We start from the raw sequence: 72,089 nt of genomic DNA on the forward strand, positions 1-72,089 counted from the left end.
TTGTAGAGGAGATAGAGGCAGATGAAGAAATGGAAGAAGACATCCAGCTGGTGCATGTTGCAGCAAAACTGCCTGAGTATGTCCCTCTGCGGAAAGGGAAAGCAAAAGTACCCAAGGATTTGGATGTCGCTAAGAGCACACTCCAAACCTCGCTCCTCCCAAATGGAATTTTGTTTGAAGGTTTGGTCTTGGGCTACGTGCCCATGATGAAATTTGAAGATTGGGACCTCGTAGACAGCGAAAGGTTCCCACATTTGGAGACTAGCAACCTCATGAAACAGAGCAAGGATGGGTCAGTTATAGTGCTAGAGCCGTGGAAATGGCTGCGCGGTGTGGAGAAGGTCGGGCTACTCCACCTACTATGGATTCCACACTTTCACTGGGCACTGATCACGATCTTTGTCATCAGGAAACTGCTTTGCCTAGTGCACGATGGGTACTTGTGGCTGGAGGAGCCTATTCCCATCACGGCAGAGCTTATTCATAGGATTTCTCGGCTTCCTTGTAAGGGAAGTGACCCTGCTGAAATAGGTGGAAAAAGCGAAGATTTGGGCTCGCAGAGGCCATGAAGAAGAAATACAAGTTGGAAAAGAAGCAAAGACACTACGTAATTAGTAGCATTCAAGACAAAGGGGTGTGCGTAGCCACCCAACTACTGGTTGGCAAGGTGATGAGAAAATGTCGCGACAACGAGGTACTAGCGACGGTCGTCGCGCTAGCTGAACAATGCACGGAGGGGGTTCAATTCAACTGGGCTGAATTCCTCTGTGAAGAATTCCTAACCAACTATAAAGAAGCTCAAGAGTAGGGCAAGACCGTCCACTATGCGTGGTTGCCCTTTTCTATCTTATTGGTGATTGGGGAGCTACTCGAGGACAATCAATTCCCTCCTCTTGAATAGGACTTGCCAGAGGCGGAAAAATACGTGTCGCTCTGGGCTACGAAGGATGCCACGAGGTTTCGCGAGACCAAGATCTTTTGGGTGCTCATGGAGGCAAGCATCTGGATGTGGATCAAAAAAGGCCGCACCTATCCCCCACAGTGTACAACAGTCTGCAGAGGTTTGCAAACTTCAAGGCGGATATGCACAATGTGTATATTAGAGCGCATAAGGATCCAGAGTAGAACTGGACCAAACTTCCTTTCATCGCAATTGATGATGCCATTTTCACCGTGCTCGACTCATGGCCTCCTAAGTGACGCGCCCTGAATCTAGTAGAGTGCAATAAGACAATGGTACAAAAACAGAAGGATGCCACCAATCTGCTGGCTCAGTAGAAGCGCAACGAGCAGTTGGCCGCAGAAGTAAGGGCTATCCACGAGGCAGCGAAGGTCGTCGCAAAGCAAACCAAGGCTGCCAAAAAAGCAGCAACTACCTAAGAAACAGGGGCCACCACGATGTGGGGAGGAAGGAGGCTTGAACTTGACCACGGGACTGGGAATAGAGGACACAACAGAAGGCATAGACCCAATCACGACATCTACATGACTGAAACAGCTGCGTGGTATGGAACGAGCAAGCCCATGGAAGAAGACCAAGGCTTCCAAAATGGACAGTGAACCTATTACATTGATAGAGGGTGACCTCTATGACATCGGCAACACATTTTGTGAGGTCACCAAGGAAGCACTCCAGGAAGTGATGACGGAGCAGCAGAATGTGTTGGGGGCCCTCAGGGTGCAGCTGTAGCAACTTTAAGTGTGGCCCCCATAGGAGGGAATGGTAGCCGCCTATGGTGCTGCAGGTACATCGGCAACGAAGCAATTGCTACGGGCCAAAATGGCTAACACCATCGTGCTGCCGGAAGGAGCACTAATAGCAAACATCATGGAGGATAGAGCCGTGGTGGGCCGGATCAAGGGACTTGGGATAAACTTGGCTACCCTTTCACGATAAACCTTGTAGCAGTTACAGGATGGGGTCATAGCCGAGCTCTACGCCAGAGAAGGTCATGTGCTACAGGTATTGAGAAAATTTAATATCAATCTAGAACAGCTCAGCCGGTAGCGTGATGAACTCATTGCGTAGACTCAAGGACTGGCACAGGCAGTGGATGATGCTTATAGAACTGTCCTGGAATTGGTTGTCCCAGCAGATCTACCAGTAGGAGTGCGAATTCACAGATTGGCTAGTGGATTCCGTGAGGAAAAGGAGGAAGCAACGAGGATATAGCTGGACCTCAACCTTAAAATTCTGAACTACAATTAAAGGCACAGTCATCCACGCCCCTGGAAGGTAGGGAACAGCGCACTTGCGCTATCCAAAAAGGGATGGAGGAAATAGGACAGGCAGTGTAGACCTGTACTACTATGTTGGAAGAATCCTTCGCGGTCCTCACTTCCTTACAGGAGGACCCCACCATACAGTGCCTGGAAATAGAGGCATGAGAGCTTCAAGTGCAATATGATAGTGTGCATGGAATGGCACAGATAGTTGTCCTGACCCAGTGGCTGGCGAAGCTACAGCAGGCAAAGGCATTGAAGGAACAAGTGGATGTCGCGCGACAGAAAGAGGTAGTACTTAAAGTGCATGTCCAGCCTTGGATTGATGAGGCCTTCCTCATCACTACCGATATCGAAGGAAAGCTCGCACAAATGAAGGTGATGCATGCCTTAAGACAAGGATTTTCCCCTGACAGTGAGCATTCAGCAGAAAGAGTAGAGAAGATCCAGTAGATGGCAGAATAGTGCTCTGTGAACCTTCACGCAGCACAGGCATAGTTGGAGGGGCTCCATGCCAGGATTGCCACACCAGAAGAGTGACTCGAGACAAGTCACGATGATTGTGTTGGGGGCTTGTTGGGCATGGGATCCCCTGTAGTAGGTTTTTGGGCTCAAAGCCCAAGTTTTGGTCAAAGATGGTGTAGAACTTCGCGAATTGCAGGCGCGGAGCGCAAAGTGTACAATTGAGTCATAGGGTTGCTCGCCCTAAGCATTGTATTGTAAATTAGTGTAAAGTTGGCTACCCATGGTCCATGGACCATGGGATTGTATAAATAGAGTGAGGCTCTAAGTTGTAAACTAAGTCGATGATAGCGAGAATAGCGAAGGCATGGTTTAAGGTTAGAGTTGGATTTGAAGTGTATTGGGTCATAGTAGGAGGAAGAAGATTTGCAACTGAGTGCACAAAGGCCTAGTAGAGTCTGCAGCTGAGTGTGTGGACCCTGCAACTGAGTGCGCAGGGCGGAGTTGGGTCTGTCATTGGGATCAAAAGTTAATAAAGAGAAGTTTACTCTGTGCATTTGTTCTTGAATCCGTATTTTGATGTTATGCATTACTTTTACTCTGTTTATTTACTGCATGCAATTGATAAATACTTGTATGAATGCTTATATATGAAAATAATCTAAGTAATCAGCTAACAAAGCCTAATTAAGGAAGACTTGGGTAAATAACACGGGTCACGCTGTGGCTAGAACTATGCGAAGACAGTATCGCAGGGCGCGGGGTGCCCACTGGTGTGCGTAGCGCAGTAAGTGCGAAGGTTGGACTGCGTACCAATCACCTCATATCAAACATCCCCAGGGTGTGGAAACCTGGTTCTAGCACCCTCCCATACTACTTCGGGTGAGACCTTAGTCCACACTCCGTGAACTGTTGCCAAAAGGGCCAGCAGTACCGGGATTTGCTTGGCTAAATCACATTTGAACCTGGGTCAAGCCCCACTAAGCTAACAACATCCGATCCTAATCATGGGGCTTCTTGTACTTAGCATTGGCTTTGTCCAATATATCATGGACCTGCTGGCGGATGTGTTGAATGTGTTCACTGAAGTTGTTAGCCCTATTGGCATGGGACTGGATATGAGCTGAATTTACCTGAGTAGATGCAAATGGTATGGCCACATCAATGGGACACAATTGCTAAAATCCTAGCCCTACCTGAAAGGGGTTGTGGCCCTTTGATTTGTGGAGAGCTCTGTTGTAGCTGTGTTGGACATAGGGGAGGTTTTCATCCCATGTGCATGGATGCTTCGAGTTGTAGATGCGCAAAATATGTACGATCATCTTGTTGACGACTTCTATTTGGCCATCAGTTTTGGGATGGAAAGCCATGGACTTAGTACATTTGCTATCCAACATCAACTAGAGACTTGACCAAAATGAACTTAGGAATTTGTTGTCCTGATCAGAGACAATGGACTGTGGGATCCCAAAGTGTACCCACACTCACTCAAAGAAGAGCTTAGCAGTGGCCTCTGTTGTGATACTCTTCTTGCAGGCTTCCATAATGGACATCTTAGAGAATTTGTCAATGACCACGATAGCGTAGTCATTATCATGCTTAGTATAAGGAAGGCCCGACATGTAACCCATGGATATGGATTCCCAAGGTCAACTAGGAGTAGGCAGAGGAGTATATAGGCCTTTCTTCTTAATGGTTGGTTTGGAAATGGCATAGGCAGTGTAGTATTTAATGTACCTCCCAACATCCTAATGAAGGTTCGGCCAATAAAAATAATTTTGCAGTACTGCCACTATTTTCTCTACTCCGAAATGTCCACCAACCCGACTGTATTGCGCCTCCCAAATAATATTAGAACGTTCGCTTGAAGGAACATAGATGTGTCCCAGGTGGCATTACAGTGCATCCTATAGGTGAAAATTTTAAACATGATTACCTACCAAGAGTGTCTGGTATGTGCTACCAAATTGTAGATCACTCTCGTAAAGATGCAGCCATCTCGAAGTCTCGTGCCCATAGGAGTCGAGCATAGTGATCAATGCCATGAATAGTGGTCGGTTGAGGTTGTCTGCAACATTATTGGTGCTGCCCTTTACGTATTTAATGTTCAAATGGAATTGTTGCAGGTATGTGGACCATTTCTGATGGCAATTGTTCTGCAACCTCCCTTGTGTCTATATGAACTATAGGGGTCGGTGGTGTGTGTGGATGACCGTTTCCTTCCATAGAATGTAATGCTTCCATTGAGAATAGGCTTGCACAATGGAATGCATTTCTTTGTCGTAAGTGGGATGCTTTCGGACTGTGCCTGAAATTTCTCACTGTGGTAAGCCACTAAATGCCCTTGCTGAGTAAGAATTGTACCAATAGCATAGTCGAACGTGTATATCTTAATGAAAAATGGTTGTTGCAGGTCTGGTAATGTGAGCACTGGTATAGAGCAGAGGTGATGCTTCAACTCGGAAAATGTCTTATGTTGGGTTTCAGACCAAAAAAAAAAAATTTTTCTTCGCCCTTGGTGACTTAAAGGCCAAGTGCTATGAGAGAACCCCAACACAAACTTGCGGTAGAAATTGCCAAGACCCAGAAAGCTGCAGAGCTCTGTTAGAGTGGTTGGAGCTAGCCAATCCCAAATGACTGTATCTTGGCTAGGTCCACATGCACAACCTTCTCATCAATGATGTAACCCAAATATTGAACACGGGTCATGCCAAAAGCACATTTATCCAAATTGGCACACAGCTTGTGTTGTCGTAGGGTTTGAAGGACCAGTCGAATATGGCAGAGGTGCTCTTCCCAACTTTGGCTAAAGATCAAGATGTCATCTAAATACACCACCATGGATGCATTGGTAAAGGGTCACAAGGTGTCATCCAATTATCTCATGAAGGTTGCGGGGGCATTCATCATCTCGAAAGGCATGACTAACAATTTGAAAAGGACCTCCTTGGATTTGAAGGCAGTTTTCCACAGATTAAAGGGTTTGATAGGCACCTGGTCATAACCAGAATTCAAGTCAATCTTGCTAAAATATTTTCCCCCCTTGAGAAGGTCCATAAAGTCATCAATCCATGGGATTAGGTATCTATTTTGGACAGTGATCTTTTTCAGTGCCCTGATAGTCAATACATAGTCTCCAAGTCCTATCCTTCTTTTGTACCAATCCAATTAGGCTCCCACATGGTGATGAGCTTGGCCTGATGTGCCCTTTCTGCAAAAATTCCTGAATTTGCCTCTTGATCTCATTGTTATCCATAATAGAGTGTCGATAGATCGGTCCATTGGGTAGTGACGCGCTCGAGGTTAGATCGATGGAGTGCTTGACCTGACAGTGGAGAGCTACCCTTGTAGGTGAAGAGAAAATGCCCCTATACTCCTCCACAAACTTGTCCATCTATTGATGTCATGTGAAGGAGCCCTATCTAGAAGTCATGGCCATAACCTTCTTCTTGCCTTGAGGGAGAATCATAAGGAAAAATAATTTCTTGGTTTGGGACATGATCTTACTGCATTGTTTTGTAGTGATAAAAGAGACGACGATAAGCGGGGTTACCTCCGGCATCCTGTACAAAGTATTTCCCAAAGTAATAATCCCAGAGCGAGGTCTAGACTCATATACAACATGCCACTTCCACAAGTATGTTTGTCCTAATAATACATCACAAAATTCAAGAGTAGAAACATCACATAGTACCTCATCCGTGAAGGGATTAATGTTGTACCAAGGGAGGAAATGTTGGCTGACGTGGAGATCTTGTCGTTGGTGAAGCCACATGATGGTGTATGGATGTGGATGTATTATCATCAGTAGGCCCAATGGCTTCATGACCTCTATTGAAATTAGGTTCTTTTGGCTCCTGTTGTCGACAATGAACTGTAGTGGAGAATATTTCACCCACATTTGTCAGTGGAAGAGGCATTCCCCCTCCTCTGGATCTTTAGGCTCATTCTTTTGGATATTGGTGATGGCCACGGTAGCATTTGGCTCCGTATCAATGACATTATTCCCTTTGTCATTCCCCTTGTCAGGTTTTGACTTAGAGTTGGAACATGCGTATGATTCTGATGCCTTTAGCTTGGCCACCGGTGATTGCTTGGCCTAACACTCACTTGTGTTGTGAGTGGAGCTCTTATGGAACTCACACCATTTTCCCATGTCCTTCTTTATCTTTGTGGTGTTGTTCTTTTCTTGCGGCTTCAATAGGTTGTCCTAGGTCACATTGCCTTGGCTTTGGCCTTTTCTCTATGGTTTTGGAGTGCGTTTTCCTTGATTCAGATTCATAGATCCAAAGTCTTGCTTCTTCTATTTAAACTTCTTCTCAATATTGACAGTGTATCGGTATGCTGTGCCAAGTGAGGAGATGTCTAGAAACTCCATTTGGTCCTGGATGTACTTGTGTAGATAGCCACAGTACTTGAGTACCAAATGCTACTCATAATCCTTGATACCCAATTTCGTGCAAAGGGTATGGAAAACATTTGTGAACTAGGGTACATCTTGGTCCCTTCCCTTCCGTAGCGTGGTCCACTTTATGTATTTATCTTCATAGCTCCTGATAGGGTAATATTGTTCCTTGATGGTGTCTCAGAAAGAATCCCATGTGGGTGTCACTGAAAATAGTGAGGATTCCCTCTCTTCCTTTTGTTCACAGTACGTTTCCCATGAGTCCTTGATGTGTGGGGCAGTTTTGAGAAGTTCAAAAGCAATCTTTTCCTGATTAGAAAAGTCATGAACTGAAAAATATCCTTACACCAGATTCACCGATTTATCATAGTGTATTCATCTATCTGGCACTCAAATATGGGAATATCGAAATTAACTTGTACCTTGAAAGGGGTGGCACCTCCAGAGTGGTTGCTGGATGAATATGTGTCTCTTGTGGGTAGTTGTTGAAGGATCTGGGCAAAGTTATCCATCATTACGTTCCTCTGTCGCTCGAGGGCTTCCTCGAGCAATATTTTGAAAGGATCTTTGGCCCAACATCTTTCTTTTCTTCCACCATGGGAGGCCGTCAGGGTTTGCGAGGCTAGTCTTGCAAAGGTTCAACTAGATTGAGTCGTAACTCCTTATACCCTGACCTCATTGGGGACATGCAAAGAAAAACAGAGGAAGAGAAGATTGCTCTGATACCACTGATCCAAACTTAAACAGGAACACAAAAAATTACAAATATAACCATAAATACTTAAACGCACTGAAAATAACACTTCATTTCATTAATATCAAAATACTGAAATATGCTTACAAACATAATGGAAATAACCTAGCTCGGGTGATGGTAGCTTATCCCTGAGAAGAGATGTGGCAGATACATGCTTCTGAACTATGTTACAATGAGGATAGAAGGCCTATTTATTATTGAGAAATAATGGAAAACCCTAAGCATCCAAAAACCAAACCATAGGAGATGAAGCACCAAAATTGTGGGCCCCATTTGGGTAAATTAGTACATCAACTTCTCGGGGGTTGTAACATTGGCATACAATATTTGTTTGGCTACCATAATACCTCATTTCGAAGATCTCAAAGAGGAGACCAAAAGAATATTAACTAGTGAGTTTGGGACATTTCCTATCTCTCCAATTTCCCTAAAATCATCATTTAGGGCCTCAAAACGGCTCTGGAAGTTCAAGACCCCAAAAATTGCCAAAATTAATAAATTTTTCTACAATTAAAGAAACCAAAAAACTGAAAGATACAGTGTTGGGGGTCCAAGTGGAATAGGTAGGTGGTCAACAATATCCACCTAGATCATTCCTCCCCCCTTAGGATGCAATGGTCCCCATTGCATTGAGTGCCTCCATGAGATGGGGAAATTTTTGTTGAACTTGGTCCCTGGTGAGCCAGTTTCCTTGGTGAAGGAGTTGGCTAGCTTTGACAACCCGATATAGTTGGATCTTCTGCTGGCAAGTGTTCTTGATCTGTGTGTCCATGATCCGATCAGTTGTGGCCTATTGCATGCAGTCTGGGTTTAGCTCTGTTGGTATAAGTTGTTCTGCAACATCGGATGTGTCTAGCAATGGTGGAAAGTATGGTAGAAGGAAATCTATATTGAACATTGGGTGAAGACTAAAGAATGGTGGAATTCTAAGCTAAAATTCATTGTCAATGGCCCATATTGGAGTGGGCAAAGCTTGCGATGGAGTCTAGCGAGGCGCTCCTTCTGCAAATGTAGCCAAACCTTGTCACCCACCTTGAACTTATGTGGCACCTGATGCTGATCATGGCGTTGCTTGTAATTAGCATTATCTCTGTCCAATATATCATGGACCTACTAGCAGATGTGTTGAATGTGCTCAACAAAGCTGTTAGCCCCGTCAGCTTCGGACTGGACATGAGCCGAATATGCCTAAGTAGCTGCAAATGGTATGGCCACATCAATGTGAGATAATGGTTGAAATCATAGCCCTACCTGAAAGGGGTTGTGGCCTATTGAGCTACAGAGAGCTTTGTTTTAGCTCTGCTGGACATAGGGGAGGCTTTCATCCCATGTGCATGGATGCTTCACATTTTACATGTGCAGAATGTGTACGATCACCCTATTTACGACTTTTGTTTGGCCATAAGTTTGGGGATGGAAAGTCATGAACTTAGTGAGTTTGGTATCCAGCATCGGCCAAAGAATTGACGAAAATTCACTTAGGAATATGTTGTCCCAATCAAAGACAATGGTCTGTGTGATCCCAAAGTGTCCCACATTCACTCAAAGAAGAGCTTAGTAGTGGCTTGTTCTCTAATACTCTTCTTGCAAGCTGCCATAATGGCCATCTTAGAGAATCTGTTGATGACCACGAAAACACAGTGACTGTCGTGTTTAGTAGAGGGAATGCCCGACATGTAATCCATGGAGATGGATTCCCAAGGTTGACTAGGAGTAGGCATAGGAGTATATATGCCTTTCTTCTTGATGGTTGGTTTGGCAATGGTGCAGATAGTGTAGGATTTAATTTACCTCCCAACAACCTAACGAAGGTTCACCTAATAAAAATACTTTTGCATTACTGCCACTGTTTTTTCTACTCCGAAATGTCTAGCGACCTGAGTGTAGTGTGGCTCCCAAATAATCTTGGCACACTCACTTGAAGGAACATAGATGTGTCCCAGGTGGCATAACAATGCATCCTGGAGGTCAAAATTTTGAGCTTGCTTATCTTCGAGGAGTGTCTGGTATGTGCTACCGAAATCTAGATTGCTCTTGTAAAGATGCGGCCACCTCGAAGTCTTCTGCCCACAGGAGTCGAGCACAGTGATCAATGCCATGAATGGTGGTTAGTTGAGGCAATCTGCAAAATTATTGGTGCTGACCTTGTTGTACATAATGTTCAAATGGAATTGTGGTAGGTATGTGGACCATTTTTTATGGCAATTGTTTTGCAACTTCCCTTGTGTCTATCTGAACTGTGAGGGTTAGTGGTATGTGTAGATGACAGTTTCCTTCCCCATAATGTAATACTTCCATTGACGACAAACCTACACAATGGAATAAATTTGTTTCTTGTAAGTGGGATACTTTCAGACTGTGTTTGAAAGTGTCTCACTCTTGCATCCCACTGGATGCCCCTGCTGAGTAAGAACTGCACCAATAGCATAGTCGAAAGTGTCTGTCTCAATCTAAAATGGTTGTTGCAGGTCTGGCAATGTGAGCACTAGTGTAGAGTAGAGGTGATTCTTCAACTCAGAAAATGCCTTTTGTTGGTTTTCAGACCAAAAAATAGTTGCTTTCACTCCACCCTTAGTGACTTGACTTAAAGACCAAGTGATATGAGAGAACCCTAACGTGAACCTGCAGTGGAAATTGGCAAGACCTAGAAAGATGCGGAGCTCTGTTAGAGTGGTTGGGGTTAGCTGAATGACTTGTATATTGGCTAGGTCCACATGCACACCCTAATTATCAATGATGTACCCTAGATATTGAACCTAGGTCGTGCAAAAATTGCATTTCTCCAAATTGACACACAACTTGTGTTGTTGCAGGATTTGAAGGACCTGTCGAATATGGTGTAAGTTCTCTTCCCAACTTTGGCTAAAGATCAAGATGTCATCTAAATACACCACCATGAATGCATTGTTGAAGGGTCACAAGATGTTGTCCATTAATCTCATGAAGATTGCGTGGGCATTTGTCAACCCGAAAGGCATGACCAACCATTCGTAAAGGCCATCCTTAGATTTGAAGGTAGTATTCCACACATCGGAGGGTTCGATAGGGACCTATGATTACCAAACTTCAACTCAATCTTGTTGAAATATTTGGCCTCCTTGAGCTAGTCCAAAAGGTCATCAATCCATGGGATTGGGTACCTATTCTGAACAGTGATCTTGTTCAGTGCCCAATATTCAATACAGAGTATCCAGGTCCCTTCCTTTTTCTGTACCAATACAATCAGGCTCTCATGGGGTGATAAACTTGGCCTAATGTGCGCTTTTTTGCAAAAACTCTTGTATTTTCCTCTTGATATCATCATTATCTAGAATAGAGCGTTGATAGATCGATCCATTGGGTAGCGGCGTGGCTAGGGTTAGATACATGGAGTGCTTGACTTGATAGTTCAGAGCTACACCTATAGGTGACGTGAAAATTCCCTTATACTCCTCCATGATCTTGTCCATATGATGGTGTTGTGCAGAGGAACCATGTTTGGAAATCGTGGCCACAACCTTCTCCTTTCCATGAGGATGAATCATAAGGAAAGCAAATTTCCTAGTCTAGGAAATGATCTTACTTCATTGCTTTGCAGTGATCAAAGAGATTGCAGTAGCTGGGGCTACCTATGGTATCCTATACAACTTATTACCCAAAGTAATAATCATAGAGTGAGGTCTAGACTATACAACATGCCGCTTCCACAAGTATGGTTGTCCTAATAATACATCACAAACTTCAAGAGGAGAAACATCACACAGTACCTCATCCGTGAAGGTCTTGATGCTGTAGGGAAGGTGACATTGCTGGCTGACATGTAGATCTCATCCTTGGTGAAGCCACCTAATGGTGTACGACTATGAATGTGTTGTCATTGGTAGGCCTAACGACTTCACGACCTCTACTGAAATGAGGATCTTTTGGCTCCCGCTGTCGACAATGAGCTGCAGCGAAGAACCTTTTACCCACATCTGTGAGTGGAAGAGATGTTCTCCCTCCTCTGGATCTTGGTGGTGGCCATGGTAGCACTAGGCTCTACATCAATGATTTTCTTCCCTTTATCATTCCCCTTGTTAGGTTCTGCCTCAGAGTTGGAAAATGCGTCTGATTTAGAACCCTTCAACTCGGTGACCAATGATCGCTTGGCCCAACACTCACTTGTGTTGTGAGTGGATATCTTATGGAACTCACACCATTTTCTCGTGTCCTTCTTTCTCTTCATGGTGTTGTTATTTGCTTGTGGGTTTAGTGGGTTTTCCTGGGTCGCCTAACCTTGGATTTGGCCTTTGCTCTGTGGTTTTGGGGCGCCTTTTTCTTTCTTCGGATTCACAAATCCAAAGTCTCACTACTTCTGTTTAAACTTCTGCTTAGTCTTGATAGCATATCGGTATGCCATGCCAAGCAAAGAGATGTCCAGGAACTCCATCTCATCCTAGATGTACTTATGTAGATAGTCATGGTACTTGAGTACCAAATTCCACTCAGAATCCTTGATACCCAACTTCGTGCAGAGGGTATGGAAAAAATTTGTGAACTCCGGCACATCTTGGTCCCTTCCTTGCCATAGCATGGTCCAATTTATGTATTTATCTTCATAGCTCCCGACAGGGTAATATTGTTCCTTGATGGCGTCTTAGAAAGAATTCCAAGTGGGTGCGGTTGAAAATAGTGAGGATTCCCTCTCATCCTTTTATTCACAGTAGGTTTCCCACTAGTCCTTTACATGTGGGGCCACTTTGAGGAGTGCAAAATTAATCTTTTCCTAATTGGAAAAGTCATGAACTGAAAAATATCCTTCCAACAGATTCAACCATTTATCTATGGCATATGCATCTATCTGGACCTCAAATACGAGAATATCGAAGTTAACTTGTACCTTAAAAGGAGTGGCACCTCCAGAGTGGTTTTTGGATGAAGATGCGTCGCCTGTGGGTAATCGTCGAAGGATTTGGGCAAAGTTATCCTTCATCACATTCCTCTGTTGCTCGAGGGCTTCCTTGAGAAATATTTTTAAAGGATCTCCTGCCCCATCATCTTTCTTTTCTTACGCGATGGGAGGTCATTGAGGTTAGCGAGGCTGGTCTTGCAAAGGTTCAACTGGATCGAGCCCTATATTCTTATACCCTAACCTCGTTGAGGACATGCAAAGAAAAACAGGGCAAGAGCAGATCGCTCTAATAAAACTGATTCGAGCTTAAACATGAACACAAAAAATTACACATATAATCATAAATACATAAATGCAACATAAATAACACTTCATTTCATTAATGTCAAAATACTGAAATATGATTACAAACATAATTGAAATAAACTAGCTTGGGCGATGGTAGTTTATCTCTGAGAAGAGATGTGGTGGCTACATGCCTATGAATTTTGTTACAATGACGCTACAAGGCCTATTTATTATTGAGAAACAATGGAAAACCCTAAGCATCCAAAATCCTAACCCTAGGAGATGAAGCGCCAAAATTGTGGGCCCTGTTTGGGTAAATTGGTACATCAACTTCCCGGGGTTGTAACTTTGGCATAAAATTTCTGTTTGGCTATCATAATACCTTGTTTCAAAGATCTTGAAGAGGAGACAAACATAAAATTAACAAAAAGGTTTGGGACATTGCTGATCTCTCTGTTTTCCATAAAAACATCGTTTAGGGCCTCAAAATGGCTCCGGAAGTTTAGGACCCAAAAAACTGCCAAAAATAGTAAATTGTGCTACAATTAAGGAAACCAAAAAACTAAAAGAGACAGTGTTGGGGGTCCAAGTGGAATAGGTGGGTGGCCACCAATATACACCTGGATCATTCCTCCCCCCTTAGGATGTAATGGTCTCCATGCATTTAGTGCCTCCATTAGATGGGCAAACTTCTGCTGAACTTGGTCCCTAGTGAGCCACTTAACTTGGTGAAGGAGTTGGCCAGCTTAGACAACCTGGTATAGTTGGATCTTCTACTAGCAAGTTTTCTTGATTTGTGTGTCCATGATCCGATCAATTGTGGTCCATTCCATGTAGTCCAGATTTAGCTCTGTTGGTGTGAGTTGTTCTGCAATGTCGGATGTGTCCAACAATGGTGGAAAGTATGGCCAAAGGTAGTCTACATTGAACATTGGGTGTATTTGAAGGAATGGTGGAATGCTAAACCTGAAGGAATTTTTCCCTACAGCTTTGGTGATGGTGTATGACACATATCGGAGTGGGCAAAGCTTGCGGTGGGGTCCAGCAAGGCGCTTCATCTGCACATGTAGCCAAACTTTGTCACCCATCTGGAACTTGTATGGAACCCAATGATGATCATGGCACTGCTTGTCCTTAGAATTGGCTCTGTCCAATATATCATGGGCCTGCTAGAAGATGTGTTGAATGCGCTCAATAAAGCTATTAGCCCTGTCGGCTTCGGACTGGACATGAGCCAAATCTGCTTGAGTAGCTGCAAATGATATGGCCACACCAATGGGACATAATGGTTGAAATCCTAGCCCTAGCTAAAAGGGGTTGTGGCCCATTGATCTATGGAGAGCTCTGTTGTAGCCGTGTTGGACATAGGGGAGGCTTTCAATCCATGTGCATGGATTCTTTGAGTTGTACACATGAAGAATGTGTACGATCATCATGTTGAGTATTTCTGTTTGGCCATTAGTTTGGGGATGGAAAGCTGTAGACTTAGTGAGTTTGGTATCCAACATTGACCAGAGACTTGACCAAAATGTACTTAGGAATTTGCTGTCCCAATCATAAACAATGGAATGTGGGATCCCAAATTTTATCCACGCTCACTCAAAGAAGAGCTTAACAATGGCCTCTACTTTGATACTCTTCTTGCAAGCCGCCATAATCGCCATCTTAGAGAATCTATCGATTACCACGAAAATGCAGTCATTGTCATGCTTAGTAGAAGGAACGCTCGGCTTGTAATCCATCGAGATGGATTCCCAAGGTTGACTAGGAGTAAGCAGAGGAGTATATAGGCCTTTCTTCTTAATGGCTGGTTTGGCAATGGCGTAGGCAGTGCAGGATTTATTGTACCTCCCAATATCCTGACAAAGGTTCGGCCAATAAAAGTAATTTGTAGTACTGCCAATGTTTTTTCTACTCTGAAATGTTTGGTGACCTGACTATAGTGTGAATGCCAACTAATCTTGGCACGCTCTCTTGAAGGAACACAAATGTGTCTTAGGTGGCATAACAATGCACTCTAGAGGTGAAAATTTTGAACTTGTTTACCTTCCAGGAGTGTATGGTATGTGCTGCCAAATTCTAGATCACTCTCTTAAAGATATGCCCACCTCGAAGTCTCGTTCCCATAGGATTCGAGCACAGTGATTAGCGCCATAACTAGTGGTTGGCTGAGGCAATCTGCGACATTATTGGTGCTTCCCTTCTTGTACTTAATGTTCAAATGGAATTTTTGCAGGTATGTGGACCATTTATGATGGCAATCATTTTGAAACTTCCCTTGTGTCTGTATGAACTACAGGGGTTGGTTGTCTGTGTGGATGATTGTTTCCTCCCCTAGAATGTAAAGCTTCCATTGATGATAGGCTTGCCCACAATGGAATACATTTCTTTATTGTAAGTGGGATACTTTTAGACTATGTCTGAAAGTGTCTCACTATGGTAAGCCATTGGATGCCCGTGCTGAGTAAGAACTTCACTAATAGCATAGTCGGAGGCATTTGTCTCAATCTCAAATGGTTGCTGCAGGTTTGGTAATGTGAGCACTAGTGTAGAGCAGAGATGATTCTTCAACTCGGAAAACACCTTATGTTGGGTTTCATACCAAAAAAAATTTCTTTCGTTTCGCCCTTGGTGACATGACTTAAAGGATATGTGATATGAGAGAACCCCAACACGAACCTGCGGTAGAAATTGGCAAGACCTAAAAATTTGCGGAGCTCTACTAGAGTGGTTAGGGATAGCCAATCCGGAATGACTTTTATCTTGGCTGGGTCCACACACACACTGCTCATCAATGATGTACCCTAGATATTGAACCTGGGTCATGCCAAAAATACTTTTCTCCAAATTGGCACACAACTTGGGTTGTCGCAGAGTTTGAAGGATGTATCAAATATGGCGGAGGTGATCTTCACAACTCTAGTTGAAGATAAAGATGTCATCTAAATACACCACCACGAATGAATTGGTGAAAGATTGCAAGATGTCGTCCATCAATCTCATGAAGGTTTTGTGGGCATCCGTCAACCCGAAAGGCATGACCAACCATTCAAAAAGGCCTTCATTGGATTTGAAGTCAGTCTTCCACACATTGCAGGGTTCGATAGGAACCTGGTGATGACCAAACATCAAGTCAATATTTCTGAAATATTTGGCCCCCTTGATCTGGTCCAGAAGGTCATTAATCTATGGGATTAGGTACCAATTCTGGACAATGATCTTGCTCAGCCCTCGATAGTCAATACAGAGTCTCAAGGTCCTATCCTTCTTCTGTAACAATACAATCGGGCTCCCACAGGGTGATGAGATTGGCCTGATGTGCCCTTTCTGCAACAACTCATGAATCTGCCTCTTAATCTCATTGTTCTCTAGAATAGAGCATTGATATAGTGGTCCATTGGGTAGCAGTGCACCCAAAATCAGATTGATGGAGTGCTTGACCTGATAGTTGATGAGCCTCGGTATTGTAACAAGAATGCTACAACTCCCAAGGCTACCGACTTTAATTATCAACCTGGGGTTTGTACAAAATTAAGAGGTATTGACACTATATGTGAAACATATAATGTGTCCTTCCTGCGCTGTCATGATGTAATGGAATGCATGTACTGAAATCAAATCCTAAACTAGTTGCAGAAAATGAACTGCTCGAAATGGAAACCCTAATCTATTGCAAGAAATAAAGTACAAGGAAAGAAACACATTCTAATTGCATAAACATCATGAACTAAATGTAAAAGAAACCTAACTTAACCCTATTTATCACATGTGATGATTTAAACTAACTGAGCATGGAATCTGATCTAGGGAATATTAACTGTTGCATGCATGTGCTAATTAAGAAATAAAAAGAACCATTTTTCTTTATCTTTTCATTTTATAAATGCAAATGATAATCTTTCTTTGTTCTTTGGCAAGGGAGACAGGTGTGGAGGAAGAGGGGTACAATGGTTTTGATGGCTTGGAGGTCGAGTAGAGGTCTAATCCCATCTCCAATGATGATTTTTCTCAATTCGGGCTCAAAACAAGCTGCTACAGGATTTCCTATAGGATGTCTACAGGATGTACTAATTCCTATAGGATCCCTTATTTTTATTACAAGAACATGCCAAAAGCTTAGGAAGTGGTATATAAGGTGGAATGGAGCTTGGGAAAGGTGGATAATGGAAGAATAAGGCATGGAGTTGGTTAACACTACCCAGAACTCAAGCAAGGGCTTCAAGATGGGTAGATTGACTCAGTGGAAATGACAATTTTTTCTTATAAAAGAAGAATTTGGATTGAGATTTTAGTGGATTTTGGCAACATGGATGGATGAGGCAAATGAGATGAGGTCTCCCTACAATGTAGAAGCTCCTGCAACAGCACACATTATTTTCTACATCTATCCACAAATTCATCTATACATGAGAAAGATTTATTAAATAACAGAAAATTACTAGTCTAAAATCCAAAAATTCAAGAACTAGTGAGCTAGTAAATCTATCAAATGCCTAACCTAATCAAGTGAAAATGCAATGGGGTAATTTTTTTTATTAAATAGAATGTTTTTTGATATAATTCAAGTGGAATCAACTTGATTGAAGCTTGTTATCATGCTCTAAAAAATAGCAGAAATTTACCATTCTTTGCTACAAAGGAGTTCCAGAAATCTAGATTTGGGAATAAGAAAACTAATCTAAGTAGCTCAATGATTACTATGAACTTCCAAAGCTTTTCCAAGGATGAATTGATGCTTGTGATCCTAAAAAATAAATTACATCAACCATTTAACCCAATCCAACAACAAGAAATCATTAATACTAAATGCAGAAATAGAAAGAAACAAGAACAAGAGATCCATGTGAATAAGAAGTGAAAGGAATAGAAAGAAATGATAAAAAACGGCTTTGAAGCTCCTTAGATGGAAAATCCCAATGAAACTCAGATACCTATGGAGGAGAACAAGATTTAGAAGCTAAACATGACACCAATCTTCATTATTTTTATACGAGTTCTCTCGAGAAGAAGACTAATAAAAATGTACCGCTAGAGGAAAATGTGAATTGGTACTTATAAAAAATGATTAGGAATCATTCCCCATGAAAGGAGGAAGCTTTCTCCACCAAAATCCCTTGATCAGTGGATCGGGTTCCCAATACTAGGAATCTGCATTAAATGGAAAGGAACACATTCCTAGATTTTCTTAATCATTGGAATTCCATAATCTGTGCCATAATTCCATAATATCTTGTTGATTTATTATTTAATATTGATCCTCCTATAGTAGGGAGAAATTCCCTAAATTATCTCCTCCTCCAGATCTTCATAATCTACCCAATATTCTCATAATATTCCACAAAAATAAATAATATTAGGCACAAATATTCAATTATTCATAAACCTTCCTAATGAATATATTAAAGTTAAAAATACATTATCTAATGCAAAAAAAGAGGTTTAATGTGCTGAAGGATAGTCAGATGGGTCTTAATTTATGTGTAATTCAGAGGCATGGGCCTTAATTTATGTCTAGTTTAGAGGCCCATTATACCCCCTTGCTGAAAGTGTTTCTCATCCTCTGAGAAACTTAATGATCTCATTGTGCCTAATTCATGGCCTTGATGGCCTCTCTCTTGTGCATTAAGAATATGCAAGGAAAAGCCCAAAAACATATTTCTGCAAAGAAAAATAATTGTTTCTTGAGACCATTAGCTTGCCTTCTTCTTTTATTTTGCAGCCTAGATGATTGCCTAATGGCCTTGGAGTTTTCTGTTTTGATTAGGTCTCTCTTAGGCACCGCCTTTTTTTTTTAGCACAATTTGTTCCTTTGTTCCTTCTTGTAGCAGCATTCTGCTTTCTTGTAGCATTCATTCCTTCTTCCTTCAAAGTCTTCTAACTGTATGGGAGTGATGAGAAATGATGTAGGTTTCTAAAAATGGAGAGGATGCTCTGTTTGTTTTTTTAAGAAATTTTCAGGGTGAGACATAGTGTAGGGTGTTTTCTTGAAGTTATGAAATGGGATTGATGAATGATGGATAGATAGTGAATATGAAGTGGATGGAGGGCTTGGAGTGTTGTGGTGACTTGGCCTTCACAAAAATTTCTTCTTTTAACTGCTGTTCTCATTCCTTGAAATCATCACCCTTTATAATTTTACTTTTCAACATTGCATGAGTGAAGGAGTGAGTTGCAATTAACTAGTTGAAGGCGGCTGAGACTGCTAACCCATCCTTAGCTTATAAAACCTCATCTCTCATGCATTGACAACAAATTTATAACTATAATATGCTTAAGAGAAGAGGTCAAAAATATTGCATACCTGTACCTACTTGATGGTTGTTGGAGAGACATGCATGATTTTTTTGAGTTGATGTTGTTGTGCTGCTCATGACTCAGGTACATCTTCCTGACTGCCTTTTTTTGTTTTTGTTGATCTTATTTTGCTGATGGGTGTCTTCTTGTTGATGTGTAGGTGCTGGGTTCCTCTATTGATGTTGAGCTCTGGAAGACTTTCATTGTGCCTATATTTATGCTTCTCCTCCTTCAATCATGGTGCTAAAGGTTATGCCTAGAGCCTATTATTACTTCAAAATAGGCTGCTACAGGGTTTCCTGTAGTACTACTATAGGAAGTCCTATAGCTTCCCTTTTTTGAATTTTTGTGTCCTTTCTCTATTGGAGGGTAAATAGGTATTGGAATGAGTGGAAGGTGTGGCCATAGAGTGACATGGTCATGATGGGTGTTGGCTGAGATGTGGTGAAGTCAATTTCCTTTTTTCCTATCCCAAAACAGGTCTGCATCATAATTTTTCCATCGAACTGCCTTTCTTGTAAATTTTCAGGACTTCTTGTAGTACTATAGGAAACTCCTGTAGTAATTATAGGAAATCCTGTAGAAAGCACAGACTTGTCTAAAATTGGAATTTTTATGTTCTTGGAGATGAGTATGGATGAAGGAACATTGTTATTATGGATGAGATGAAATGGATGAATAAAAACATGAGGCTTTGTATGTTTTTTACCCTCTAATCTTTGCGTTTATTATCTTCTTACAAACCCACAAAAAACCAGAATTGTTATGAGTCGACAGGTTTGAGGTCCCTGCTATTATTTTTGTGTTTTTTTTTTTATAAAAAAGACAACCAGGTTTCCTCAAAGGAGGTTTTCATCCTGGTGGCTGATGAGCCCCAGAAAGGGGTAACTATATGGGCTCATTCTGCCTATTATTTTCATTTAACCCACCATTCTCAATAGTTTTATGTATGTTTTTTAATATATTTATGTCAATAGAGTGAATGGGGATAGTCACTTTGCCATGTAGTCTAATTAGTGTTTATTGCAGATTTTTTTGGACAATTTTGGACAAGGACTAGGAATTTATGAGCAAAATGGCAGCCAAACTCGAGGAAATAGGGATGAGAACTTGTAGGAGGGGTGTCGCCTTCATTAATGATCCCTTGGTTATCGGGAAAACTAGTGTCCATTCAGAGCTGCTAGTCCCACTAAGACGGGTAGCTATCTTAGAAACAAATAAACTAAAGTCACTTGTGTTTTCCTTTATGAGAGATAGATGAGAGAGAAGCAGAGAGTACCAACCTCAGTCTTTCGCTAGTCTCCTTGCTCATTTCCTCTCTGCCTTGATAGAAATTTCACCACTCCTTTCTCACTTGTCCGGCTTCAAAGAACACCTATAGAGTCAAGGCATCAAAATACCATCAAAGCATAGAGATCTATAACCATAAATAATGTAGGATCAGATGTACATTAACCATACAAATGCATATACAAATACAAGATTCAAAGATATACAAGCATATGGAGGAAAACTCAAATAGCTTTATTGATAGAAGTAGTAGAAAAGAGGATTACAACCAGGCTATCTAATCTAGCATCATCCTCCCAGCATGAAAGCCCTCTTCACCTCATACAAATCAAGATCACCCAACAATGTCTTCAAAGAGAAACCAACAACACTTCCTTGCAAATTACAAAATTCTAGCCTTTGGGTCTCTAGGATGAGGGATCCATATATAGATGTTTGCAGGAGAGTGAGTCAGCTTCTCAGATTTTGATTAGTGTCATTTCACTGATAGTTCTTGGTTCCACTTGGAGATTTCATGATCTCTTACTCATCCCTGGGCGAATTTAGAGAGGCAAGTGTCATATGAGTAGTTTCTAGAAGATTCTTTGGGTTTCCACCTAGAAAACTACTTCTGCCATTTGTCTGCTCTCGCTCATCACACCCTACAGAAGGGATTTCCAGTATGCATCGCACCGCCCGTGTGTAATAGGTGAGATGCATCGCACCCTATGCATGGAGCAGTGTGTATGGTCTAGTTTTGACCAGTTATGAGTAGTTTTTCAAGGAAAACTTCTGGGAAATGATGTAATCAGCTAACCTTGTTCCTTTAGGGTATGAAACAACACTTTTAGGGGTTTAGAATCCCTTGGTTTATGGACATATGTGATTGGGGTTGTAGTGCCCAAATATGTCTATAACATTTGCCCCATAACACATGAGGTCGTAAATCTTTTGATGTCGGGTGAAATGCTTTATAATGAGGATCCGAGGTTTTTCGAACTAGAAGGTGACCTGTAATAAGATACAATACAATACATTATCTTCATAATATTTTCATGATTTAGCTGAGGCGGGCATTCCCATGCTCAGCTTTATAAATTCATTTTCATGTACATAGGATAGACAATTGTCTGTGTGGCAGATTGATGATTCTGGTAGAGCCATCATCCCTTAGTTTGGATGATTCTCTGTGCAACAATGATGTACATTTGATGTCTTTATTTTCCTATATATATCACAGCCCAGATGGATGAAACTAGATCCGAGGTCCTCAAACTCGTTCAATATTTTCTCGAAGTACAAGTCAATCCATGAGAAAAGATGTTCTGATGTCGAACATGGAAAGACATCGCCTGATTACCAACCAATGATGTAAGTTGTTAACAGGTGCGAGAGGAATCACCGATAATGACAATGACCCTCAAGGTACTGCAGTACAATTTATGTGGTGTGAATACATGAGTTGATGTCGAATGCCACGCAAAATATTTTGGTCGAAGGCCATTGATGTAAACCTGTTGCCGGAAGTGAGAAACATGCCATTGAGGCATGCAAGCTTCAAAGTACTGAAAGGGTTGTTCCTAAGTCAACTTCTTGGATAATGAGCTGATGTCGACAAGAAGTGACGCATCGTAGGAGGGCCTTAATGAATCCCACATCTATGACACGGAACAGAGCAAATGATTTTGTGGAGGTGAAAACGATCTGATGATACAAGGTTCAGGGTGCGGTCATGAAAAATTGAGAGTGAAGGTATTGCAACAGATGAAGCGTTAGCTAGGTTGGTGAATTCTTTGAGCGACTTCTCTTGAACATATTGGCGACACTGAAGTGGATTGGTAGCGTTAACCCCAAAATGGATGGTGTGGTGGACCAATGGTGATATGATGGTGAACGGAATAACCCAACCTAACTCAATCATGGTGACAGAGTGAAAGTGTCATGTTCAAGAGCGACCTGCTACCAATGAAGCTATTCAAGTTTTCTTCCCTTTTTCCCCAGTCATTGCTGACCAGTACCTCTTTATTTTTGTCAAGCTTGAGGAGGATAACATATGCTTGTTCTATAATTTTCCCTTTGGGAAAACCCGTTGCTATGTTTTAACGAGCCTAGCGATAATGAAACTCGCTATTGTTTTAATGAGTTTAACGACAAAGATAACTCGGTCCTTTTCAATTTTAGAGAGTCTAAAAAGAGACATAAAGGCAACTCCAGTGGTCCTTTTGCGTAATGTAATCCCTTAAGTCCAAAAAAGTATAAAATAATACGAAAGGGATGACTTTTCTATAGTTTTAACGAGCCAAACAAGACAAGAGCTTGATATTTTTGTGTAATGATCCCTCAGGTCCAAAAAGATTAAAATATAGAGGAGGGATGGCACTTCCAATCACTTTAACAAGCTGGAGAGGCCAATTGCTCGGCAATCTTTTCATATTTTACGAGTTAGATGAAAAGAGCTTAAAGAAGACTAGTTTTTTGAGGAACAAGTGATGTTTTTGGATAGCAATTGGTTCTAGGTAAGGTTTGGAACTTTTCAATCACGACAGTGTAAAGAAGGTGGCTAATAGAATCACTCATCGCAGCTGTTCCTCAAAAGGGGTAAACAATCAAATGGAGGTGTATGATCGGCTAAAAAAGAGTGGAGGTGATGGTAAGAACATGACTAAGGTTCAAAAGCTGATAATTATGCGATCGCAATGGTTATTCACCAAAGGTGGGTTCATTTTTTAATGAAATTGAACTTTGGGGGAACATTTGCTCATTGCTAGGTTTATTTTTTAATGAGCTTGAACTTCGCATAAAACTGCTCGTGGCTAGGTTTATTTTTAACAAGCTTGAACTTCGTGTAAAACTACTCGTGGCTAGGTTGATTTTCTAATGAGCTTGAACTTTGCGTAAAACTGATCGTGGCTAGGTTTATTTTTTAATGAGCTTGAACTTTGCGTAATACTGCTTGTGCCAGTCGTATAATAAGGATGTCTCATTGATAGGTTCATTTTTTAGGGAGCTTGCCCCATTTGAAACTTTGCTCCTGAGCCTTTCGTTATGCAAGCTAGGAACGACCAACCTACGAGTTTAAAGGGTTAAGAGCCTACAAACTAAGAAAATAAATGGCCACTTTTCACTTGCATGCAAAAAGGTTTGCATGCCCCCAGGTATAACGAAATAGAGTTTCCAGGTTACCATACGGAAGTTCTTGCATTAGCAAGGTTGTTTCATCCACATTTGTAGACAAAACACTTCCTTGGATCTATCCATCGAAATGGACAAAGGTGATTCTAGTTCAAATCACCTAACCTTTGATGGAGGTATCCTTTTCTAGTCTGATCCATTTTCCTAGACGGACATGATTGTCAAACTAGTCATATTCCTATGTGGAAACCTACCTTATATCTGGGGTTATTCTATCGAAGCAGACTAGGGTGCATGCCTCCTGGGTTTCAGTCACAATCACCTAATCCCTCACGATCATCAGTTGGATGGACTAGAGATTGATGAGACATTTCTTGTGCAAAAAGACCAGTTAGGGATGGAATTTGACTAATAGCTGTGTTTGAACCAGGGAATGAAAGATGGTCAACTAGGTGGACCACTCTGCCTTCATGTGGAAAACACATCACTTAGAAGAGTGAGGAAATGATAGCTCCCATGCTATAAATGTAGTCACGCCCAAGGAGTAGATTGTAATCTATAGGTCCTTGGACTACCATCACGTTTAGATGAACGGTTTTCCTTCTCAAAGTTATAGGCAAACTCGGAAGGATCCCTAATGGTCGACTGGTTCCTTTGTTGAAGCTTGTCAGGTTTCGAATCTCAGGCAGAAGCGATGGTGAACCAAGCGCTTTCCAAGCAGTTGAGGAAAGGATACTCATAAAAGCCCCTTCATCTATGATAGTACCAACCATGATCATTTTGTAAGCTTATACTATGATTCGGAATGGTACATTAGATGGTAGGCGGGGTCTGCCTAGTAGATTCCAACCGAAGGAAACGACTAGATTGCTTGGAGGTGGGACCGAATAAATGGCCGGATAAATCTCTAAATGGCCGGATAAATCTCTGAAGAACTTCGTTCCTGCGGTAAAGGAATGGGTAGATTGCCTCCATGTTCATCGAATTCTGTGTTTATGAAAAGAATTTGAACGGTGTCATTCTTATTCTCTTTGGTGACAGTATCATCTGAAGGTGGACCTTCTGAAGACAAGATTGGGTTGACTGCCGTCTCGACCTATTGAATTTGGTCTGATGTGGACTTAGAGGGTCTGTCTTCAATGATAGGTGCTTCGACTGACAGCAATGGTGTGTCAGTTGGATTTTCAACTAGCAATGGACTCGGCAAGAGTTTCTTGTATCCAGGAGGAAGTCGCTGCAGTGACGCAGGACGATTATCCAAGACTCTTTTAGTTTCATCTAGGAAATGACAATGGTGGAGGACATGATCACCTTCACACAGTCTACAAGGAAATTTAAATCTTCCTTTCTTTCCGTTGGCTTCATTTTCACTAGTTGATGGTTTTCTCTCAACGTGATCGTCAGAGGTTGAAGACACTGGATTGTGCAAGTGGGGAGACCAGTCCCTTAGGATCCGTGGGATGCAGGGACAATATTGATGATAGTGGTCTCCCTTGCAAATGACACATGGAGATTTAGGTTTGGAAGGTGCAGTGTGTGGATTTTCGCCAAATGATGCATGGTTGCCCCATTTTGTTGTTGGATTCTTCTTCTTCTTCTCCTTCCCTTTCTTCTTCTTCTCAGTTACTTGGTTTTTAGCATTACTAGCTTCACCAAGCAAAGAGGAAGAAGGAGAGGGAGAAACAAATGAAGTAGAAGGTGGGGATCAACTTCATCTAGTTGCTGATTGGACTGCTGAGGAATTGCGGTGTTTTGAATGACATAGGTCGAGAAAAGCCATACTGGCAGGCCAATTGTGAGTCTTGGAAGGGAGAATGTAGCCATATGTGGAGCACCAAATCTCCACAAGAAGAGAAAGGGATAGTATTTCCCCCAAGGGGAAATCCTTAATTGGTAGACTCCATTTTCTTAACCTAAGACCAATGAGGGAACAATGACGTTATTCTGATTAAAATAAATTTTATGACGCTTTGACACAACTTTCTTTTTCAATTTTTAAGAGTCAAGAAAAAGCTAAAGATGACTCTAGTCGCCTTCGATTTTTAATGAGTCTGAAGTGACAAGTTCTCAGATGGACCTTGTCTTTTAAGGAGTCTGAAAAGGAATGAAAGTGACTACTTTGGAAATCTAGATAGAGGGATTACCAAACCAGTCGCAAAACTACATAATACTTTTTACGGTATGACAGTTAATCTTCCTTAATGCTATGTTCAGTGCATTGCGATTGATAGGGCGGCAGACACAACTTCCTAAGGATAAAGGATGTAGCCTATTGTGGTCTCCCAATATATACTCAACGGTACATGGGAGCACAAGTCTGTACTGGCACTTGTCATCTCAAAGAGGAGGAATCACCCAACCTATGATGAAAGCGATAGTTACCAGGCTTTACGATGCCGGAATACATCTCTAGCCTAGACTTCTAAATGTTGTGCGTTAGGTTCCAAAGCATTTTTATGTTCATTGAGGTTTATTTTACAGTTGATCTTTCTTAAGAAGTTTTCCTTTAAGGTTCACCGCGTGATGTAGATATACAATTCCTAAATATGCAATCTAAGATGATAAACAGTCGTTTACTTTCTTTTTGCAATGAAAATCCTAGCTACTAAGGAAAGAGAAATGAAATTCTTTCAACATAGAGCAGAGAGCACACACTAGATGCACTTTTCCTAACTCAACTTCAACATGCAGTCTTAATGCAAATGCACATGCATGTATTTTTTTTTTTCAGTTTCCTTAATGTGAGAATGACAAAAAGAAACTAAGTATAGATCTAAACTATATTCTTTCAAAGTGACAGTACTAACAATTTTTTCTTCAAAAAACGAAAGCAAGACCAAGACGACACTCTGCGATTTTGAATTTAAAACTTCTTTTGACACTTGAAATACAATGGCAAAAGTGTAATCAACTATCTAAAAGAGCAATTCTTTGTGACACTCTTTTCCTTGACTGAAAATGACACTTGCGACACTTTCAAATCAGAAGACGACAGTTCAATTAAGCTACTATTTGCAAAGGAGAACTGTAAATGATGAAAAATACATAAAAAAACATTCACAATTCCTTCTAATGGAGGCTGAATAATGCAAAGGAAGATGGTTTCAACAGAGATATATTAATCATACATAGCAAAACTACTGAATAAAGCTAAAGACAATGAAGAAAAAACCAAAATCTGGAGGTAGAAACAGTCTTAGTCAATCATCGCACCTGTAACATAGGGAAACATGGATGCATCTCACCTGCAACACAAGGGAGGTGCGATGCATCTAGATTTCCAAGAAGAGATAGTGCGATGGTTCAGGGACGAGACTGACCTTGGTTTTCACTCATAGTTTGTAGCTAAGTTCAGGGATTTAGGCTGAGCTAATGATTGTCAGTAAACACAAAGTATAGGGGCCGATCTAATGAGGTTATTTTAGCTACCACTAGGGCTCATAGGATGTTTGCAAGCTAGATGTTCAGTTCATAAATCAACCCGGAGATTAACTAAAGCAGTGTTGATCTACTTTGTAGTTGCATAGCAAAAGCAGTTCGAAGGCTAGTTGGCTTAACTTTAGGTTCCGTCTATGGTTTATAAAGCAAACAATAGTAACAAAACAAACAAACTATTCGTTCCCTGGAGTCGCCATTTTGTTATTGGGAAAACTAGTGTCCAATTAGAGCTGTTAGTCCCACTAAGATGGGTAGCTATCTTAGAAACAAACAAACTAAATTCACTTGTGTTTTCCTTTATGAGAGATAGATGAGAGAGAAGTAGAGAGTACCAACCTCAGTTTTTCGCTAGTCTCCTTGCTCATTTCCTCTCTCCCTTGATAGAACTTTCGCCACTCCTTTCTCACTTGTCTCACTTCAAAGAACACCTATAGAGTCAAGGCAAAAAAATACCATCAAATCATAGAGATCTATAACCATAAATAATGTAGGATCAGATGTACGTTAACCATACAAATTCATATACAAATACAAGATTCAGAGATATACAAGAATATGGAGGAAAACTCAAATAGATTTATTGATATAAGTAGTATAAGAGAGGATTACAACCAGGTTGTCTAATCTAGCATCATCCTCCCACCATGAAAGCCCTCTTCACCTCATACAAAGCAAGATCACCCAACAATGTCTTCAAAGAGAAACCAACAACACTTCCTTGCAAATTACAAAATTCCAGCCTTTGGATCTCTGGGATGAGGGATCCATATATAGATGTTTGCAGGAGAGTGAGTCAGCTTCTGGGATTTTGATTAGTGTCATTCACTGATAGTTCTTGGTTCCACATGGAGATTTCATGATCTCTTACTCATCCCTGGGCGAAATCAGAGAGGCAAGTGTCATATGAACAGTTTCTAGAAGATTCTTTGGGTTTCCACCTAGCAAATTGCTTCTGCCATTTGTCTACTCTTGCTCATCGCACCCTACAGAAGGGCTTTCCAGTATGAATTGCACCCCCCATGTGTAATAGGTGAGATGCATCGTGCCCTATGCATGGAGCAGTCTGTATGGTCCAGTTTTGACCAGTTCTGAGTAGTTTTCAAGGGAGAACTTCTGGGAAATGATGTAATCATCTGACCTTGTTCCTTTAGAGTATGAAATAACACTTTTAGGGGTTTAGAAGCCCTCAGTTTATGGACATATGTGATTTGGGTTTTAGTGCCCAAATATGTCTATAACACCCTTCCTCAAATTCTCCATCAGTAGCTCAGAGCGCAAAGGCCCACATTGATGATTCCAAGGGGCAGCCGAGCAAGTCAAGTAGGGCTGTTGTTATCTTTAGTTCTAGACAACTGAGTTTCTTAAGTTTAGGAGGACTGTTGGGAGTCCCCACTTGTATAAATAAGAAGGCTTCAATCCTTAGGAAGTTAGCCAGTTCTTAGTATATTTTCACACTTTTGTGTAGCATTGTACTCAGCTCATTTTCGAGCTCTTTTTGAAGATAGTTTGGTGATGTAACTGCTATTTTTTGAAATGAAGATGAACCAAGTTCTGAACCAGCATTGATCATTTCTAGAGGGATGAGGCTCTTGGGTTAGGGCCCAACCCAAGTTTCCCAACACCTCTTTTGTGTATTTATTTGCTTTTGCTTTCATTCATGAGATAATTTCTGTGGTTTAGGTTCGTTTTGCTTCATTAGATTATGTTGCTTTTGATGGTTAGAATAGTTGCTTTTTCTTCAAGTTGCTTAAGTAGTTTTCTGCAGTAACAAAAAAATATCCAAAAAGTTCAACAATAGGTCTTGATCTCCTTTCTCCCTCCTTGGGACCATGATTTGAGGTCAAGGCACTACTTCTGCCACCAAAAACACAGTTTTTGCTCTTCCAATGCAACTGCTAGTGTGATATATCGAGTTGGAGAAGTTGACATTAGTTTATATTCACATGCTTAGATCATTTCCTATTTATTTACCATGGTTTTATCGCATGATTTCCTGTTCATAAGGTATTGTTCAGCATTTCTCTGGTTTTAGGTCAGAAATTAGGTTAAGTTAGACAAAACTCTGTGTCTTTGTTCTTACTATGGTCAATTTTGCTAAGTGAATGTGAAAATATATTGTAGTACATCTCAGCTCACTATCTCTCCATCAAAAAACCAGCACCAACTCACTTCTCCAAGATTTCCCCACTCATTCGCCGCATTTCGCCAATCTGCCCTAATTTATGCATTTTTTCATAAAGCTGCTTTCTTGTCCCTTGAACAAATCCAACCATCTCCTTCGTCCCTGATCTTCCTTGACAAGCTATAGACACCCCAACACCTTCATCTAGCCTTCATTTCCCTTCTCCCATCATTTTTCCACCTTCAAACCTCCAAAAACCATTTTCGGCCTCCTCCTATAGATCCTCCTGTAGAACCTCCTGTAGATCCCTTGCAGCCTTTTACAGAATTTTCCGTGAGTGATTTTTCAAAGTTTGATCACAATGGAAGTCTCCAGAAGGGTACTAGGGGCTTATTAGGACCCCTCCACACCTTCATCAACTTCTTCACAAGCCAACTCCATCTCCCTTTGCCACCAAACCTCTACATAGCCACAACTAGTTAAAACACAAGCATAATAATTCCACATAAAAATGTTCAAAAATACAAAAAGATGATTTCTTCTCATTTCTCTTCAGAAGTAGCTTGAATAAATGCAATTTACCTTTTCAAGTAGTCAATGGCACCCATTTCAGTAGTTTCCATCTCTTTTCTTGCAAAAGTAGGGTTAGTGTGTAGATTAGGGTTTGTTAGGGTTTGCTAGGGTTTGCGTTTTTCATTCTCTTTCCACAAATAGGATAGCCTCTGTAGAGTTAGATTTCTTCCATGACAGTTAAAAGCTTCTTCTGAGAACTCATAGAAGTTGGCTTAAGATCCTAGCGAACTTGCGCCAGTTGATCAAGTGATAGCCTGCAATAAGAGCTAATACTTGTGTATACAACACCGTCACTTCCAAGTTTGTTATGAACTACTGGGTTGATAAAAGTAAAGAAGGGAGCCCCAGGAGTTGTAGCATTATTGCTGCAATAATGGAGCCCACAATATTTTTGGCACCATTTCTGGGGAAGCGTCAGAGTATTTTGTGATTACTGCTTTTCTTCTATTTTCTACTGCAACATTCTGCTAAGTAGTTTATTTCAGTAAAAGTAGAGTAGTTGTTTCATTTCAACTCTGCAATTTCAATTCTGTAATTTCCTTTCTACAAAAGTAGATTAAACATTTCCTGCTTTCATTTCTGCAAGCGTAGATTAGGCATTTCCTACTTTCATTTCAATTCTGCGATTTCCATTCCAGCAAAGTAGATTAGTCATTTCCTGCTTTCATTTCAATTCTGCATTTTCCATTTCAGCAAGATTCATTTCAGTTGGTTGCAATTTATTGTTCAATCCATTTCAGTTTTGTAGGTACAAGAATTAAAAAAACAAAAATCACCCAAAAGGAGATTTCCTTTCATGCCTCGTAGGAACAGAGACAATTCAGGAAAATTCCTACCCAACACCCCCACCACATCACTAAGTCACCCTTCTCTCTTCTTTGGTGGCAGTGATCCAGAAGAACCTATAGGTGAACCTCTAGAGATATATGAAGATCCTATAACAGAAGAAGAGCAAGAAACCATTCCTCCTGAGACCATGGCTGAAAACAAAAATGTTAGAGGAAATGGGGAAATAATAGAAGGTGCCTTTCCTATCCGAGAGACCAATGGAGACACAAAAATTAAAAACATAAGCCCTTTAGCCTTACCTCACTTCCAAGGATTGACTACTGAAGATCCTAATACCTTCTTGTTTGAATTTGTTGTTCTCTGTTGAACCTATGACTATGCAGAAGACGGGTAGAAGTTGAAATTGTTTCCTTCTACCCTCAAGGATGCAGCCTTGCACTAGTTCATGGGGTTACCTAGAAACAACATCACAACTTGGGCTCAGATGCAGCAAGCCTTTAATAACAAATACCGGGACTACTGTAGGTCAAAGGATACCAAGGAAGAAATCTTCCGAATGACCATGGGGAGTGATGAATCTTTGGAATAATATGAAGAGAGGTTTCAACTTAGTTATAAAAGGGCCAGGGGCACACTTGACCCTGAATCTCTAAAGTTGGTTTTGCTCAGAGGAGTCCCTGAAGACCTTCTAGATACCCTCCATTTGTTGGCTGGGGGAGACATCTACCAACTACCTTATGATGACATAAAGATTGTGTTTAGAAACCATTCCAGGTCAGCTAGAAAGAGAGGTAGGGGAATTCAACCTTTAGCAAGTACATCCTCATCCAGTTCATCCCTTAGAAACGAACTTTAGAATCAGCTGGAAGATTTCAAGAGCAAGGTGAGGCAGACTCTTGCCATGCAAATGGATACCTTGCATATCAAAAGGAAACAAGAGGAAGCCAAGAGGGCTTTGGCCATATTTTGTCCTAGGTGCACTAGAAAGCATCCTAGGGACAAATGTCTGTTGCACTCTATAGAAGTGTGTTTAGTCTGTGAGGAAGACCATCCTACGAATTAGTGCCCTTCCTTGCCTGAAATTAAAGTTGCATATTAGGGGGCTGAAGGAGCCACTAAACCACTCTATTTCATGAACCAAAGGAGGCCACATGGACCTAGACCTTACCAGCAGGGAATGTAAGGGACATCCCAGACCTATTACAACCCCAATCAGGCCACTTCCATGCCTTCTTGGGGTCCCCCTGCTCATCCTTCCTAGTCCACACCCCCTCGGTTGTATCCTCCTCAATACCAGGCTCCGCCAATTGCTCATTTGTTTCACTCTTATGCTTAGCCACAGCTTCAGTGGAATGCACCTCATCAGGGGTGGAGGCCCCAATACAACTCTCGTCCCGCTCTTTTTCCTCCACCACCTACTCAACCACAACCATTACCTCCTACTCCACCAAGACAACCCCAAATACCTGCTCAACCAAACCCGAACCCCAATAACAGATAGGCCCAACAAGTATATAGTGGAGAAACATCATGCCCGACCTATGCTGTGGAGATTCAGGAGATTAACCTATGATCTGGGAAGGTTCTCCCAGATAGCCAACCTCCTCCTAAGGAGGATGAGGAAGAAAAATAGGAAAGTGAACCAAAATCCATTCCACCCTTTCCTGAGAGACTAACTGGAACCACACAACCGACCCCAGAAGAAACTAAACTTCTGGGAGAACTAAAATAGTTATGTGTAAAGATACCACTTCTCCAAGCCATAAAAGATGTACCTATCTACAACAAGTTGATCAAGGAGAAGTGCTTCAGGCACCCAGGCAGGCACAAGAGAGATGCCCCAACTATCAATGTCATCGGACAATTGTCTGACCTGATGTTAGGGCAAGTGATCTATCTGAAATATCTAGACCACGGGAGTCTTGTAGTTGATGTCCATATCAATGGCACCGTAATCCCCCATACCTTGATTGATCTAGGGGCTACCATTAATGTGATGACTAGGGACACTATGCTCAAGCTCAACCTTCAGGGTTCCCTGAGGAAGACCACAACAGTACTGCAATTATCAGACCACTCCACCATGACCCCTGAGGGAATTGTGGAAGATGTAATGGTCTCAATTGATTCCTAGGAGTACCCTACTGATTTCTTGGTTCTCCAGCCAAAGGCAAAGCTCACTAGGTATCCTCTCATCCTAGGAAGGCCTTGGTTGGCTACTACAGATGCCTACATTAGTTGTCGAGTTGGGAACATGACAATTAAGAATGGGCATATGTCCAAGCAGCTAGTCCTATATCCTCCTGCCCAAACTCTGTTAGAACATGATTTACCTCTCTAGTTGGAAGAGGAAGATGAGGATGAAGTCTATTCCACACCATTGTGTACAATAGAGGCTACCCTGGGGGGCCCACAAATCGAGGATGACTTTATTGAAAACTTGATTCAGAATCCACCCCCTAGTGTGTTGCCATTAGAAGAGTTGGTGGAAGACACTCAAGCTAATGCTTTAGTTGATCTCTATGTGGCTGATCCAACCCCTCTTTGAATTAAAAATGTGGAATTCAGCCGAGAAATAACTTTGACTATCAACTCATCCCTATCCACCTCTCAGTAGAAAGAACTGTGTAGCTTATTGAAAAACCACTTGGATGCTTTTGCTTGGAGCTATAAGGAGATGAAGGGAGTCCACCCTTCAATTTGTACTCATCACATTTACATTAAAGAAGATTGTAAACCAATCAGGCAGCCTTAAAGGAGGATGAATCCAGCCCTTAAGGAAATTGTCAAAGAAGAACTACAAAAGTTGCTGGATGCAGGATTCATCTACCCCATCTCTGACAGTGAATGGGTCTCTCCTTTGGTACTAGTGCCAAAGAAAAATGGGAAGTGGAGAATCTGTGTAGATTAGCGGGAACTAAACAAGGCCACCAAGAAGGACCATTTCCCTTTGCCTTTCATAGATCATGTGTTAGATGGCCTGGCAGGGAAGAATTTTTTCTCCTTCCTAGATGGGTTTAGCGGATACAACCAGATCCAAATCAGCCCAGAAGACCAAGATAAGACCACTTTAACTTGTCCTTGGGGTACTTTTGCATACCGAGTCCTTCCTTTTGGGTTGTGCAATGCTCCCGCCACTTTCCAAAGAGCAGTACTAAGCATATTTGCTGAACTAGTTCATGATTAAGTGGAAATCTATATGGATGACTTTACCCCTTATGGTTCTAACTTCCAGGAAGCTTTAACTAACCTGAGGAAATTTCTAGCCAAGTGTATTGAAATGAACCTATCCCTCAGTCCTGAAAAATGTGAATTCCTGATGACTGAAGGGATCGTGCTAGGTCATACAATTTCTTAGCAAGGATTATAGGTGGATCCGAATAAGATTGCTATCATCCAAAGGGTCTCACCTCCTCAAAAGGTAAGAGATGTTTGGAGTTTTCTAGGCTTAGTAGGGTATTATAAAATATTCATTAAGGATTTTAGTAAGGTAGCCTCTCCATTGTTTGGTCTTTTGGGAAAAGATGCTGAGTTCATATGGACTGACAACTGTCAAGAGGCTCTGGATGCCTTGAAAGGTAACCTCGTAACTGCCCCAATTTTGAGAGGTCCAAACTGGGCCCTACCTTTCCACATTCCCACAGATGCCTCAAACAAAGTGATAGGAGCAGCCTTAGGGAAAGTTGATGAGAATCTTCCTTATGCCATATACTTTGTAAGTAAAAATTTGTCTAAGGCAGAACTAAACTACACTATAACGGAAAAGGAGCTCCTAGCTGTAGTTCATTTGTTGGCATTATGATTCAAATGTTGTCCTTGATGGCAACTCACTCAGAGGATGGTACAGGTGCTCAGAGGTTGGTACAGGTGATGGCAACTTAATCAGAAGACAGATCTTAGTACAGCATGCCAAGGAAGTCCATATACGCATGTTCGTTAAGCCCAAGTCGCGTGTACACGCCAGTTGGATTCAGAAAAAGCGCGTGTATGTGGAAAAGTATCTTTGGTCCATGGTGGTTAGTCCTTGGAAGTTGTGCCTATGATTTCGGACCATTGTGTCTCGACGGGCGTGTCGATCCCTAGTTTTGAAGTTGATGGTATTGTGTTTCTATGGTTTTGGCTCTTGGTATTGAGCTAGGCCTAAGACTATATAAGGAGAAGAAGATCATTAGGCAATTTCATCTTTCGACAAGGCTTGAATATCTAAGAGAGAAAGAGATCTGATATGCAGGGTTCAGGTTGCTTGATATGAGCTAAGGAGAAATCACATCGGCGGATGGAAGACTAGATCTAAGAACAAATCGGGATCTAATGGTTTGAAATGCTCTATTATGATATGGTTGATTATGCGTATTTCTAGATCTGCATACTGTCGCAATATTATGTTCTGGATCTAACTGATGTCTGGTACAGCTGCAAGTTGAGAGAATCTATTTTTAGATCTGTACGCAGATTGGCTTAAGTAAAAACGCGTGTACACGCGGGTTTCGCTCATTGAAGTAGCGTATATCTCTTAAAGCTTGAATTTTGGGTTTGCAGTTGGATCTGACTGTTATTGCAGAGTTCTGTAGACTGCTCTGGGTTCTGGTATCTGGTGATTGACAGGGTTCAGTGGTTCAGTGATTCAAAGTTTGATAATTCTAGTATTGGTTGTTTTATGCTTCATGGATCTATTATGAAAGTTGAATGAATTGGGTTCTACAGATTGAATGATGTGCTTCAGGAATATCCAGTCTGAAAATGTATGAAAGGTGGTACCTGAAAGAAAGAAGATTGTAGGCCAGCACCTACGTACTAGTATCTTGACTAGTACAAGAGCAAAGGGGGTTGGAGCTCCCTTCCAAGGAAGTTTGGAGAACGAGAGAAGGTTGTAGCCTTCTGCAGGTTGTAGCCTGCGTACTGGTACAAGGCTGCACCAGTACAAAAATATTGTAAACTGAAGTTTCTTATTAAAGAAAGATAGAGACAACTTGCAGCAGGTGGTTTTCACCCACATTGGGTTTCCACCTTATATCTTGGTGTTCATGTGTGTGGTTTTTGATCTGTTCTGTTATACTGCACCTGCTTACTGTTAATGTGGTGAATAATGTCCTGATGAACTTAACTGAAGAATAAGCTAACTAAATTATGAGTTTTCTTCTTATACGCTGTTTTACTTAATCACAGTAGCGTGTACACGCTGTTTCACCTAACTGAAGTAGCGTATATGTTTCTGAGCATTGAAAAGTTTGATTGATCTGATAATACTAATTCACCCCCCCTCTCAGTATTATTTCCAACAATTGGTATCAGAGCAGGTCCTTCAGAGAAGCTTGATCGCTTGAAGGTAGATCATTCATCATGAGCAGCTACGAGAAAGAAGCATCAATCAGGCCACCGATTTTTGATGGGACAAATTTCAATTATTGGAAGGTAAGAGTTACTGCATATCTTCAATCTCTTGGTACAGAAGTTTGGAACATTGTAGAAACAGGCTATGCTTTTCCTTCAGCTACTCCTACAGATCCAGCTGAGAAAAAGAAGTATGAAACAAATGCAAAAGCAGTCAGTACTCTATTAGGAAGTATATCTCAAACAGAATTCATGAAGGTCATGCACTTCAAATCAGCAAAAGAAATATGGGACAAAATGATCACTAGCTATGAAGGAGATGAACAGGTAAAGCAAGCTAAACTTCAAACTCTCAGGATTCAATATGAGACTCTCAAGATGTATAATGATGAAAGTGTGGCTAATTATTTTCTTCGGGTAGATGAGATTGTTAATTGTATGAAAAATTTGGGTGAAGAAATAAGAGAAACTATAGTAGTTCAAAAGATTCTAAGATCATTATCCCCCAAGTTTGAATCTAAAGTATCTGCAATAGAAGAAAAAGAAAATCTCTGTGTTCTCACTATGTCTCAGCTACATGGAATTCTAACCGCTTATGAAATGAGAAAGGGAGGTCCATCTGACAGAAGGGAAGCTGCTTTTAAGGCATCAGGAAAAGAAGATTACTATGAAGCAAGCCATGTTCCAGAAGAAGAGGAAGAAGAATCAAATTTTGTCAGAAATCTTCAAAGGGGTTCTGGAAGGTTCAGAGGTAAGCTACCTTTCAAATGCTTTGCTTGTGGGAGAGTAGGTCATTATGCTGCAAAATGTCCTTATAAGGATAAAGGAAAAGAACCTGCTAGATGGAACAAGAAACAAAGTGCAAATAAGAAAAGCTACTACACCCATGAAGATAGTGATGGCTTATCAAACAGTGATGAAGATGAACAAGGTAATAAATATAAGCTGTTAATGGCATTTGAAGATGATGATTATGAGGATGCTGTAGATGTGGATAATCTCTATAATGAAATCACTAGACTCAAGAGAGGCATAGAAGAAAAGAATGTGATCATTGATACTTTGCAATTTCAAATTGATGAAAAGGAAAAACATCTTGAAAAACTAGAAGGTGAAATTGTTGGTCTCAGAAAAGAAATTGAGAAAACAAAGCTATTAATCTTAAATTTGTCAAAGGATCTGAAACTTTGGATGAGATTATCAGTGTGCAGCGGTCTCCTCTAAACAAGACAGGTTTGGGCTATAATGGAGAAACCTCTCAAGCATCCACCTCAAAAAGTTATCTTGATGCAGCAAGAAGAAATGAGCGAAGAACAATGAAGATAATCAGGTAAAGCAGGGACGAATTACAAACAGAAACTATCAGGGACAATCCTCCTTAAGGATGAACAAAAGCTACAACCAACCACAGGTAAAATTTCTCAGTTTGGCTCAAGAATAGATGAAAATAGAAATTACAATCAGTTGGCTGGTAGATTCAATAACCGCAGAAGCTTCTTCAATGGACAATGCTTTTCTTGCCACAACTTTGGTCACAGAGCAGCTCAATGTGTTGAATATAAAACAATCATGACTAGGGAAGCTCAAAAACAAAGAAGTATGACAGGGATTACAAAAAGGACCTATAACAACTTTTCGGTTCTTGAAAATGAAGTTGAATGTTCTATTTGCAATAATTTTTGTCATAAAGACTCTGAATGCAGGAGCAGGTTTCAGGAGAAAAAGGAACAATCCACGAGCACCAAAACATGGAGAATAAAGGAACCTCAAACAGAAAGATGTGGGATAGCATTTTATGCAGAAGGACAGGAAAATCTATGGTACATTGACAGTGGATGTTCGAAACATATGACAGGTGATAAAGAAAAACTTGAATCTTATTCTACTTTAGAAAAGGGAAAGAAAGTTTCTTTTGGAAATGATACTCCTGCAACTATAAAAGGAAAAGGTATTGCTACTTTGAAAGAAAAGGTCAAGGCTGGAAATGTTTTATATGTTGATGGATTGAAGCATAATCTTCTAAGTGTCAGTCAGATGTGTGATCAAAAAACCGAGGTTATTTTTAGATCGAATGGATGTCTTGTTCGTGATCTTGATACAGGAAAAATAGTTCTCAAGGGCAAAAGAACTCCAAATAATCTGTATATATTTGAAGAAGGACAACAACAATGCTATCTTAGCAAGGATGAAGAGCACTGGTTATGGCATCGAAGGTTGGGACATCTAAGTTTCTCACAAATAAGGAAAGCATGCAAATATCAGGCAGTTCGCGATCTTCCAGATATCAAAATTCCAGACAACACCATATGCAAATCTTGTCAGTTTGGAAAGCAAACCAGAACTAACTTTCCAGAAAAGGGAGGATCAGCTAGCTTGCCTCTTGAGCTAGTCCATACAGATGTATGTGGTCCATTTAGGAAAAGGACACCTCGAGGAGAAGAATATCTGATATTATTCATTGATGATTTCTCAAGGTTTGTGTGGTTAGGGCTTATGAAGCACAAAGATGAAGCATTCGAAAAATTCAAATCCTTCAAAGCATTGGCTGAAAATGAATCAGGACACAAAATTAAGTGCCTCAGATCTGACAGAGGTGGGGAGTTCACATCAAATGAATTTTTCGATTTCTGCGATGAACATGGGATAAGAAGAGAATTCTCTACAGCTAGATATCCTCAGCAAGATGGGGTTGTGGAAAGAATGAACAGAACTATCCAACAAATGGCTCGTGCTATGCTCGATGAATCAGGTACTCCTGCAACCTTCTGGGGTGAAGCTACACATGCTGCTGTTATTATTCTTAACAAAACAAATGTCCGAGTAAACAGCACTCAAACACCTCATGAGCTTTGGAGTGGTAAAACTCCTTCCGTGAAGCACTTCAAAATCTTTGGGAGCAAATGTTATATCAAGAATACTGATGAGCAACTTGGCAAACTTGAACCTAGAGCAGATGAGGGCATTCTTCTTGGTTATTCTCCACATAGCAAAGCATACAAGTGCTACAATAAAAGACTTGGCAGAATTGTTGACAGTATTGATATAGTGGTTGATGAGAAGGGATATATTCCTAGGCAAGTTCATCATGAAGACATTGAAGAAGATGAAGGTTACTCTCAAAGGCGAAATAATGAAGAAGAAGAACCTCAAGAAGAAGAAGAATCTCAAGAAGAACCAGAGGAGCAGACAAGAATGGAAGAGAAGACTCCATCCAGATATGTTCAAAAGAATCATCCAGAAACTCAGATTCTGGGGCAGAAAGAAGCAGGAGTACAAACAAGAAGGACACTTGCAGAAGCTTCAAGCTACTTGGCATTACTCTCCTCCACTGAACCACAAAATGTGAAAGAGGCATGCAAAGATGAATGTTGGGTCAAAGCAATGGATGAAGAACTTGAGCAAATCGAAAAAAACAACACTTGGGAATTAGTTCCTAGACCAAAAGATAAGAATGTAATAGGAACAAAATGGGTCTTCAAGAATAAATTAAATGAAAATGGAGAAGTAATTAGAAACAAGGCCAGACTTGTTTGTAAAGGGTATGCACAGCAAGAAGGAATAGATTTTGAAGAGACCTTTGCTCCTGTGGCAAGACTTGAGGCCATCCGAATGTTCCTTGCTCTCTCAAGCTTTCAAAACTTCAAGGTATTTCAAATGGACGTGAAATCAGCCTTCCTGAATGGAGACTTAGAAGAGAAGTATATATTGAGCAGCCAGATGGTTTCATTCTTGGGAATGATCCAAACCTTGTATGCAGATTGAAAAAGGCACTCTATGGACTCAAACAAGCTCCAAGGGCTTGATACTATCGGTTGGACAAATATCTTCACCAACAAGGCTTTTCAAAAGGATCAGCAGATAGCAATCTCTATATAAAAGTTGAAAATAACAAATTGCTAATTCTTGTTGTTTATGTAGATGATATTATTTTTGGCAGCAATGAAGAGACTATGAGTCAAAACTTTGCCTTGGTTATGCAGAAAGAATTCGAAATGTCACTTCTTGGAGAATTGACATATTTTCTTGGATTGCAAATCCAACAAAATGAAGGAGGTATCTTCTTGTCTCAAACCAAATACCTCAAGCAGATCTTGAAGAAGTATGGCATGGAAGAGTCAAAGCCAGTATGTACACCCATGGTTACAGGATGCAGCCTCAGTGCAAATGATGAATCAGCAGCAGTTCACCAACCCACTTATAGATCCATGATTGGGAGTTTGCTCTATTTGACAGGTACTCGACCAGATATTACACATGCAGTAGGAATGGTTGGAAGATTTCAAGCCAACCCAAAGGAAACTCATCTTCAGGCAGTCAAAAGAATCTTCAAATATCTTCAAGGGACCCAAAACTATGGCTTATGGTATCCTAGAAATACAGATCTCACTCTTCATGCTTACACAGATGCAGATTGGGTTGGAAGTGTGGATGATAGGAAAAGCACAAGTGGTGGTGCTTTCTTCATGGGTTCCAGATTAGTATCTTGGTTCAGCAAGAAACAAAGTTCGATTGCCTTATCTACAGCTGAAGCAGAATATGTGGCTGCAGCATCTTGTTGCACACAACTTCTTTGGATGATGCAGACCTTGCAGGACTTTCAAATCACTTGCACTCCACCTGTCTCTATCTTATGTGATAATACAAGTGCAATCAGCATTTCAAAGAATCCAGTCATGCACTCAAAGACCAAGCACATACCAATCAAGTACCATTTTCTTCGGGAACAAGTGCTTGAGCAGAAGGTCAAGTTGGAGTATGTTCCTTCTAAGGAGCAAGTTGCTGATATTCTCACAAAACCACTGCCCAGGGAAACTTTTGAATATCTCAGACAAAAGCTGGGAGTAGTTGATGCTTCATCCTGTTGTTGAAGTCTGTTTGTTCTACAGAAAAGTTGGTATACGCAGGTTACGGAAGGGATATGCGCGTATACACGCGGTTTCATGATGGGTAAGTCGCGTATATATTGGACGCTTGTTGCAGAAAGTATATCCGCGTACATACGCTGTTTTATACAGGAAAAATCGCGTATATGAAGTTCTGAACAGCAAGGGAAAACTCTGGAGTTCTGAACAGCAATGGGAACGTCAGAATTCTTCAGGCACAGTTTCAGGGAGTGCAACATGCACAGGTTTAGGGGGAGCAGCTTAAAAGTCTCATAAAGCATTGTTGGCATTCAGATGTTTTGGTTGTTGGTTTCAGGAGAAGGAGCTCAAAAAGAAATCCTGGTTGCTGATCTAACAAGATGTTTATCAGATGCTGTTGGTGCCTTTCCTAAGTCTTGGTCTAGATCTGTTGTCTCTATGTCATGTATCTCTCTTGTCATATTTCTTTTATAGTGTCAAGGTCATGTAACGGCCTATGTTGGTTTCCCCACTATGCCTGGGATGAATGCTGTAATATAATTGGTTGTTTCTGATATGTCCCCTCTTGGTAGGGAGTATGGATGTATGTATTGAGTCTTTTAGTGATAGGACGGTCCCTTATGGTGTATAAGTCTTGGTTCTTGTTGAAGAACATCTTTTGCAGATCTAGCCTACTGTCAGGGGGAGCACGAATCAGCATAGCCAAGCAGAGGTATCAGCATGTCCTCAGGGGGAGCACAGCCCTTTGCCCTTGATGTCAAAGGGGGAGAGTGACTTGGTGTGGTGGTTGCCATCAAGTCCAAAGGGGGAGATTGTTGGCATTATGATTCAAATGTTGTCCTTGATGGCAACTCACTCAGAGGATGGTACAGGTGCTCAGAGGTTGGTACAGGTGATGGCAACTTAATCAGAAGACAGATCTTAGTACAACATGCCAAGGAAGTCCATATACGCATGTTCGTTAAGCCCAAGTCGCGTGTACACGCCAGTTGGATTCAGAAAAAGCGCGTGTATGTGGAAAAGTATCTTTGGTCCATGGTGGTTAGTCCTTGGAAGTTGTGCCTATGATTTCGGACCATTATGTCTCGACTGGCGTGTCGATCCCTAGTTTTGAAGTTGATGGTATTGTGTTTCTATGGTTTTGGCTCTTGGTATTGAGCTAGGCCTAAGACTATATAAGGAGAAGAAGATCATTAGGCAATTTCATCTTTGACAAGGCTTGAATATCTAAGAGAGAAAGAGATCTGATATGCAGGGTTCGGGTTGCTTGATATGAGCTAAGGAGAAATCACATCGGCGATGGAAGACTAGATCTAAGAACAAATCGGGATCTAATGGTTTGAAATGCTCTATTATGATATGGTTGATTATGCGTATTTCTAGATCTGCATATTGTCGCAATATTATGTTCTGGATCTAACTGATGTCTGGTACAGCTGCAAGTTGAGAGAATCTATTTTTAGATCTGTACGCAGATTGGCTTAAGTAAAAACACGTGTACACGCGGGTTTCGCTCATTGAAGTAGCGTATATCTCTTAAAGCTTGAATTTTGGGTTTGTAGTTGGATCTGACTGTTATTGCAGAGTTCTGTAGACTGCTCTGGGTTCTGGTATCTGGTGATTGACAGGGTTCAGTGGTTCAGTGATTCAAAGTTTGATAATTCTAGTATTGGTTGTTTTATGCTTCATGGATCTATTATGAAAGTTGAATGAATTGGGTTCTACAGATTGAATGATGTGCTTCAAGAATATCCAGTCTGAAAATGTATGAAAGGTGGTACCTGAAAGAAAGAAGATTGTAGGCTAGCACCTACGTACTAGTATCTTGACTAGTACAAGAGCAAAGGGGGTTGGAGCTCCCTTCCAAGGAAGTTTGGAGAACGAGAGAAGGTTGTAGCCTTCTGCAGGTTGTAGCCTGCGTACTGGTACAAGGCTGCACCAGTACAAAAATATTGTAAACTGAAGTTTCTTATTAAAGAAAGATAGAGACAACTTGCAGCAGGTGGTTTTCACCCACATTGGGTTTCCACCTTATATCTTGGTGTTCATGTGTGTGGTTTTTGATCTGTTCTGTTATACTGCACCTGCTTACTGTTAATGTGGTGAATAATGTCCTGATGAACTTAACTGAAGAATAAGCTAACTAAATTATGAGTTTTCTTCTTATACGCTGTTTTACTTAATCACAGTAGCGTGTACACGCTGTTTCACCTAACTGAAGTAGCGTATATGTTTCTGAGCATTGAAAAGTTTGATTGATCTGATAATACTGATTCACCCCCCCTCTCAGTATTATTTCCAACATCATTCCCTAAATAAGTTCAGACACTACATCACCAGCTATCAAACATCCATACACACTAATCATGTTGCAATTAGGTATTTGATGAATAAACTAGATGTAAATGCTCATATCATTAAATGGTTACTTTTATTGTAGCAATTTGAATTGACCATTGTTAATAAGCCGGGTAAGGAAAATGTTGTTATTGATTTTTTGTCTAGACTAGATCTGCCTGCAGGTGAAGAAGGAATGGTGGATGATCAAATGCCAGATGAACACCTATTTGATATTTCAGTACTCTCTCTATGGTTTGCTGATATAGAAAATTATTTGGTTTCAGCACAGTTTCCACCACACCTGTCCTCAAAAGAGAAGAGCAAGATCCTGAGGAAAAGTGCCCCATTCACCTGGATTGGGGGCAATCTTTTTAAACTTGGCCCAGATCTTGAGGAGATGTGTTAGGGAGGAGGAAGTTTTTGACATCCTCCTAACCTATCATGATGGGCCCTGTGGGGGCTATTTTGTAGCAAAGAGGACTGCCTTCAAAATTCTGGAATCAGGTTACTATTGGCCCACTCTTCATTAAGATGTCAGGAGATATATTAGCAAATGTGACCAATGTCAAAGGATGGGGAAACCTACTCCAAGGGATGAGATGCCCTTGCAGCCTCAAGTGACTTTCAAGCCATTTGAGAAGTAGGGCATGGACTTTGTGGGTCCTATCAACCCTCCTTCAAAATAGAAATCTTACATCATTATGTGTACCGATTAATTGATAAAATGGGTAGAAACAAAGGTGATCAGGGTAGTAGCATAAGAAAAGGTAGCTAAGTTTTTGAGGGAAAATATCTTCTACAAGTTTGGTTATCCAAGAGAATTAGTCATAATCAAGGAAGTCAGTTTACCTCCAATCTCATTGAAGACCTGCTCACACATCACAATATTAAGAACAAAACTTCCACCCCTTATCATCTGCAAGCAAATGGACAGGTGGAAGTCACTAATAGAGCTTTGGAAGGTATTTTGACTAAGGTAGTGAGCAACAACAGAAATGATTGGGCAAATCGATTGGTTGAGGCCACCTGGGCCTATAACACCACCTGGAAAACCAACACAGGGTTCACACCCTATGAGCTAGTCTATGGGAAGAAGGTTTTGCTGTCAATAGAATTTGAATATAACACATTAAGGATGGAAGCTCAGTTGGACCTAGATCTCAGTCATGCACAAAAGGAAATATTGCTTCAGCTAAATGGATTGGATGAATAGAGATTACAGGCCCTTCTCCACTCAGAGGTAGTCCAACTTCAAAGAAATATATGGCATGATAGACACCTCAAAGAAAAACAATTCAAGCAAGGAGATTGGGCACTGCTGTATGATTCAAGATGTAAATATTTCAAGGGAAAATTGAGGACAAGGTGGCTGGGACCATACATAGTAGAAAAATGCAATGACAATGGTTTAGTCCTGATCCAGACCATCGATGAATAAGCCATCCACATGCTCATCAATGGGCATAGGTTGAAGATCTATAGGAATTCCTTTTCCAAGTAGGAATTCATTGAGAATCTGAGGAAAACAATGTTGGTAGTGGAGCAGGTCTCTGCTTCCACTCCACCCATAGCCTGAGTTGAAAAAAAAGAAGAAAAAAAGAATAAAAGATCATTGGGTGAAAACCTCTTGGAGGTCCCCAAGGCAGGCAATGAGGGTGAAAACCTCCTGAAGGCGCGCCAACTATCTCAAAAAAAAAATAAGAAACAAGAAAAGAAAAAAGAGAAAAAACAAAACAAAAAACAACCTAACTTCTTTTGAATGCATTGCAGATTGCAAGAGGGTCAGACAAGAAAAAAAGGACATGGCCAGGCTGTATACACCCTTGATATTTCATTCTTCCATTGCCACTATCTTTTCCCAGGCCTTGGTCTCACTTGTTCTGAAAATTTCACATCCTGCAGGAAACACTGTGCATTGTACAGGAGGCTCTTGTAGAAACCACAGAGAGCTCAAAATCAGGTTTAGGAAAGAATCCGAGGACTAGAAATTTTTCCAAAAGGCTTGTGGACCTCCCTGCCACCATCCATACTCCTAATTCTCCATTCCATCCCTACACACCCACATTTCCACTCGATTTTCCTTCCCTACACAGAAAAAAAGAATTCTGTTTCTGTTGTCTTAAAAAAAATGATGAATAAAACAACAACATTCTTCACTTGTTTCTTACCTGATACATTCTAGCTATTATTCCTTTCATTCATAACCTTCTTCAACTGTCTCTTCAGTACCTTCTCAAGCATCAGCCTGAAATTTTAGAGGGAGAAGCAGCTACAAGAAATCCTACAGGATTCCTGTAGCAGCTAATCCCTTTAAAAAACAAGCTCCAGAGACAGGGTCGCCACAACCAAGATGTATGCAACATGCAAGGAGCAGATCTTGATCGAAAAATCACCAGCATAAGCCACCAATTCAGAGGCCATGAGCACCAGCAGTAGTAGCAATGAGAAAATGAAGTGCCAAAGTCTGTGCATGCAGAGCACAACAGCGACTAACAGGTAAGTGGCTAAACCTGTTCCTCTGTTGAATGAATATTATTTAGGAACTGCATGAACTATTGGGATGGTCGCACTTAAATGAAATCGGTGGCCAACTAACTGGCAAACCTCGTTCAGTCCAAATCACCCTCGTTCATTTCAAATCACCCTTGTTGAGTTCAAACAAGCTTTGTCCCCTTCAAAAAACAGTTCAGATACGCAGTCAGCACGTGTGGCCTGTCAACTCGAGAAGAAAAAACTCAGAACTGGTAGTGGTGGCAGCGTATAACAGAATAATGGAAGTGATGGTGGTCAGGTGACATGAAATACCATAATGGAACTGGAGTAGGACCAATGGTCTATATGGGGATAACATACCCATCTTGCCACCTCGCCTCGTCACCGCAGATCACACCATCAGCTTAAGTACAGTGCGGTCTAAGCCTCCACCACCTTTTTCTTTCATTTGCATCGATGAGTTCTCGACTACAACACTCACCTACCACCTTTAGAATAGCGAACCAATCATTCTCTACCAGTTTTCAACACCCTCTTGCTTATTGGGCTCTACAGGAGCATTATTACATTCTACAAGAGCAGGAACATCGTCTACAAGAGGATTTCTATAGGAAGGCCAGAAAGCAGCTCTGCAGAGGAAAAATTCAGAATTTTTGTCACATTCGAGCTTGAAAATACGTAGGCTCAGAAACCCACTCTGCATGTGATATATCTATACAAGGTGGTGGAGTAGAAGCAAAGTATTGCGTTGAAAAAATAATGGAAAGAGAGCTCAAAATTCTGCCTGTGTTTTCCTGAATTCCATATAGTCTCTCAATTTTCTTCTCTGCACTCAAAAATATGTTTTCTCCCTTTCTCGTATTCTCTTGTAGAAAAAGAGGATGCAACCATAGAAACTGAACTTGTGAAAAAATGAAGTTGCAAGTCTATCTACTCTGTGAAAAAACACTGTTTTATATATTCTCTGTTCTGTCAAAATATTGATTTCTTACAAAAGCCAAGAAGTAAATTCAGGTTGAGAACCGGGTTGAAGGGAGGGAAAAATTGCAAATTGATGTTGTGAAAAAAAATAACAAGAGAAATTCCCTCTCTGGTTTCAAAAAGATAAACGTGAGCTATTCCACTGATTTCGGTCTTGAAGTTTGTTGCCTTCCTCCTCACCTAAACATTTCTAGTAGTCACTAAACACCATGCCAAGAGGTTTTATGAGAAAGGAGCCTTTGAACTCCAGCAAATTGCATGAACACCCAGAAGTGGTAGCCCTCTTCACTAGGGAAACTTGGATGCCTTTCTTTGAGAAAATTCATGGATATGATGAGGAGGTGACAGAGGAATTTTTAATGTCCTTAAGACCACATTCAAAAACCCATGCTACAGTCAGTTTCAGGGGTTTGACCATAGAGCTTACACAAGAATTCATCAGTAAAGTCACAGATCTTCCACTTGGGCTCCCCTGGAGCAAAGAAGAAAAACCATTAGGACAGGTTGCTAAAAAGACATTTTTTCAGCGTGATGAACATCCTGTAAAGGATAAGAATGGGGTCAGAAGGAAAATTTTTCCTCATCCATGGGGTGAGGTTAGCTACCAGATCATGAAATATATCTCTTGTGAAGGAAGGTTCAGTATAGTTTATGGTTATCACTTCAAATTATTGCATGAATTAAGATATGGAATGGACTTACGTACAGCTAGAAAACTCAGTCTGCCATATTTTCTCCTCCAGTCTTTGGTAGAGTGTGGCACCAAATTGAATGCATGGGTTCCAGACCAACTCGCCCACCATGGACTCATCAAATTGTTGGTAGAGGATGCCCTACACACATACACCATCCCTATAGCCTGGGAAATTTTTAGGAACATGTCCAGAGAATATGACATCAAAACTCTTACTGATGACCTTAGCCCATCTGACAGTGAAGAGGAGGAGAAGATAGAGGAACTTGGAAAGGAAATGTTGGAAATAATACTGAGGGGGGGGGGGTGAATTGGTATTATCAAATTCTTTTCACTATACCTTCCAGATTTATAATTTAATTTATTCTTCAGATGTTGACCATTAATTTGTATGTCAGTACCATATATTAATGAACAAGAACAAGAAAAACAGATAGTCACACCAAAGAACACCAGATATAAGGTGGAAACCCAATGTGGGTGAAAACCACCTGCTGCAATATGTATCTATCTTCTTTCAATTAGAAACTTCTTTTTACAATGATTCTGTACTGGTGCAGTCCTTTACCAGTACGCAGGTTGCAACCTGCAGAGAGCTACAACTCTCTCTCGTTTTCTAGACTCTCCTAGAAAGGAGCTACAACCCCCTTCGCACTTATACTAGTTGAGCTACTAGTACATAGGTGTTGACCTACTTCTTTTCTTCCAGGGACCACGTTTCATAAATTTTCAGACTGGATCCATGAACTTCAAATAATCATCAAGTACATGTGAATCAACCAATCTCCTTTTACAATCAACTAATGAATCAACCAATAGCTTCTCATAATGCAGTAACCAGAAAAGCAATACTAGCAATATAAACTCAGAACTCTGCAGCAATAGACAAAAGGCAGCCAACAAATATTTCAAGAAAAGTCCACAACTTCACCAATAGAAACCTATGAATATCCGCACTTCTACTGTGTCTAGCCTGCGCAGCTCGACACCTGCTCTGTCTACTCGACAGTGCACCTCTGCACCTGATCCGTCTACTGGACTACACACCTCCAAAACTGTGTCGTCTACTGGACTGCGGACCTCCGCACCTGATCTGTCTACTGGACTGCATACCTCCGCACCTGAGCCGTCTACTGGACTACGGACCTCTGCACCTGCGCCGTCTACTGGACTACGCACCTTCACACCTGAGTCATATCTCGTCTACAGATCTCTGGATATAAACACTTTATCAGTGCTTAATTGTACCCCAGTCTGTCGAATTCACAGACCTGATCATGCACCAAAGAGACCTCGACCTATCAGTAGATTCGCCTTATAATTCACGGTTTTCTCCTTGATTCAGATCTAGCTTCACAAACCGATCACCAAAAATTCAGGTCTTAAGATATTCAATATTCACCAGTGTCCAGGCCAAGTGATCTCCTTCCCTTTTTATAATCTAGGCCTTTCTCAAACCATGGACCAAAACCATTAAGAAACAATACCAAGGACTCAATACTTGGGTTCAACTCTTTTGAATGCAATACCACGGACCAAAACCATAGGATCAAAAACGTCGGACTAAATACCAGGGATCAATCATAAACATTCCCACGTGTGCACGCTTCTCTACATGAAAGTGAGTGAATTTGACATCCGCACCTTTTGTTCGGAGAACCTACGGGTATGTCCACACTTCTTGTTCGATGCACCTGCGGGTCCGCAGCTTTTGTTAAGCGCACCTGCGGGTATCTCATTTTCTATCATTTTGAGAGCCTGAACAATTATTTGCCACTTGAGTGAGTTGCCATCAAGGACAACACCTGTGCCATAGCGCCAAACCTGAGCCATAATTCCAACAATCTCCCCCTTTGGACTTGATGGCAACCCCAAGATCCTCAAAGTCATTCTCCCCCTTTGTCATCAAGGGCAAAGGGTTATGCTCCCCTTGAGAACATGCTAAAAACTCTGTTCTGCTGTGCTGATTGTGCTCCCCCTGACTGTAGGCCAGATCTGCAAAAGAAATTTTCTTCAAGAAGAACCATAATCCACCATACACCATAAATGACCTTCCTATCACCAAAAATCTCTATACATACATTCATCACCCAACCAAGTGGGGTTACATCAGAAATTTACATATGAAAACCAAGTACATTATATCATTCATCCCAGACATAGGCCGTTACATGACCTTGACAAAAGAAATATAAGACATAGAGACAAAACATTAGCAGCAATATTCTGATCAGCATCCATGTTCTCCTTTTGTACTTGCTCCTCCAAGATCTTCTACAATAATGCCAGCAATGAATTATTAGAAGAATATATGCTCCCCCTGAACCTGTGCCATTTAGTCTTTGACCAATCCATAAACCAGCGAGTGTACACGTATACCCCATATGAAACTCGCGTACTACCAACATTCTCTGAAATAGACAAGATTCAACATCAAGATGATGCATCAACTACCCCCAGCTTTTGCCTGAGGTATTCAAAGGTCTCCCTGGGCAGCGGTTTTGTGGGTATATCAGCAACTTGTTCCTTAGAGGGAACATACTCCAACTTGACCTTTTGTTCAAGCACTTTTTCTCGAAGAAAATGATATTTGATAGGTATATGCTTGGTCTTTGAATGCATGATTGGGTTCTTTGAAATGTTGATATCACTTGTATTATCACATAGGATGGAGATAGGTGGAGTACAAGTGATTTGAAAGTCCTGCAAAGTTTGCATCATCCAAAGAAGTTGTGTGCAACAAGATGCAACAGCCACATACTCTGCTTCAGCTATGGATAATGCTATTGAACTCTGTTTCTTGCTGAACCAAGATACTAATCTGGAACCCATGAAGAATGCACCACCACTAGTGCTTTTTCTGTCATCCACGCTTCCGGCCCAATCTGCATCTGTATAAGCATGAAGTGTGAGATCTGTATCTCTAGGATACCATAAGCCATAGTTTTGAGTTCCTTGAAGGTACTTGAAGATTCTCTTCACTGCCTGACGATGAGTTTCCTTTGGATTTGCCTAAAATCTTCCAACTATTGCCACTACATGCATGATGTCTGGTCAGGTACCTGTCAAATAAAGCAGACTTCCAATCATCGATATATAGGTTGGTTGATGCACTATTGTTGATTCATCATTTGCACTGAGGCTGCATCCTATAACCATAGGGGTACATATTGGTTTCGAATCTTCCATGCCGTATTTCTTCAAGATCTGCTTGAGGTACTTGGTTTGAGATAAAAAGATATCGCCTTCATTTTGATGGATTTGTATACCAAGAAAATATATCAGCTCTCCAAGCAATGACATTTTGAATTCTTTTTGCATCACCAAGGCAAAGTTTTGACTCATAGCTTCTTCATTACTGCCAAAGATAATATCATCTACATACACAACAAGTATTATCAATTTGTCATTTTCAATTTTTATATAAAGATTGCTATCTGCTGATCCTTTTGAGAAACCTTGTTGATGAAGGTATTTGTCCAAGTGATAGTACCAAGCCCTTGGAGCCTGTTTAAGTCCATAGAGAGCCTTTTTTAGTCTGCATACAAGATTTGGATCATTCCCAAGGATGAAACCATCTGGTTGCTCAATGTACACTTCTTCTTCTAAGTCTCCATTCAGAAAGGTTGATTTCACATCCATTTGAAATACTTTGAACTTCTGAAAGCTAGAGAGAGCAAGGAACATTTTTATGGCCTCAAGTCTAGCAACAGGAGCAAAAGTTTCTTCAAAGTCTATTCCTTCTTGTTGAGCGTACCCTTTACAAACAAGTCTGGCCTTGTTTCTAATTACTTCCCCATTTTCATTCAACTTGTTTTTGAAGATCCATTTTGTCCCTATGACATTCTTATCTTTTGGTCTAGGAACCAACTCTAGGAACCAACTCCCAAGTGTTGTTCTTTTCAATCTGCTCAAGTTCTTCATCCATTGCCTTGACCCAACATTTATCTTTGCATGCCTCTCTTACATTTTGTGGTTCAGTGGAGAAGAGTAATGCCAAATGGCTTGAAGCTTCTGCAATTTTTCTTCTTGTTTGTATCCTTGCCTCCTTTTGCCCCAAAATTTGAGATTCTGGATGATTCTTTTGAACATACCTGGATGGAGTCTTTTCTTCTATCCTTATTTGTTCCTCTGGTGCCTCATGGGTTTCTTATTCATCATGAATCTGATTTGATGTTGATGGATAGTCCTCATCATCTTCGAAGTCTTCAAATCTTACTTGCCTGGGAGTGTTTTCCTTTTCATCCACCACTATGTCAATGTTGTTGACAATTCTTCCAAGCCTTTTATTGTAACATTTGTATGCTTTGCTGTGAGGAGAATAACCAAGGAGAATGCCTTCATCTGCTCTAGGTTCAAACTTGCCAAGATTTTCATCATTATTTTTAATATAGCATTTGTTTCCAAAAATTTTGAAATGTTTTACCGAAGGAGTCTCACCATACCAGAGCTCATGAGGAGTTTGAGTGTTGTTCACCTAGATATTTGTCTTGTTGAGAATAACAACTACAGCAAATGCAACTTCACCCCAGAAGGTTGCGGGAGTTCTAGACTCATCAAGCATAGCACGGGACATTTTTTGAACCGTTCTGTTCATCCTTTCCACTACTCCATTTTGCTGAGGATTCCTAGCTATAGATAATTCCCTTTTTATTCCATGTTCTTCACAAAAGTCGAAAAATTCATTTGAGGTAAATTCCCCACCTCAATCAGACCTGAGGCATTTGATTCTGTGATCTGATTCATTCTCCACCAAGGCTTTGAATGATTTGAACTTTTCAAAGGCTTCGTCTTTGTGCTTCATAAGTCCTAACCAACACATCCTGGAAAAGTCATCAATGAATAATATAAAGTATTCTTCTCCTCGAGGTGACCTTTTCCTAGATGGACCACATACATCAGTATGGACAAGTTCAAGCGGCCTGCTGGCTGATCCTTCCTTCTCAGGGAAGTTTGTTCTGGTTTGCTTACCAAACTGACATGATTTGCATATTGTATTGTCTGGAATTCTGATGTCTGGAAGACCACAAACTGCCTGGTATTTGCAAGCTTTCCTTATCTGTGAGAAGCTAAGATGTCCCAATCTTCTATGCCATAGCTAGTCTTCATCATTCTTGCTTAGATAGCATTGATGTTGCCCTTCTTTGCATATGTATAAATTATTTGGAGTTCTTACGCCTTTGATCATTGTTTTTCCTATATCAAGATCACAAACACTACATCCATTTGATCGAAATATTACCTCAGTTCCTTGATCACACATCTGACTGACACTTAATAGATTATGCTTTAAGCCATCAACATACATGAAATTTCCAGCTTTGACCCTTTCTTTCAACTGAACAGAACCTTTACCTTTTATGAGAGCAGGGGTGTCATTTCCAAAAGAGACCTTCTTCTCCTTCTCTAAGGCATTATATGACTGAATTTTTTCTTTATCACCCGTCATGTGTTTTGAACAGCCACTGTCGATGTACCATTGATTTTCTTGCCCTTCCGCATATAAATCTATACCACATCTCTCTGGTTGTGGTTCCTTCATTCTCCATGTTTTGACACTTGAGGCTTGCTCCTTCTGAATTGTCTGTCGAAACCTGCTCCTGCATTCAAAATCTTCATGACCGAAGTTGTTACAAATAGAGAATTCTATTTCATTTTCAAGAGTAGAAAAGTTATTGTAGGTTCTTTTCACGATCCAAGTCATACTCCTTTGTTTTTGAGCTTCTCTAGTCATGATTGTCTTATAGGCAACACATTGAGCTGCTTTGTGGCCAATGTTATGACAAGAGAAATGTTGGCCATTGAATAAACTCCTATGATTATCAAATCTACCAACCAACTGATTGTAGTTTCTACTGACATCTATTCTTGAGGCAAATTGGGAAGATTTTACCTGTGGCTGATTGTAGCTTCTGTTCATCCTTAAGGTGGATTGCCCCTGATTTACCTGGTAGTATTTGTTCATTCTTGAGGTAAATTGTCCCTGATTTACCTGGTGATTTCTATTTGACCTTTGCTCACTCGTCCTTGCTGCATCAAGATAACTTTTGGAGGTGGATGGTTACTGCACTTGAGATGCTTATTCATTATATCCCAAACTTGTCTTGATTAGTGGAGAACGCTGCACATTGATAATCTCATCTAGAGTTTCAGATCCTTTAACAAATCTAAGATTAAGAGCTTTTGTTTTCTCAATCTCTTTTCTAAGACCAACAATTTCACATTCTAACTTTTCATGAAGTTTTTCCTTTTCAGCAAGTTGGAATTGAAGAGTATCTATGATCACATTCTTCTCTTCTAAACATATTTTGAGTCTAGAAATCTCTTCATAAAGACCTTCTTCATCTATAGCATCCACAAAATCATCATCTTCAAAAGCCATTAAAAGTTTATAATTATAACCTTGTTCATCTTCATCACTATTTGAAAGTCCATCATTGTCTTCATGAGTGTAATAGCTTTTCTTATTTACATTTTGTTTCTTGTTCCATCTGATAGGTTCCTTACCTTTATCAAGCTTATCTTTATGAGGACACTTTGCAGCATAGTGACCGACTCTTCCACAAGCAAATCATTTGAAAGGTAACTTACCTCTCAATCTTCCAGGACCCCGGTGAAGGTTCTTGACAAAATTTGATTCTTCGTCTTCTTCTGATAGATGTCCTGACTCATAGTAATCTCCTTTGCCTAAAGCCTTGAATGTAGCTTCTCTTCTATCTGATGGTCCTCCTTTCCTCATTTCGTAAGCAGTCAGAATTCCGTGCAGCTGTGACATGGTAAGGTTTCGTAGATTCTCTTTTTCTTCTATTGCAGAAACTTTAGATTCAAACTTAGGGGACAAAGATATTAGAACCTTTTCAACCACAACAACCTCTTTTATTTCTTCACCCAAGTTTTTCATACAATTAACAATCTCATCTACACAAAGGCAATAGTTAGCCACGCTTTCATCATTGTGCATTCTGAGATTTTCATACTGAATTCTGAGGGTTTGAAGTTTTGCTTGTTTTACCTGTTCATCTCCTTCATAGCTCAGAACAATCTTGTCCCATATTTCTTTTGCGGATTTGTACTGCATAACTTTGGCGAATTCTGATTGAGATAGACATCCCAATAGAGTATTGACAGCCTTTGCATTTGTTTCATATTGCTTCTTACCAGTTGAATCTGTAGGAGTTGTGGATGGAAAAGTGTACCCTGTATCTACGATATCCCAAACTTCTGTACCAAGAGATTGAAGATATGCTGTGACTCTTACCTTCCAATAGACGAAGTTGGTCCCATCAAAAATTGGTGGCCTGATCGATGCTTCTCTCTCGTAGTTTCTCATGATGATGGATCTTCCTTCAGCCAATCAAGCTTCTTCAGAAGGACCGGCTCTGATACCAATTGTTGGAAATAATACTGAGAGGGGGGTGAATCAGTATTATCAAATTATTTTCACTATACCTTCCAGATTTATAATTTAATTTATTCTTCAGATGTTGACCATCAATTTGTATGTCAGTACCATATAATAATGAACAAGAACAAGAAAAACAGATAGTCACACCAAAGAACACCATATATAAGGTGGAAACCCAATGTGGGTGAAAACCACCTACTGCAATTTGTCTCTATCTTCTTTCAATTAGAAACTTCTTTTTACAATGATTCAGTACTGGTGCAGTCCTTTACCAATATGCAGGCTGCAACCTACAGAGAGCTACAACTCTCTCTCGTTTCCAAACTCTCCTGGAAGGGAGCTACAACCCCCTTAGCTCTTGTACTAGCTGAGCTACTAGTACGTAGGTGTTGACCTACTTCTTTTCTTCCAGGGACTGCGTTTCATAAATTTTTAGACTGGATCCATGAACTTCAAATAATCATCAAGTACATGTGAATCAACCAATCTCCTTTTACAATCAACTAATGAATCAACCAATAGCTTCTTAGAATGCAGTAACCAGAAAAGCAATACCAGCAATCTAAACCTAGAACTCTGCAGCAATAGACAAAAGGCAGCCAACAAATATTTCAAGAAAATTCCGCAACTTCACCAATAGAAACCTGCGACTATCCACACTTCTGCTGTGTCTAGCCTGTGCAGCTCCGCACCTGCTCTGTCTACTCGACACCGCACCTCCGCACCTAATCTGTCTGTTGGACTGAACACCTCCGCACCTGCACTGTCTACTGGACTGTGGACCTCCGCACCTGATCCGTCTACTGGACTGCGTACCTCCGCACCTGCGCCATCTACTGGACTGCGCACCTCCGCACCTGAGCCGTATCTCGCCTACGGACCTCCGGATATAAACACTTTATCAGTCCTCAATTGTACCCCAGTCTGTCGAATTCACAGATCTGATCATGTGCCAAAGAGACCTCGACCTATCAGTAGATCCGCCTTATAATTCACGGTTTTCTCCTTGATTCAGATCTAGCTTCACAAACCAATCACCAAAATTTCAGGTCTTAAGATATTCAATATTCACCAGTGTCCAGGCCAAATGATCTCCTTCCCTTTTTATAGTCTAGGCCTTTCTCAAACCATGGACCAAAACCATTGAGAAACAATACCAAGGACTCAATACTTGGGTTCAACTCTTTTGAATGCAATACCACAGACCAAAACCATAGGATCAAAAACGTCGAACTAAATACCAGGGATCAATCATAAACATTCCCACGTGCGTGCGCTTCTCTGCATGAAAGGGAGTGAATTTGACGTCCGCGCCTTTTTTTTGGAGAACCTGTGGGTATGTTCGCACTTCTTGTTCGGGGCACCTGCGGGTCTGTAGCTTTTGTTAAGCGCACTTGTGGGTATCTCATTTTCTATCATTTTGAGAGCCTGATTATAGATCGTTCACATATGGAATGGAAGAACTTGGTGGAATTGAAATGGAATAGATTGGAAGAGAACCAAGAATCTACTGTGGATAGATGGGAGGATGAAAAAATTAGAAGAAGAAAGGATTTTCTGATTGGACGCATGAAATTGGCTAAACATTTTCTCTGAACAAATATAGAACCAAAATGGATGGTCTTGTGCCTATTACCATTTCTTCCTCCCGAACGGAGGCCAATCGTTCAATTAGGTGAAGGTGGACTTATTACCTCGTCAGATCTAAATGAACTTTATCGAAGATTTATCAATCGGAATAATACTCTTACAAATTTATTAGCAAGAAGTGGATTTGAGTCATTTGTTATTTATCAAACAAAATTGATCCAAAGTCTCGATAGTTGGCTCTAGGTCTTCCAGTGAAGAACAACGTCGATGGAGACGTGTAGGTGCACTATTACGTGGTGAAGATTGCAATTTTCTATGAATTTCCCATTTGTCATCCAATGATGACACTTTGCTTTTTTCCTCCAAAGATTGACAAATTAAATGATATTTCCGTTCCAGTGCTTGTCTCTTCTTCTCTCTCTGAATGAGACTCTTTCTCACCATAATAGTAGTGATTTGCTACTTGAGTGAGTTTCCATCAAGGACAACACCTGTGCCATAGCGCCAAACCTAAGTCATAATGCCAACAGGAAATTCATGAGGAAGCAAAAAATATTCAAATAAAAGAAGAAAAAGAGGAACAACAGAAAGAAGAAGAGAAACCGGACAAAATCACAGTTGAACCTAAGGTAGAAAATAAAACAGAATTAAAAGCTGAGAAGAAGAAGCCCAAGAAAGCTCAGAAAATGACTGCCACAGGAAAGACAGAGACTCAACAAGAAAAGGAGAAGATACCACCAGCGACAACAAAAACAAAAATAGAAGTAGCAAACACTGGAAGAACTGCAGAGGATGGAGAAGAAGAACAACAAGAAGAAGTGTCCCCTGAGACACTAGCAAGGGAAGCAGTAGTTGTCCTTGCTGCATTGAGCACTCCAGCTAAGCAAAAGGGGAAAAGAAAAAGACAGACATCTATGTATTTCAAAGCTCGGAGGAGCACCAGAATTAAGGTAGGCAAGCCACAGCCACCATCAAAAGAACCCATTATCATTGAGGATGCACCTACTATGACAAGAGAGGAATCTCCCTCCAAAATCTCTATCACCTACTAGAGAGGGAGTCCTAAGACCTCCACTTGGAAGGAAAGGATCAAATTGATGGACTCTAAAGCAGTCCTACAAGAGGCACAAACCTCTCTCCAGGAGACACTGGCCAAGCTCAAAGAAATTGATAAATTGGAAGAGAAGGCAGAAGAACAGTCCCAAGAGGAAGATAAGGCCAAAGAAATACCAGAGCCAAGCCCTCAGCCTAATTTAGGATCCTATTACAATCATCTATAAGGTGGGAAGATCATCCCACAAAAATTCGCGGTGCCTCTTTTCTTCAAACTAGAAAAGGAATGAGTCAGGACCCACACTTGGATGCAAATTGCCAAATCTAAAGGGGTCAAAGATATAGGGCACATGGAAAATAGGTTGAGAGAGATGAGCAGAGAATTGGGCATGGTAAGGCACACAGAGAGCATTAGAAGAGCTCAACTACAGGAAGAAAATGAACTGTTGAAAAGGCAGCTATAGGAAAGGGTACCTCAACGAGGAGATAAGTTGCCAATCTTGGAAGGACAGCAACAAAAAGAGGGACCCCAGGTAGATAGTGAAGTAACAGAGAAACAATAGCAAGAAGAAGAACTACAGACAGATAGTGAGACACTGATAAAACAGAAGCAAGAAAAATAATCTCAAGTAGCAACTGAAGTGTTGATTTTGAAAAGACAGCTGCAGGAAAAGGAAGCCCAGATGGCTTGCATGGCTAGCTGGGCAATGGAGGCCTTACAGTGTAGACAGCCAACTAGATCATATGCACTATATCTCAAATATCAGTGGCTCCAATTCCAGATTAACACATTGGCCCAGAGGGGCACAACACCATTTCAAGATTATGGCCAATTTATGCATTTATGTGATAATAGTTCAGCCGAGGATAAAGCCAAGCTAGCAGAATTTTACCTACACAACATGGCACTTCCTGACATGAATTTATGGGATCCAAATGTTGCATTGGGAGACCTACAGCTCATGGATATGGCTTCTTGGTTGAACCATGAAGAAAAGAGGGTAGTGGAAATTTAGAAAATCATGGCAAAGGAGCTAAGTGAGCCCCTGATGATAAGGGCAGAACCAGCAGAACCATTGGATCTCATTTATGCCCACCAACACCTTGCAGCCAATCCTCAAGTTGCCCCTGACTATGTTGACAGGCAAGCACAGGCTATTGCTCACTTTGAAGATATGGAGAGATTGTTTGGTGATGACTGCCTTCATGCCTGCATGAGAAGGTGGAATACATTATCACATAGCCTAAAGATCAAGGAGTATCACTCCCCAATCAGAATGAGGGAAGCCATGAGGAGAGTGCCCCTATATAAGAAATCAATGCAAAACCTAAAAGCCAACTGGATTGGTCTTAAATTCAGTCCTCCACTGTTGCTAGGACTGTTGGAAGGAGTTAAGGAGGAGGAAGAACAGAAACAATGGGAGGAAGTGGATAGGAAAGCAGGTTTCCATGACAGAGAGGAAGACATCACATCAGAGGCTTGGGATGTTAGGACATCTGTGAGAGCCATTAAAGATGAAGAGTTAGATTAGTTTCTTAGAGGATGAGCAACCCATTCAGTAGGGGGGTGATGATGAGCCCCAGAAATGGGTAACTATATGGGCTCATTTTGCCTATTATTTTCATTTAATCCACCATTCTCAATAGTTTTGTGCATTTTTTTGAATATATTTATGTCAATAGAGTGAATGGGGATAGTCACTTTGCCATGTAGTCTAATGAGTGTTTATTGCAGATTTTTTTGGACAATTTTGGACAAGGACCAGGAATTTATGAGCAAAATGGCAACCAAACTCGAGGAAACAGGGATGAGGACTTGTAGGAGGGGTGTCTCCTTCATTAATGACCCCTTCCTCGAATTCTCCATCAGCAGCTTGGAGTACAAAGGCCCACATTGATGATTCCAAGGGGCAGCTAAGCAAGTCAAGTAGGGCTGTTGTTATCTTCAGTTCTAGATAGTCGAGTTCCTTAAGTTTAGGAGGACTGTTGGGAGTCCCCACTTGTATAAATAAGAAGGCTTCAAGCCTCAGTAGGTTAGCCAGTTCTTAGTATATTTTCGCACTTTTGTGCAGCATTGTACTCAACTCATTTTCGAGCTCTTTTTGAAGACAGTTTTGTGATGTAACTGCTATTTTTTGAAATGAACACGAACCAAGTTCTGAACCAGCATTGATATTTTCTAGAGGGCTGAATCTCTTGGGTTAGGGCCCAAACCAAGCTTCCCAACACCTCTTTTGTGTATTTATATGCTTTTGCTTTCATTCATGAGATAATTTCTGTGGTTTAGGTTCAATTTGCTTCATTAGATTAGGTTACTTTTGATGGTTAGAATAGTTGTTTTTGCTTCAAGTTGCTTAAGTATTTTGCTACAGTGACAAAAAAAGGTCCAAAAAGGTCAACAACAGGTCTTTATCTCCTTTCTCCCTCCTTGGAACCATGATTTGAGGTCAAGACACTACTGCTGCCACCAAAAACACAGATTTTATCTTCCAATGCAACTACCAGTGTCATATTTCGAGTTGGAGAAGTTGACATTCATTTAAATTCACATGCTTAGATCATTTCCTGTTTATTTACCATGGTTTTCTTGCATGCTTTCCTGTTCATAAGATATTGTTCAACATTTCTCTTGTTTTAGGTCAAAAATTAGGTTAAGTTAGACAAAACTTTGTTTCTTTGTTCTTGCTATGGTCAGTTTTGCTAAGTGAATGTGCAGATCTATTGTAGGACATCTCAGCTCACTATCCCTCCATCAAACAACTAGCACCAACTCACTTCTCCAAGATTTCCCCACTCATTTGCCACATTTCGCCAATCTGCCCTAATTTCTGCATTTTTCCATAAAGCTTCTTTCTTGTCCCTTGAACAAATCCAACCATCTCCTTCATCCTTGATCTTCCTTGAAAAGTTATAGACACCCCAACACCTTCATCCAGCCTTCATTTCCCTTCTCCCATCATTTTTCCACCTTCAAACCTCCAAAAACCACTTTCGGCCTCCTCCTGTAGATCCTCCTATGGAACCTCCTGTAGATCCCCTGCAGCCTCCTGCAAAATTTCCTGTGAGTGATTTTTCAAAGTTTGATCGCAATGAAAGTCTCCAGAAGGGTACTAAGGGATTCTTAGGACCCCTCCACACCTTCCTCACCTTCTTCAAAAGCCAACTCCATCTCCCTTTGCCACCAAACCTCTACACAGCCACAACTAGTTAAAACACAAGCATAATAATTCCACATAAAAATGCTCAAAAGTACAAAAAGATGATTTCTTCTCATTTCTCTTCAGAAGTAGCTTGAATAAATGCAATTTACCTTTTCAAGTAGTCAATGGCACCCATTTCAGTAGTTTCCATCTCTTTTCTTGCAAAAGTAGGGTTAGTGGGTAGATTAGGGTTTGCTAGGGTTTGCATTTTTCATTCTCTTTCTGCAAATAGGATAGCCTCTGTAGAGTTAGCTTTCTTCCATCACAGTTAAAAGCTTCTTCTAAGAACTCATAGAAGTTGGCTTGAGCTCCTAGAGAACTTGGGCCAGCTGATCAAGTGATAGCCTGCAATAAGAGCTAATACTTGTGCATACAGCACCGTCGCTTCCAAGTTTGTTACGAATTACCGGGTTGATAAAAGTAAAGAAGGGAGCCCTAGGAGTTGCAACATTATTGCTGCAATACTAGAGCCCACCAATTGCCTTCCTTGGGCGCCTTAAAAGAGGTTTTCACCCAGAGGTTTTTTTTTCATGTAAGGTAGAGTGGAATTTGAAGATGGATTTTGGTTAAATGGAGTGGATGAGTGATGAAAGTGGTGTCTGGGGACCTATATAAACCTTCCCTAAAGAATACATGACCTTTTGATCCATTTCTCCATCATATTGCCTCTTTTATCTTCTTCTCGGCCTCCTGTAGAGATCTTATAGTAATTCATGACAACCCCTTGTAGCATACTTGTTTTGTCCATATCTCCCAAATGGCACAATGGGTTGACCTAGAACTTTATGAGCATGTTTCCCTCATGATTATGCACCTCCCCATAAAAACGTCTTGGTCAATGGATGCACAAATCTTGAGAAAAAAGTAAAAATAGCTAAAGGTGATGGAGGTTGATTTCTTCGAAACCGTGCAATGGAATTGGCTGAAATTTCTTGGGCATGTTACCATAATTCATATGCATCTCCCCATGAAACATATTTTTAAACGAATGCACGAATATTGAGAAAATTCAAAAATGGTTGTAGGTGATGGAGACCGATTTCTCGACAACTGTGCACCAGAATTTGTTGAAATTTCTTGGAGCATGTTACCATCATCCATAAGCATCTTCCCCTGAAACTGATTGGAAAATGGATTCATGGTTTTTAAGTTATGGAAAAAATAAATTTATGCTCTATGTATTTTTGTTTCCTGTAGTAAAACAGAGCATTCTTGTAGTTTTTTAGGAAAGCAAGCAAATTGAATGGTAAAAGCTTGAGAATGATGGGTGGATGGTGGAAATAGATGAGGGTGATGGATTGGCATGGCCTTGGCCTTGTTGGAGCATTTGAGAAAAGGAGGAGAAAGTCAAAATTTGACTTCTTTTGACTAGGCTTGACCAATTTTTTTTCTTTTGGTACCAACTTGTTTTTGTTGCTTGCAGATGTTGGAGAGCATCTACATTCATCAGAGAGATTCACGACGCAAAGGATTTTTTTTTATTTTTTCCTTTTTTTTTTCTTCTAGGCCTACTAGCCGCTTCAATGAGGTTTTCAACTAGTAGGTCTTCCTAGGTGCCTCAAATTAGGTTTTCACCTATGATCTTTTATTTTTCTCTAGTTTTTCTCTTTTTTCCAACCCATTGACCACCTCATGGAGGTTTTTAATCAATGAGCCAATCTCAAGCACCTCAAAGGAGGCTTTCACCTGATATTTTATTTTTTCCTCTTTTTTTTCATTTTTTTTTCTACCCTACCCTACTTGGAAAACAAAATCACTTTCAAGTATAAGAATACTTCTAATGGAGCCATGTGCACATCAAGATGATAGAAAAAATGATGTAGGCTTGAAATGTATGATTTGACATGTACCTAAATTTGAGTGATCAAATGCTTTGACTTTGATGATATCAAGCACAATTGAAGAAGAGAGTGTTGTTGCAACTTAGTAACTGTCTGGAACCAAACCTCAATATAAATTTCATGACGTTGGTTTGATTGCTTATCTGGATCATTCTTCATGTCTTCTTCTACCATGACCTTCAAATCTTCCTCTTTTTGTTGATCATTCTCTTGAATACATGGAGGATTTGATGGTAACCATGAGGGATCTTTCTCAATCTCTGATTTTGATGTCTTCTCTTCATCAAGTGCAACCCATGATTCTGTGGTCTTCTCATTTGAATCTTCTTCTTCTAGATGTGGTCCTTCAATGATATCAAGATAATCTCTTTTTTGCAATACTCTTCCTGATCTATGGTGAATACTATTGATCTCAAGAGGAGATTTTTGGAAGTGTTGTACCTTAGCATTGTAAGTGGGCTGAGCTACTTCAATGTGTGGGTTTGGAAATGGTGGTGTAGGTAGTTGAGTGGGAGTGGATATTTGAGATGGATCTGGTTGGGGTTGTGGTTATGGTGGAGATGAATGGTAGGGGTAACATGGAGTTGGGTATGGAGGATATTGAGGATACTGTCGATGGTTCCCGTAAGTTACTTGCCAACCTTGTTACCAAGATTGGTTTTGGGTTTGAGATGGGCAATGTTGCCAAAGAAAGGGCCTATTCCAATTACTTTGAGATGGATTTTCATAAGCTTCAAATTGTGAATTAGGCTCTTACATCATGTTAGGTTGAATAGGCTACCATGGTCCTCTTGGAGCTACATAACATAGCTACATTGGCAATTGAATTTCTCCATTATCCTTTTGGTGAACTTTGTTGGGCACGGGATCCCCCAACAACAATTTTGGGGATTAAAGCCCATATTCTGATCCAATTTTGTAATCCAAATGTAAAGACTCCGCATTTTGTGGTCGCAGAGCACGTAGATGTTAAAGAGTCATAGGGTTGTCTACCCTTATTTTGATAATGTAATGTGGGTTGTAAAAGATCTACCCATGGTCCGCGGACCATGGATTGTATAAATAGAACTAAGCTCTAACTAATTTAGGGCATAATGAAGAAATCAATGATCGAAGATGTATGAGAGATAGCTCTAAAGTAGAAGTCTAAGTTTTGGGGTCGTAGAGTAGGTAGAGGCTCTGCAGCTGAGTACGCAGACCACTAAAGCTGAGTACGCAGGGCGTGTCGAGTATGTAATCATCTGGAATTATCAATAAAGAGAAGTACTATATAATTTATGTGTCTTTATTTCTTATTTATGCATCTGTTATATTGGGTATTAATTCCACTTATAATTCTTATATGATGTGTGAATATATGTAAATCTGTTGGTTAAGTGAACACAAGTAAGAACATCTGTTTATGCAAAGCTAACTAGATTTGTCAATAAGATAAGTAAGATACTTCGCCTAGTTTGGGAGATATCACAATTCGCTACCCTAGCAGTGTGAAAAGACTTCAGCCCCTGGTTATGGCTATGTGGTAGCCAATTATAACATTTCGCGAAGGTACGGAAGGATAGAGTGTTATGCTCTTAACCTGCAAAATGATACCCAAATATAGAATATGCGAAGAAAAGATACCAAAAACACAGAATAGCAATGATTTTATTATTCAGAGAGTAATGTTCACTTGCCTCTTCGAGGGGGCAACCTCCAATAGAGCAGAGCTCGATTACAAAATAAGACATGATGCTCCTCGCAGGGAGTCTCTATCCTTTATATATGACTCATACATGCAATACCACGGGCCAATACCGTGGTTTTTATTAATACCATCTATCTAATACTACGGCCCATTTGCAACTAATTGTGGTTCCGTCATTAATTGCGGATTAACCACTTACAATTATTATTATGGGATTTATTGACTCTTGACTATGACATGATCCCATTACATAAAGAAGGGGGTTAGGGTGGGACCCTAACATGCCCTTCCCCTTAAGACTATCCTTGTCCTCAAGGCTGAAGCTGCGGAAACTGTTGAAGAATAGTGGTTGGTTCCCAAGTTGCATCTTTCGGAGAGGTGTCTTTCCATTTAACGAGGACTTCCTTAATCATGCGACCGCGCAGTTGCTTGTCTCGTGTGTCTAGGACCTGTTCGGGTTGAAGCAAGATGGACCCTTCTTCGTCCAATTCAGGTAGACTGGTCTGAATTCTGCAATTGTTCCCAATCACTTTCTTGAGGCATGAGACATGGAAAACTGGATGGATTTTTGCAGTAGGTGGCAAGGCCAACTTGTAGGCCACTTCTCCAATGCGCTGAAGTACTTGATATGGTCCGTAGAATTTAGGAGAGAGTTTCTGACACCCCTTGTCTTTGAGTGATGTTTTCTTATATGGTCTTAGCTGAAAAAGACCTAATCCCCTTCTTGAAATTGGCACTTTGAGCGATGCTGGTCTACCTGTTGCTTCATGCGGTTCTGAGCTTGATGAAGATTCTCTCGAAGATGGGCGAGCATGGTTGCGTGGTGTTGTAGGAGTTGATCCACTGCTTGTACTTTTGAGCATCCCTTGAGATACGAAGTAGGTGAAGGCGGGAGTTGACCATATACTGCTTCATAGGGAGTCATTTTGGTGGTGGCATGATAGTTGGTGTTATACCACCATTCAGCCAGAGGTAACCACTGTACCCAAAGGTGTTGCTTTTCTGAAGTGAAACACCTAAGGTAGGTTTCTAGACATTTGTTGACGGCTTCGGTTTGACCATCTGTTTGCGGATGATAGGAAGTATTGAGTTTTAGTTGAGTGCCTTGTATTCTGAAGAGTTCCTGCCAAAAATTACTGGTGAAGATCGGGTCGCGGTCGGACACAATAGAAGTGGGCATGCCATGCAATTTGAAGATCTGATCCATGAAAGATTGAGCAACCAAAGTTGGTGTAATCGGGTGGGGTAGGGCGCAAAAATGAGCATACTTCGATAGTTGGTCCACAACCACCATGATGACTGACTTGTTCCCTGACTTTGGAAGACCTGTAATGAAATCCATAGAAACCTCCGTCCAAATTGATGCCGGAATGGGCAATGGTTGTAATGTGCCTAGTGTGTTGACGGTTTCCCCTTTGTGGTGTTGACAGACATCGCATTCTGCTACGAAAGTAAGGATGTCCTTTTTCATGCCTATCCAAAAAAATGATCTTCTGGTGCGAGCATACGTCTTCTGAAAGCCTGAATGTCCTGCAATGGGAGATGAGTGCAATTCTGCCAAAATGCGACTTTTGAGGGTGGATGTTGGTGATATTACGACTCTGTCCTTGTAGCGAAGAATATCATCCTGCCACGAGTAGCCCTTGGCGGAATTTGGATCTACCTCCAATTGAGAAATGAGTTGGGAGAGCCCGGGGTGTGAAAACCATTCCCTGCGAGCCTCTTCTATCCATTCTGGAATGGGGAGGGAAATTGCTAGCAAAGTACTTTCCTCCTCAAATTGGCGAGATAATGCAACTGCCACACTATTGTCTTTCCCTTTCTTGTGATCTCATAATCATATCCCAGCATTTTGGCGAGCCATTTATTTTGTTGTGGGAAGGATAGGCGTTGCTCCAAAAAATATTTAATACTATGATGATCTGTGCGGATTTGGAAACGTCGCCCCAATAAGTAAGGTCGCCAGGTCTCGACGGCATGTAAGATGGCCATCATTTCCTTCTCATAGGTAGATTGGCCCAGATTCCTCCCACTGAGTTGTTGGCTTGTGAAGGCCAATGGTAGCCCTTCCTGCATTAAGACCGCCCCAATACCTGTACCCGAAGCATCACATTCAATGACAAAAGATTTGGTGAAGTCAAGTAGTGCTAAGACTGGAGTGCAACACATGGCATTTTTTAGAGCTGTAAAGGCCTGTTGTGCTTCCTCATTCCAGAAGAATAAATTTTTCTTTAGGAGTTGGGTGAGGGGCTTCGCTATGCGACCATAGTTGCGGACAAATTTATGATAATAGCCTGTGAGACCCAAAAATCCTCTCAAGCTCTTCAAGGTCTTAGGTTGAGGCCATTCCTGCATTGCCTGGATCTTTTTGGGGTCCACCTTGACACCTTCACGCCCCACAATGTGGCCCAAATACTCTACTTCTGCCATGCTAAATGAACACTTGGACATCTTGACAAATAATTTATGCTTGTGGAGCAGTTGCAAGAGTAGATCTACATGCTGAAGATGTGCGGCCCAAGTGCAACTATAGATGAGGATGTCATCAAAGAAAACAAGGACAAATTTCCTGAGATATGGTTTGAGAATGTGGTTCATAAGGCTTTGAAAAGTAGAGGGGGCATTACAAAGACCAAATGGCATGACCAGGAATTCATAATGGCCTTCATGAGTTCTGAAAGCAGTCTTGGGAATGTTCCTTCATGCGAATTTGGTGGTAGCCTGAGCGAAGATCCAACTTAGTGAAGAATTGAGCCCCATTGAGTTCATCCAGCAAATCATCAACCACTGGGATGGGAAATTTATCTTTGACTGTCAACTTATTAAGGGCCCTGAAGTTGGGACACATCTGCCACTCCCCATCTTTCTTGAGCACCATGACCACTGGGGATGAATAAGGGCTAATGCTAGGACGAATGACACCTGCTTCCAAAAGTTCCTTGATGATTTTTTCTATTTCATTCTTTTGGGTGAACGGATATCTGTATGGGCGCACATTTGGGGGTTGGGCCCCTGGAATCAAGGTGATGCTATGATCATGTTCCCCTCGCGAGGGTGGAAGCTCATGAGGCTCGTTAAAGACCGGCAGATGGTTATTTAAAATCTGTTGCATCTCAGGATGAATTGGCAGAGGCTTGGTTTCGATTGCCTGGATGGCATTAAATTGAGCTACAACTCCATGATTGCCCTTTTTTAACAATTTTTCCATCCTATGCGAGCTGATGATAGAGGGGGCTCCCGCCTAGAGTCCATGGAGGGTATGTGTGTAGTTGTTCTTCTTAAAACTCATATATAACTCCTGGAAATCCATTGTGATTGGCCTAAGAGTGCGGAGCCATTCAGCGCTGAGGACAATGTCGCAACCCCCCATGTGTATGGCAAACATGTGGATTTTCAACTGATAATCCCCCATTTGAAGTTTGACATTTTCACATTGGCCTTCACATTTCATTGTGCCTCCATCCGTAATTTGAACTTGGAAGTTAGAAACTGCTCGTACAAAACAATGCACTACTTCTGCTACTTTTTGATGGATGAAATTATGTGTACTTCAACTATCAATCAAGACTACTACTGGGCGATGTTTAATAAAACCTCTGATTTTGAGAGTTTGAGGGGAAGAAATTCCTGCCAAAGCATGCAACGAAATAACTGGTTCATCAGAGACATTGTCCTTTTGGGTGTCTTCTTCTAGCGGGTCATGTTCCTCCAGTGGTGGATCTTCCTCTGTTGAGCTGTAGTCAGTGGCATCAATTTGAAAAAATTTGGGCTCCTTGCATTTATGACCTAGGGAGTATTTTTCATCACAGTAGTAACATAGGCCTTAATTTCTTCTTTCGGCCATTTCCGCAGGTGACACCTTTTGGACCTTAAGTGTTTGAGTCGTGTTGTGAGCCTGTGGGGGGCGACCTTTAGTGGAGAAATTTGGGCGACTCTATTGGGCTGCTAATGCACGTTCCACATTACGAGCTACCTTGCAAGCCTCCGTCCATGTGGGAGGGTGGTGTAGTAGGAATTGGGCTTTGATAGCTTCTTTAAGACCGCTAATAAAACATTCCGTGTAGAACACATCTGAGAGACCCCAAGTGCGGAAGGCTAAGGCTTCAAAATCTGTAATATATTCATCCACTGTACGAGTCTGTCAGAGCTTAGTAAGACGACCCAAAAAAGATGATTCCTGGTCAAAGCGGTCTTGAAGAGCTTTGGTGAATTTGGTCCAAGTCCTAAAAGGTCCAGTGAAACGTTGATGCCATTCCCACCATTGCCACCTTTCATTGTCCAAGTATATGCTCCCCAACATAAGCTGAGTCTCATCATTGAAGATGTGATTTAGTTTGAAATAATGCTCCATTTGTGCTATCCATGCCGATGGGTGAGAACCGTCAAATTTATGCATATCCAACTTGGGAGGTCGCTGACTGGGTTGTTGGTGGGTGTGCCAGACATGAGGAGAGTGGCTAGACTCACCCTCATTGTGTTCATTGCCATTATACGCCTCCTCGTGGGCTTGCTCCTTGCCCTTCGGGACTATTTTCTCGACCATGCTACATAGTCCGTTAAAGCTGAATGTGGAGGTTTTGCACTGATTCTTCAAGTTTGTCCATCCTTTCATTGGGCATCGCTTGAGCTCTAGTTTCTACCATACACCAACCTAATTTTTTGAAAATTGGGACCGCCTAAAAAAATTTTCACTAAGAAGTGAATGGTACCACCGTGCTCAGCTCGTCATCTTGATTCTGATGGGCTAGATCACCAATAAGTGCCCTGAAAGATCTCAGACTTTTTTTTTTTTTTTTTCTAAAAACTCCTAACGGAGTTTTACTCCTTCCTTATCAATACTGCAATGGCCAAATCCTCAAAATGTCAATGCGGCCAAAAGTCCTGTGAAAATTATACCCCGGTATAGGAACCCTTCATAGCGATTCCGATCTGGTGGATCTGAGAGATCTGAATGGCGGATGTGATAGCTCTGGGCGGCGGAACAGACTGCTTCTGCGGATCAGATGGATCTAATAGATCGGAATGGCTGATCTGCGAACTCGAGACTACGGGACTGATGTCTACTGCTGCTGCACCCCTTTGCACAAGTGGATCTGGAAGAGATTATGTATGATCCCCTGATAGAAAAGGGAACTATGGTCTTGAGGAGTGTCAGGTGCTACAGATCGCAATATATATAAGGGTCTGGTAGTAGTACCCGGCCCAATGTTTCAGGGCTCTAACTAAGGAGGATCGACCGTACCCTTAGTCGTACGACCCGAATACCCTATCGTACGGGCGGGTAATCTCTCCGAGTGCTGTTCTCGGTGTACTGTAGCTGCAAGACGGCCGACGGTTTATCTATGGCGAGGTTTCAAGGGAGCCTAGGGGGCTTCCGATATACCCAGAGGGTACGTGGAAGACAGTCCGTGCGTAGTTCTGTCTAATGCGCTACTACTCGAAGAGGTACCCACAAGGGTTACAAGGGAGTCCAACAGACGTGACCACCTCTTGTATTTCCTGCGTGCATGCCTCCCCAAATCTGCAGGTTTATGCGCTCAACGAAAGATCCCGTGGTTTAAGGACATCGGAACACATCTCTAGCCAAAAAAAATTTTGCTAAGAAATGGATATCCCACCGGCCTTGGAAAGTTCTCTGATACCACTTGTTATGCTCTTAACCTGCAAAATGATACCCAAATATAGAATATGTGAAGAAAAGATACCCAGAACACAAAATAGCAATGATTTTATTATTCAGAGAGTAATGTTCACTTGCCTCTTCGAGGGGGAAAACCTCCAATAGAACAGAGCTCGATTACAAAATAAGACACGATGCTCCTCGTAGGGAGTCTCTATCCTTTATATATGACTCATACATGCAATACCACAGGCCAATACCGTGGGTTTTATTAATACCACCTATCTAATACTACGACCCATTTGCAACTAACTGTGATTCCGTCATTAATTGCGGATTAACCACTTACAATTATTAATATGGGCTTTATTGACTCTTGACTATGACGTGATCCCATTACATAAATAAGGGGGTTAGGGTGGGACCCTAACATAGAGTAGAGGGATAAGAAACCTACATGAACGCAGGTATAGTTTGAATAAACTGACATCACAACCATCTCAAGGGTGCAGCAAGTTGGTTCCAACATCCCCCCATATTGCTTCAGGTGAGACTTCAATATCCGCTCCACGAGCTGATGCCGAAAGGGCCAGTAGTGTAGGGATTTGTTTAGATAAATAATGTTTAACTTGGGTTAGGCCCCCACAAGCCAACAAATGATTCTATTGCTGGGACCAGAATTTGCATAGAGATGTGTGATGTCGTATCACTAGAATCCAACTAAGAAAGAAATCAAAGGCTAGTTGGACAAAATTATTCACGAGTTCGTAGCACAGGAAAATAGAAAGCCATGATTGTCAAAAGAACAATGGCTAGACAAGTACCTATATACCGAGATCCTCGAAATATTTTTCGCGTCCTTCCTACTAAGCTATATGAGTGTATCGCGAAGTAAGCAGATAGCCAAGGAAGGTGGAAGCTTGATGTTCCTATTGTGTGGATCCCAGAGCTAGTGCGAAGGTTAGAAGCATCGAAGGATAATATCGCGCATGTCGTCGATTATTGGCTCAATCGTATTATAGGAGGATTTGTTATTGAGTTCGCGGTCAATGCCTCAGTTAGCTATAGTGAGGTAGAGTGACACTTTTTCAAAGGACTGTGAGGTAAGTATGTAAAATCTTTGAATACTTGGATTAAAATGTTGTTGTGCAAAAAGCGGGTTATGAAGATACATTGATGTTTAGGTCTACGCAAAGGAGAAGAATTTATAGAAATGAAGGAAATAAGGTTCTAGAGCATAGCCCCTTGATTTCACCTTCGCAAGGGGATGAAGAAGGGATCGCGAAGGTATCTCTATGAAGTGTTATTCATTTGATAAGACAAGGATTTCCACAAATTCCACCTCCACCCACACCAACACCAGCTTCACCGCCATCACCTCCAACTTCACCCGTACCACCTCCACCTCCACCGCAATTCAGTATGGTAAACACAGTGAAGTTGCCTTTGTTGAATTAAGGCTTCTGTGATCCATATCAAGTTTACGATAGATTTTTCGGTGTAAATCACATGGTATTTCATTTGTCGACGCATTTCGAACCAACCAGTGTGGTTCATTGTCAGGACAAGTTGAGGAGTAGAACAAGCTATACATGTTAAATAGATAGAGCAAACCTCCAATGGCTATAATTCAAGAACAAGCAATGGCTATAATAGATTAATTGACTTATTTATCCCCCTGGTCCTAGTCCATCTAACTACTCCCCAGTCAAATTTAACCGTTATAGCCGTTGTCTGTTCTTGAATTATAGCCGTTGGAGGTCTGCTCTGTCTATTTAACATGCATAGCTTGATTTTCTCCTCAACTTGTCCTAACGATGAAACACACTGGTTGGTTCGAAATGCGTCAACAAATGAAATACCATGTGATTTACACAGAAAAATCTATCGTAAACTTGAATTTGCCTTTGTTCAAATGCTTGGGAAATGAGGACCCGGACCAATTCTGGTTCATTGTGAGGGTTTTATGGGAAGCTCAAGGTGTTACATATGACCATATAAAGAAGGAAACACTGGTTAGTGCTCTGCAAGATTGCACACTAACTTGGTATATTAAGTGCTCCAACGATTATTAACCCGAATGATAGAGTAGCGGACATCCAAGTAGCACCGAATACGGAATTTATCAGGCCTAAATCTGAAGCACAGTCGATTGTTGGATTCAAAGAGATCATGATGCTACTAGGAGAGATGCCTTGGGAACTAGATCAGAGGATGAAATGTATGATTTTCAAAGCCAACATGAATTTGACAGATGGATAGCATCGTGAGTGGTTTGTTGCTTCACTACTACCACACTTAAGAAGTGCGCTATTGCAGTAGAAGATAACAACTTAGGTAGAGGTCTTGGAGATTTCCATGAGACTACAT

This window comes from Pinus tabuliformis, chromosome 4_2, assembly GCF_031772625.1.
Source record: "Pinus tabuliformis cultivar Carrire ecotype Pingquan chromosome 4_2, CPIR1, whole genome shotgun sequence".
In the NCBI taxonomy this organism is placed as follows: Eukaryota; Viridiplantae; Streptophyta; class Pinopsida; order Pinales; family Pinaceae; genus Pinus; species Pinus tabuliformis.